The following is a 72,089-nucleotide window of genomic DNA, read 5'->3' as shown; positions in this document are numbered from 1 at the left end:
TTCCGCACGGTGTCAGCGGGTTTAGAGGGTTCCGGGATGGCTAGGGTTGTTGTGGTTGCAAGGGTTTTGACTCCATGGTCAATGAGTCGTTGTGCCAGTCTCTTGGCACTATCGAAGGTAGTGGGGTTTGATGATAGGACATTCCCTTGATACGGAGGCACTAGCCCCCATATGTACCTTTCGATCTTTTTCCCTTCAGTGGGAACCATATTAGGGCAAAGGGCCACCAGTTCGCTGAATCTGGCGGTATAAGCAACAATGTTGGTGCCCTTCATGGTCAGGCTCCAAATCTCCTGCTCTAGTTTCTGGATCTCGCCCCTCAGGCAGTATTCCTCAATCATGAGGTCTTTCATCATTTCCCAGCCTATGTCGTTGGCTACGAGGAGAGTTAGAGATTTAACGTGGCCGTTCCACCACGTCAGTGCTTTTCCTTCAAAGGTGCATGCAACATATTTGACCTTGCTCGCAGCAAGGCATGCACAAATTTCGAAGACTGATTCAGTCTTCTCGAACCATTGCGAGAGGGCAATGACTCCTCCGGTTCCATGAAAGGACTTCGGTTGCAGTTGGTGAAATCCTTGTAAGAGCACTCTTTCGAGCGCACAGGAGTTTCAATCGGAATAGAGTCTACAGGGGTTCCACCTCTACTGGCATCAGTAGAGTGATACTGTGCCATGGCAGTTGCCACTGCTACAGCTACGACAACATTTAGGGCTGCTGTATCGATGACCGTAGGTGGAGGAGGCGGTGTAGGTGTAGGGTTATTCCGGGGAGATTTGCGAGGAGGCATCTTTCAGCTATAAGTTTATAAAGATGAGAAAAGTGGTAAGAATCAATTTGTAAGTAAGGTAAGAGTGACACATGGACTAACTAACCATAGCCCAACAATTGAATGAGTGTTTGAGATCATAACAAGGAAGATTTGTAGGAAAACACAAGTGTAAAGATTTTTCCCATAGAGTAGGTAGTTGTCAATAATACTGGTATTACTGATGTAACGAGTTCAATGAAAATTGACCTAACAGTAGGTCTTACATCATACCATACGGAAAGTTTGACAGTTCTTAGATTCCTAATTAGAGTACTGAAAGTTAGCAATATTTTACAGATAAATGCTACTTAGAGCACAGATGTTAAAGGCTAATCCTTAACCCAAAAGATAATGATGTACTAGACATCATCTAACGGCGATGAGTATTCCTCGGGAGAACCCTGAGGTCTCTCATTTGACGGACCAACTCTTGAAGGTGTCGTTCATGAACCCTTTGGCGAGCTCGGAGTTCCATGACTTCTGCTTGAGAGGCAACCAGATCTTGCTGTATGGTTTCATTGGTTCTCCAGGTCCGTTCCATGTCTTCTTCGAGACGACGAATGCGGACTGTGTTGACACCAGAGTTGGCATCAATCTCCACGACCCGGTCGATGGCTGCTCGACCTTGCTCAACGTTACGAGCTATTCTGCGGATAATTACGGGCAGAGCTCAGTCCGCAGAGCCACCATCGCTAACGTTGTAAAAACATCGGTCCCCAATGTAGGGTAAGGGTTGACCCTGTTCGTCACTCCAGCGATTCAAGTTATCTACCCACAAGGGAGTGGGACCTGGAAAAGCTGGTCGAGGGTTGTTGTTCGGGGCTTGACCTAGTGGAGGTAGGTTGTTGACTTCGGGCTCAGAGTCTGATCCATCCGAGAAGCCTTCAGCTTGATGATCGTCCAACGGAATTTGGTGCTCATCATCAGACTCTGCTTCGAGCCATCCTGCGTTGCCTTAATTTGGAAAGTACGGGTCGCCGTGATGGAATCCAACCATTTAAGTCTACGCGAGAAGAGAGGTATAAGGATATAGTATATATGTAGGTAGTAGTACAAAATACACCTATAGTATTTTAATTTTAGGTTCTACTGATCTTCTTGTGGTATTGTTGGTAAGTTTTTAGACTTGTTAACACATCACAACCATTCTAGGGCATATGCTAATCACTCCTCAGACCAGCATAGTTGATCAGGCTATGCCATTCCCAGGACCGGCCATATATCCCCGAGCTTACCTGTGATATTTAACAATCGTAATACTTTTGTTCTTGTCATTGTGACACTGATTTCAGTATGAATGCAGACTAGTATACTTTATTAAATATCTTAATATTTAAAGTATAGACTCTTGGTCAGAGTGTTTTAATCCCAAATGGGTTTATAGTTTAGTATATCTTTCATGGGGTTATATACTTGATTCACTATAAACAATGCTCTGATACCAATCTCTCACACCCCAAAACCAAGAACGGCGGAAATGTTCTGGGGCGGAGGATGTCATGTAAAGTATCACAACACAGTAAATGTAAATAAGCAAACAACATCATCCATTGCATTAAATATATAATTTTAATACAAACGTGTTCTGTACAGTATAGACACCAAAAATAATGTAAATCAAAATAATAAGATGAGTCTTGAATGCGCTCCATCTTCTCAAAAGTTGGCCTCGGTACCTGTCTAATGAAGACCTGAGAATACAAGTTATTTTGAAAGAGTTTATCAGCATTAAGCTGGTGAGTTCATAAGTATTTTAGTGTCGGTATTTTTCATCCAAAAACGTTTGAACATGTATCAAGTGTAAGTTTGTAAAATGTATGTAAATGTTTGTAAGTGTTTGTAAAAGTTTGAATCTCTCATAAAAACCTCTATTTTCTATTAAAGTAGCCTTCTTCCAAGGCTTAACTATTTTGTATGCTCGTTTGTTGTAAAAGTGTGTAATTTACTTAAGTGTAACTATCATTTTCAAAACATAGTTGGTATATAATTGTTTAAGTGAAAAGATCACTAATGATGTAAAGTGTAAATTAATGTAGTACTGTAGTGTTGTATTATAGGAACTACTGCTGTACTAACTACCTTAAACTGGATTTATATTAAGGTATCTTGTGATAAATTGCACCATACTATCGACTGGTAACAACGACATACGAATGGTTGTAATGACGGAATGACGTTTGGCACCCGCAGACCTGCAAGTCCGGCTGTAGCTAGCAGCAAGGTGTTGGATAGTCAATCCAGTATAGATCTATACGCAAACTCACGCTCTCCCTCCAAGAGAATTCTGGCTACAACTCGGGCCATGACAATTAAGGCATGCTCCGATACAGTGGATCACAATTGTTAACGTATTCTTGTATATGTAATGAAATGAACTGTTCTAGTATAGTTGTATATGTTCTTCCTCTAGTATAGTTGTATATGTTCTTTGTCTAGTATAGTTGTATATGTTCTCTTTCTAGTATAGTTGTATATGTTCTCTTTCTATTATAGTTGTATAAGTACTCGTAGTAATAAGTATTAACTCATGAATGAACTGACTCATTTATCTAGAAATTATAGTAGTATGATCCTATGTTACCCCGATGGTAACTTACTGATGATGTACTGATAAGTATGAATATGGAAGTACTTTTATGTCTATACATGTATATTTGATATATAATTAATATTGAAACGACCTTCGGACGGTTACCCGAAATCCCACCAGACCACATCCAAATCGAGAAAAAGGAAATAGGGCGGATGGCCTTCCTAAGCCCTTTAAACATTTCTTATATATCTATACATATATGGGCATGCAATTTATAAGAATTAAAACAAAGTTTAATAAAAGCATTTGATAAGTAAAAGAGTTTGTAAAACATTTTGAACTAAAACAGTTTGATAACAGTTTGAACAGTGATAAAATCATAGGTTTTCTAGTTATTAATCACATGTGATTAATGTAATCACATGTGATTGATGTAATAACTGTAAGTGTTTAACTCGTATCCCCCCCTCATAAAGTATTTAAAACATTTAAAAGCATTTCAAAGGTTAATTTAAGGGGTATGAACTCACTTGTGGTGAGTGGATTGGATTGAAGTATCGGATACCGTGCTACGTGGCAAACGGAGACTTGTTCACACACATGAGCCTAGTTATCGTATAATGAGCATATATATAACTAATTAGCCAATTAATAACTTAATGAAATAAGTTGGGACACTTAGGAACATGAAAACACTTTGTATAAGTGTTATAGGTCCTAAGGGTTGCTTCTATGTTGCTATGGGACAAGGCTAAATGGGTGTAAAGCTTCCAAGGACCTTGTATAAGTGTTTACTACTTATTAAACTCCACACAAGGAGCTTACGGTCGTAAACCCTTGAGTTTACGGCCGTGAACTCTTGTCTTGGTGGCTTTGGGTGTTTAAGTGTGCTAAATGAATTCTAGAATAAGCCTAGCATTGGTAGATTAATCCTTGAAGTAGTTTAATGCCCTAGAATGCTTCTTTGAGGAGTTTACGGCCTAAAGACCATATCCCCTCGAGTTTACGGCCATAAACTCCTATGGGGTGTTTGTTTTAATTCTTTTAAGCCTCTTGCACACAAAGGATATCTTCTAGGTTTTTGTTTAAGACTAAAGGGGACTTTAGGCACACTTTTGTGCCTTTACTTGGAGTTTATGGCCCAAGAGTATTTCGTGGCCATAAACTCCCTTTTATGGTTGATTTTGATGTGTTTTGGTGTCCAAAGTAGCTTCAAGTATTAGAGGGTAATTGTCTTAAAGCCTTAGGGGTGTTTAGGGCACATTTTGTCCCTTGAAATTGGAGTTTATGGCCTAAGACTTTCTTGGGCCGTGAACTCCTTAAACTATGTGTTCTTGATTGTGTTCTAGCCTCTAATGATCATACATAATATCCTTAACTAGTTACCTAACAAGGAAATGGGACTATATAGCCTTTAGGCTTCGTTTTGGAGTTTACTCCCCAAGAACGTTCTTGGGCGGTAAACTCCCGGATCTTACAAGTTTATCATATAAAAAATGTTATAAAGCTTATAACAAGCATTAAAACACATTTAGGAAAGTAGACTCACGATTTGGGATGAAAACCCGAAGATCCGTGAGAGAGAAAGTGGCTTTTCTCTAGTTGAAAATGTGAATAATGAATGGATTTAGTTCAGAAGTCTATTTATAGTCCTGAAATATTTTGACAGAAAATATTTTTATTCCGGAAATGATTTCTAATATATCCGAGTGTTGGAATAACAGTGTTGCACAAAACCGTAGCGCAACCACTCTCCTGTTGTTTACTGAAGTGTAAACCCTAAATTACTCCAACTTATACGAAAAGTCTGAAAATCGACTATGACTGTTATAACCTCTATTGAAGTGATACTGTTTGTATAGAATGGAAATTTCGGGTTGTCACACATGCCGAGTTAACGGGCTAACTCAGTGAGTCAGGGAGAGTCAGAGAGGGTTGACAGGTGGACTGAGTCAAACTGGAACTCACCTAGTTGTTTTGAGACTCAGCGAGTTGAGTCGCGGTGGCCCCGCGATTCAAGCCAGGTGGAACTCGTCGAGTTAGGGGAGTACTCGACGTGCCAAGAGAGAATCCGAGGGAGTTAGCGAACGCGTGTAGACTCGCCGAGTTGCTCTTATGTACTCGCCAAGTGCGGTCAAAGTTGACCGTTGACCGTTGACCGGTGTTGACCTGTGTTGACTTAGTGGGGTTAGTCAACCTTAGTTGTGAAGATGTTAAAGACGTATTGTATTATAGGAGGATTATAGCTCGGGGGATCGAGTACGAGTGGGTTCAGGGATTTGCGAGCTATCAAGATACACGAGGTGAGTCTCCTCACCATACTTTACCTTAAGTAGTTTACTAGAGTTATGTGATACAGTGCTTGTATGCTATATTGTGTTATGTGTTGCGCTACATTATTCTTTGTGATTTATGCTGTGCATGTTTACAGAGTTAGAACCGGAGGGTTCACAGAGTTTGGGTGCACAGACCCACAGAATTATAGCCTCGAGTGGATAATATGTGTTATATGTGGTATTTTGGGGGAACTCACTAAGCTTTGTGCTTACAGTGTTTGGTGTTATTTGTTTCAGGTACTAGTGACGACCGTGGGAAGGCGCCGACTTGATCACTACACACGCATGGGATTTTATGATTTTGAGATCTTGGGATTTTTGTATTACTTGGATTAAATTTCAAACATGGTTGTTTTATGAATATTAAGTGAATTATGTTTTTATAAAAATTGATTTTTTTTTAAATTAACGGTGTTACAGTAAATGTGGTATATGATTGTGAAAATTTTATATGCTAGTTGATAACTGGACGAAGGCAGTTGAGTATTTCCAAATGGATGAACACAAAATTGCTTCAGAAAAGGAACAAAAAAGTTCGTGAAATGCAAAAAAATGTGAATCGTGGGGGTTCGAGCTCGTATAACAGTACTTCCTATAAGAAGGTAACGTACGATACATGTAATTATTTATTTAAAATATAATCTAATTTTTACAGTTAAACAAAACCTAAAGAGAGTGGAAACGTTTCGCAAAACTCGTACTAATAAGAATGGTGTATTTTTTACTATTGAGGAGGAACAACAATATGTAAGTATTTAATTATAATTTTATCATAAAATTAAATGTCTATTTATACTTAATTGTTACTCACTTTTAGGAGTTATAGAATCGCTTAGTTGAAGAGCTGTTAGAACCAACTCTAGGTGCAAGTGAGTTAACACTCACTCAAGAAAGAGTTGCGTTTGTGAAAGTATTAAGAGAGCGACATGGCCATATTAGAGGCATTAGCCGTAAACCTTCCATTCTCCCGCCGATTCCACAACCTTCGCAACCATCACCACAACCATCACAGGTAAAACAATCTACTTTGGTTTTTTGTGGTGATTATTTGCTAAAGCTTTGGTAATTAGGTTTTTGTCCCAAGTGCAAAAAATAACAATGTACTTTGGTTTTTTTTCTTAGTTTAAAAATAGCAATCTACTTTAGCATCATAAAATGCATGTTGATTTGGTAATTTTAGTTTTGTGGTGATTATTTGCTAAAACAATTGGTAATTGGGTTTTTGTCCCAAGTGCAAGAAATAACAATATGCTTTGGTTTTCTATCTTAGTTTACAAATAGCAATCTACTTTAGCATCATAAAATGCATGTTGATTTGGTAATTTTGGTTTTGTGGTGATTATTTTCTAAAAACTTTGGAAATTAGGTTTTTGTCCCAAGTGCAAAAAATAACAACGTACTTTGGTTATTTGTCTTAGTTTAAAAATAGCAATCTACTTTAGCATCATAAACCGCGTGTTGATTTGGTAATTTTGATTTTGTGGTGATTATTTGCTGAAAACTTCGGTAATTAGGTTTTTGTCCCAAGTGCAAAAAATAACAATGTACTTTGGTTTTTTGTCTTAGTTTTAAAATAGCAATCTACTTTAGCATCATAAAATGCAAGTTGATTCAGTAATTTTGATTTTGTGGTGATTTTTTGCTATAAACTTTGGTAATTAGGTTTTTACTTTCTTTTTTTTTTTTTTTTTTTTTTTTTTTTTTTTTTTTTTGTCTTAGTTTAAAAATAACAATGTATTTTGATAGTTTTTGTTTATGTTTGACAATTTAACTTATAAGTTTATATATTTTGTTATTAATTATGTAGTTGGAAAATCTTCGTGCAATGCTCAGCGACCCGGCATATAGCGATGAACTTTATTCGTTTTTTCAATCCCAAAATAATCGAGGAAACGATGGGAACGAAGATGATGGTATGTAGGGTGCGTTTATATGTATACGTAGTCACGCTTTGCTACTTGGTAGATTGTAAAACTTTGATTGTTTTTGTAATTATCGGGCGATATTATTACTTTTTATATTTAATCGAATATTATGATTTTTGATATTTAATTGTAATCGGATGTTTGTTTTGTAATTAGCGTCAACACTATTATTTTTTATATTTAATCGAATATTGTTATGTAATTACTGACGACATTATTACCGACAACCAAAATCGTTAATTAAAAAAAATTAAAAAAAATGAAAATTGTTGTTACCGACGACTCTGTTACCGGCGACTTAGTTATTAGAGGCGACATGTCTCATTAGCGGCGACATATCTCATTAACAGCGACAAATTGATCAATAGCTACGAAACAGTAGTGACGACTCATTACCGATGACGCGTCACCGCTATTAGTATTACCCGCGACATTTTGAACTTTTACCGGCGACTTTTGTCGCTGCTAATAATTGTTTTCCTCGTATGGTTTGTGGATATCATCACCTAGATTAGCTTTTAAAACTATGTAATTGTCGTTTTTGAGCGCCCCAGTTTCTTGCTGGGGTTTGTTCACGTTTTATTCAAGTTGCCTTTCAAAAAACATGAAAAATGAAAACAATTACCACGTAAGACGCACATACATCATTACATGAATTTCAACAATCCTGTACAAACCTCTTGACCTGATTATTTCCTTATAAATACTTCCACATAATACATACATCAAACTACAAATCCTACGTTAATTTTATTACCCTCTCAAATGTTGAGAAATCCGGCCACAGTTTCCACTGTTGTAAAGGAGTCAGAGCATACAAAAATAGTGCTCTCTGATGTGGTGGTTACAAGGAAAAGAAACCTCTTGTGGGTGCGAAAATGGAGGGCTATCGACATTCAAACGGGGCGGTGTACGGTCCGATTAAGAATCTTCGGAATGCCAAGGATCAAGGAGGGATGAGTTGTCGAGTGTGAGTATGCTCGAATGGATTCTAATTTATCCTATGTTGTATTTCAGAGGTTGATCATGGTGAGGACACGTCATATGTCGGAGGGCGTTGGGGTTAGTGATGAGGACATCCGTCAGATCATCCATGAGGAGGTGGCTGCGGCCATCAGGGCAGAGATACCAGAGATGTTTGGGTCTATTAAGACCATGCTGATTGATACTTTCGACGAGCGTTATGCTGCTCTTTCTGAGGCTGCTGTTGCGGTGGCCACCGCAGCTGTTGCTACTGCGAGGCCGTAGGGTGGTGATGCGTTGCTGTTCCGGGAGTTCAGCAACACGAAACCACGAGAGTTTAATGGGACCCGGTGGCGGCTATGAGATGGATTTATGACATAGAGGGGTGTTTCTTCACTTGCTTATCTCCTGAGCATTTGAGAGTACGATTCGCGCTGAACCAACTTCGCTTGGGAGCGAAGGACTGGTGGAAGTTTGTGACAGCGCACTTTTCGCCTACTGAGCTTGCGGCGGTGACCTGGGAGAGGTTCACTGCCATGGTCCGAGATGAGTACATTCCCCAGGTGGAGAGGGAGCGTTTGCCCCAGGAGTTTCTGACCCTCAAGAAGGGCATTGAGTCTGTTACAGTGATTACCAGGATGTTCCACGAGAGGGCGATGTTCTGCCATGAGCACGTGTCCACTGAGGAGGCATGTATGAGCCGGTATTTGAGTATCTTGAGGCGAGACATTCAGGAGTTTGTGGCGAACTCCTCGTACCGGACATTTGCTGAGCTTCAGGAAAATGCCCGGAAGAGGGAGATCGAGCTGGAGACTCAAGCTAGAGAGGAGGATGAGTCTCAGGGGAGGGATCGACGACCTGCACAATTCCAGCCAGCAGCCAAGCGGGCCAAGCCCGCTGATCCCAAATCAGGGAGCCAGAAGGGCCGAACTTGTGGAAAGTGCGGCAAGGGTCATGATGGGGTATGTAGTGCTGGATCTTGATACAAATGTGGCAAGAAGGGGCATATAGCCAAGGACTACCCCAAGGAGTTTGTAGTATGTTTTCACTGCAACCAGACCGGACACCGAAAGGCGGAATGTCCGCAGTTGTGGGGATCAGATTAGGGAGCACCTCAGGGATCTGCCCCTGCTGCCATCAGAGCTACCGAGAGTCGGCCAGTAAAGGCCGAGGCACCGAGGGAACGATGGAGATCCTTTCAGTTGACCGCGGAGGAGGTCCGTACAGCGCCCGATGTCGTGGCTGGTATGTATTCTTTCATGTATTTATTTTAATGTTGAGATATTATGCTTATATTATGTTATACGTAGGTACTTTTCTTGTGAATTATGTACCTGCCTTGGTATTATTTGACTCGGGTGCGAGTGGGTCTTTTGTATCTTTGGATTTTAGTCAGCACATCAGTGTTAGTCGTGAGGCGCTGAGTCGGCCTCTGAGAGTTTCCATAGCTGACGAGAAGGTGATATATGCCACGGAGGTGATCCGTGGGTGCGTACTCGAGATTTTCGGTGTTGAGTTCCCGATTGATTTGGTTCTTATTGCCATGAGGGATGTATGTGCCATTGTGGGCATGGACTGGTTGAGCAGGTTCGGTGCGGTTATCGACTGCGAGCGACAGCTAGTGACCATACGAGACCCTAATGGGGGATTTGTTACAGTGTACGGCGAGGGTACCCGTTCTGGATCAGGGTTTTGTTTGGCCGCTAGGGTGAGGCAGTGTCTACAGCAGGGCTGTAAGGGTTTTGTGACGTACGTGTCGGATACGCGGGTTGATTCCGAGAGGTCTAGGTCGATGGAGGAGGTTCCTATAGTGCGTGAGTTCCCGGATATCTTTCCCGAGGAGTTGCCGGGTGTGCCTCCCGTGAGGCAAGTGGAGTTCGGTTTCGATTTGGTCCCGGGGGCCGCACCTATCGCCAAGGTGCCTTATCGTCTTGCACCTCCAGAGATGCAAGAGTGATCCTCGCAGCTTCAGGAGCTGCTGGGGAAGGGGTTTATTCGACCGAGCAGCTCGCCATGGGGAGCGCCTATTCTGTTTGTCAAGAAGAAGGATGGTTCTCATCGGATGTGCATTGATTACAGGGAGTTGAACAAGCTGACGGTCAAGAACCGTTACCTGTTGCCAAGGATCAAGATTTTGTTCGATCAGTTGCAGGGAGCATCTTGGTTCTCCAAGATCGATTTGAGGTACGGATATCATCAGGTGAGGGTGCGAGATGAGGACATCCAGAAGACAACATTTAGGATGCGTTATGGGCATTATGAGTTTGTGGTGATGCCTTTCGGACTCACCAATGTCCCGACAGTGTTCATGGTTCTCATGAACCGGGTGTGCAGGCCGATGTTGGATCGGTCGGTGATTGTATTCATTGATGACATTTTGGTATATTCGAGATCTAGAGAGTAGCATGAGGAGAATTTGAATGAGATCCTCGGAGTTCTGAGATCGGAGAGGCTTTATGCCAAATTCTCCAAGTGTGATTTCTGGTTGCGAGTGGTACAGTTCCTAGGACATCTTGTTAACCAGGAAGGGATATTGGTCGACCCGACCAAAGTTGAGGCGGTGATGAGTTGGGAGGTGCCGAGGTCACCCTCCGAGATCAGGAGTTTTCTAGGGTTGGCCGGTTATTATCGGAGATTTATCATGGATTTCTCTAAGATCGCAGTGCCACTCACTAGGCTGACCCGGAACGGTGTTGCTTTTTCATGGGGCCCCGAGAAGCAAACCTCCTTTGAGACACTTCGCCAAAGGTTATGCGAGGCCCCGGTGTTAGCCCTCTCGGAGGGAATGGAGGACTTTGTTGTATACTGTGATGCATCGATCTTGGGGTTGGGAGCGGTGCTGATGCAGAGAGGGCATGTGATAGCATATGCATCAAGGCAGTTGAAGCCTCATGAGATGCGATATCCCACCCATGATCTAGAGTTGGGGGCAGTGGTGTTCGCTCTCAAGATTTGGCGTCACTACCTGTATGGGGTTCGGTGTACGATATACACGGACCATAAGAGTTTGAAGTACTTGATGGATCAGCCCAACCTAAATATGCGGCAGAGAAGGTGGTTGGATATGGTTAAGGATTATGATTGTGAGATCCTGTACCATCCGGGCAAGGCTAATGTGGTAGCCGATACCCTGAGTCGCAGGGCGGAGAGCGCCCCGTTGCGAGATGTATGTTTGCGATTGACCGTGATGGCTCCGGTGTTGGATACCATTCAGGGAGCACAGGCCGAGGTAGTGAGGTCGGAGAACTAGAAGAGAGAGCGAGTTGTTGGGTTGGTATCGGAATTCGTTACGGATGGTCGGGGGCTTATGACTTCTCAGGGGCGTATTTGGGTACCGTTTGTGGGAGGAACGCGTACCATTTTGATGGAAGAGGCTCATCGGTCGAAATTCTCGATCCATCCTAGGGCCACTAAGATGTATTTGGATTTGAGGAAGGAGTATTGGTGGCCCTGTATGAAGAGGGATGTTGCGTGGTTTGTTGAGAGGTGCTTAACCTCCCGTAGGGTTAAGGCCGAACACTAGAGGCCGCATGTTAAATTGCAGTCGTTGGAGGTTCCTGAATGGAAGTGGGAACAGATCACCATGGATTTCATTACCAAATTGCCAAGGACTGCTAGGGGAGTAGGCGCAATTTGGGTGATTGTGGACAGGTTGACGAAGAGCGCTCACTTCCTTGCTATCAGCGAGAGTTCTTCCGCAAAGAAGTTAGTAGAGATGTACGTGAGGGAAGTGGTATCTCGGCATGGGGTGCCGATCTCGATTCTCTCAAACCGGGATGTACATTTCACTTCCATATTCTGGAAGAAGTTTCACAAGGAGCTGGGTACTAGGCTGCATTTTAGTACCGCATATCACCCCCAGACAGACGGACAAAGTGAGCGGACGATTCAGACGCTCGAGGACATGCTCCGGGCATGTGTGATGGATTTCGGGGGGAGTTGGGATACGTACTTTCCCTTGGCAGAGTTTTATTACAACAACAACCATCATTCGAGCATTGGTATGCCACCCTTTGAGCTGTTGTATAGGAGGAGGTATCAGACCCCCATTTGTTGGGGAGAAGTAGGACAGCGTGTGTTATGGGCAACACTGAGATCGTACTTCAGACGACAGAGCAGATCCAACATGTCAGACAGAGGTTATTGACCGCTCAGAGTCGATAGAAGAGTTATGCGTGTTGGGTTATGAGCATTCTAACACTCCTAAGTGTACATGCAACCCTAAATACCTTGGATTTATGTTTTCTCTATTGTATATGCAAATATGAACATCCAAGGTATTATCCTAATCTAGCATACAAAACTATCAATATAACAAGATAGAATACATACCTCTCTGATGTAGAATGTCTTCATGAAGCTTGAGTGCCTAGTGCCCTAAGTGTGACACCTCAAATGGTTCACACAACACCAAATACACTTGGAATAACTTGAGAGAATTCTACACTTCAAGAAAATCGGCTAGCCTTTTCTTTTCTTTCTAGCGATCGATTTTGATCAAGAATAAGATGTTTATATAGTTAAAGAATTAGGGTAAACCCTAATTGTCATGACTTTCCATTTCCTTGGATCCATGGGTTCAAATACACCATGGAGCATCCATGGAGCATCATATGAGTTTTGGCCCAAGTAGATAATCCATGGAGCATTAGCCCACTATATAAGTATGGATGATGTGCACAATCAACCCATATATTTAATTAGTCTTCTTTTGATCACTTAATTAATCCTAGATTAATTCTTGATCAATACTAATTAAATAATCTTATTATTCTTATTATTAATATACTAGAACTTATAATATATTAATAACCATAAGTGTCTTATTTCTCTCATTATAGTCTATCCAAGTGCATGATGCCATGCAACCCAAATGAACCATGCTAGGTCGGGTCAAGTCTTATCAATTATAGTTATGGACTTAGACATGAATAGAACAGTCTCCCACTTGGATAAGTCTAAAACTATTATTGCATATGACTTCAAGAACCGACTAGCAATCGTAGCTCTCAAAAGCTTCCGTCGAACTCTGACCTTGTAGATGAACTCTGACCTTTGTCAATGACTTGTCCATTAGATAAGGGATCATATATTCCTCCATTCTAGATATCATATGGACTGAGACATGGATTATAATCATTCTTTCTGTCCATTTGTTGTTTCCCGATTTCCGATTTATGACGACTGACTAATTGAACAAATCAAATCAGTCCTGGCCCGGCCGAGCACTTCCATTTGTCATCATCAAATCATCGAGGGGCCCACAGATATCGCTTTTATCCCGAAGGTAAAAGGAATGGATAAACTTCAACTCATATGGCTTGTTCTACTACTTGTTGAATCATACACAAAGGCACGTTTTATAGCACCGAGTTACCAAATGCTGTTTCGTGCAATCAATGTACAACCAACTTATAGTAACAACTCATATCTCTAGGTTTGAAGAATATAAGGTATTATCGTCTCATGATCACTCGTGATAAAATCCATGAAGTGATTCCAATGAGCACGGGTTGAATCCAATACTCAGAACTTATGAGCACTCATGAGTGTTGTAGCCCTTTTTCCAATACCTTAGACCTCTACAAGCCAACCCATGACAGTCTTAATTCATATCTACTTCCAACATATGACCGACTGTGGATGGTTTAAATAACTTAGTCATTCCGGAAGAATAACCTAGTTTATTCGGGAAGTCAAAACATGCAAAGTGAAACACAATAATAATTGAATCCAACATGGTATCAAAAGCTATGAACATAAATAAAACACCTTTTATTTATCACCATATGATTACACATTATTCATTGTATACTGTTTCAGCTATCAACTATATTCTTGAATTTAAAACAATAGTTGTCCCATGCTCCAAGCATGTACACTATGTTTTCTAAACACTAGTCATGCCATACACCAAGTATGCATGCTATGTTTGTCTATGATCTTTACTTTGTGAACTAGATCCATTGAACATAACTTCAATGATTCTCTTTTCACACTCCCAAATCCTTACTGCAAGTACAAGAATTCCAAATTCATGTCATTTACTGAAATCTGTTAGATTCTAAACTTATATGCATTGATCCTTTCGTAATGATTATGCACAAAGTCAGACAGACTTGACAACAACCATTATAGAGAATGCCAAAAGAGATCAGCTCCTTAGAAACATCCTTCTTGCATTAAGTTTCCTAATCTTAAACAGATTGAAAATTCTAACTTTGAAACATTTCCAGATTCCATTTTGGCTATCACTTTTGAACAAGAGTTTCCTCCTTACAGATTATGTCAATATAGTCCTTCCAAAATTATCACTATACTTCCAACTGTCCTTGAGCAACCAATCTTTGGTAAACCTTAAATTGTCCTCGACAATTGTTTAATCCTTTTAGTCATATCCAGTTCTAAACCTTTTCCCTTCTTAATGCCCCAGGCATTTGGAAAATTTTAGAAAGGATGAATATACACATGTAATCGATCCTATATCTGAAGCATATGGGACACGATTCATGATGTCTCACATAAAGACTAAACCAGTCTTTTGCTATAATATTTCCATTTCTATTGCCAAGTTCTCATAATTCAGATTATGAAAAGGGATGCCATAATCATAATCGAATTTAAGAACGCAAATAATGGACCCATATACAGAATTTCCTTATGTTGAGCCATTCCAACATGAAATTCATATATATTTCCTTGACTAAATGATTAAAACCTCATGATCTAAGCTTATAGATTTGAGATGAAGTATAATTTCCTCTCCCTTAATTATAGCAAAACAACTCTTTCCCAATTGAAACCTTTTATTTTCTATAATTAACATTGCTAACTTGCAATACTTATCATAATTATCATGCTCCCACTAACATGATGATTATTAGCATAACACTTATGTTCCCACTAGCTTTGACATGTACTCAGAAATCAGCTGACTTTCTTACCAAAGTTCAGATTTCTGATACTAGATTGCTTTGATAAAACTTTATCAAAATCATACACCTTCCCTTAGATAGCACACCTGTGTGTCTAAACAATTATGAAGAGGGATGCCGTAATCATAATGGTTAGACCTTTTTGCCACTTCTCACAAATCCAGGTTAGTGTGCCGGTAAACCACACACGCTCCACTAACGACTTTGAGAATGCAAATATCACAATTTCTATCTATCTAAAATCTACTTAGTGAAAGTGTTTCCCCACCATCATTTTCATGAATCGGAGAGAAACCTTATGACACTTAGATTTAATGGTGTATGTGTTCTTGTCCATGTGAATTTTCAAAACCATAGTCACAAGACAAGGATAATGACAAATCCAAACTCATATGGACTGAACTCAATCTTAACTTCTTGCCACCTGGAAGCTCAAGGCCTTGCCATTGCTTCCAAATTGTTGTGCAACCAATTGAGAACTCTAAGAACTCATATGCAAAGCCAACTTTAACTGGAATGGGCATAGAATATGTCAACACGATAGGTTATAAACCTTAAGTCGTGTGCTAGAGAAGAACTCTAGGTTCTATTCTTGATTAGTTCTTGAGACTTTCAAGACCTTTAAGACTCCCACTGTCCGCTTGACCTATAAGACTCCCTTGTCAAACATCCAAGAGATAGTGTGGATTCTAACCAAGACAAACACTTCACACAATTGGCCTAAGTTGGTCTTTGTTTTATCCAAAACATCACAACTTACCAATTTCAAATGTACACGAGTAGAAAACTTTTACTCTTACATTTGACAGGTGTTTTAAACCTTCTTAAGGACATGTCACTCAAATTACAATCTTGGAGTATGACTCTAAGACTTGTATTGGAACGAAGTATGACTCATCTTCTTGATTTAACCATTTCAACAATTTAAGATCCCTTCTTCTTAGACATAAGAATGCACTAAGACTTCCTTAGAGAACTAATTTTGATATGGTTTCTTAATCATTAAGATGATCATAAAACTGATACTAAAGTACTCTCACATCTTTTCAGATTTGATAAACTTTTATCCTTCTGCCTAATTTGATTCTTCTTATCCTCTCTGCCATGCATTGGAACCTTTTCCAATGTCTCAGAGTTACACTTAAGCTTGTAAGTATAATTATATTTACTGAGCTTTAGTAAACTATGACGAATAGCCTTATATCTTTTGTGGTGGACTTAATCAGTGCACATGACTATGTACTCGATCCCTTAGTCCATTACTTGACTCACACATTCATGTGAATAAGTAATTAGTCTTAATTTTCCAATACTTGAAAGTTCTCATTCATCATGCTATACAACTTGCATGATCCCAAGTTCCGGTCCAATTAAGACTTGGGTGATGAGAATCTTTCCTTATTTGGTAAATTTAGTCATTACCACAAATGAAGGAATCAATTTCATATTTCCACTCTTGTTATTAATGGAATCATATAAGCAACAATTTTTCCTCAAATTCCATTGTAAGGATATTTTAAAATAAATAAAATCATCATTTTTCCTTTTATTTTAAAAAACTTAGCGGAAAAACTTATCCTTACAATCCATATGAAAAACTTGTTGTTATCTATTCCTAAGCAAGAACTCATAACTCCTAAGAAGTAGCTCAAGAATCCGATTTTCAAACTACGCGATAGAAATCCATCTATAAGATCAGATTCAGCATATTCTTTCTTTAAGTTCCTTTACTTTTCTTTGATTCTTTAAACATTACCATGTGACCCAGTCACATCATGTATCAGGAATCTCAGAATAGAAACTTAACTGAGTTAGATTAGTGGACTTTACCTGAAGTAGAGTCAACCTTATGGACTTTAACATCCTTAGGTAAATTTGGCAGCTTCGCAACCAATGCCCCTTTCTTTGGCAATATAAACATATGGACCCTTTGATAATGGTACACGAGACTATCACAGACTTAGCGTTTCTCTTTACCATTTGGTCAACCGAGTTGACTATGGCCGATCCCTTTCCATTGGGAAGAGAATGCTTTTCTGGATTTCCTGTGTCACTATTGTCAATGTCCATCAAGTTTTGAGGAAGTTGATCTTAACAAATAGATAAGATCGTTAAGGGTCTTGTCATAGTCTGTTTCATAGGTTTTCCAAAAGAACTCACTATGTGACTTAGAAAGTAGTTGAACCACCAACTTTCTCAAGACTTTGACACCCTTCTCTCTCGGCTTGTCAATATGTGACTACATCTCCAAGATGTGATCACACCTAGACCTTGCCTTGCCAATAGGGTTTGAGTGACTTTGAACTTGTGGGTTGCGAGAATAATTTGAGGAGGTGAAAGAAGTATGATTTCCATGGGACATCATCTTCATTTAGGAAAGCTTGTTTCAAGAGATTTGGGAAGATCATAAATGTCTATACCAGACATGTTTTGGGAGATATTCAAGATAGTTGATTTAAAGTCCTTAATATGACACCCAATATGAAATATTAAGGCTAGGACCCAACAAACTATTTTTATAACTTAGAAGAGGTATGCCGTAATCCAAGCTATAAAATATTTGAAGGTAGGTGAATGATGATTCACCAATTTCCACCAAGATAAACGAAACGTATTATTAGGTTTTAATTGGATTTGAAACTCCTAGATTTTTGAGATTCATTGAACTGTTCAATGGCATGTTTCAATCTCGAGTGTGCCCTTCAGGTTTTGTGACTGGGATGCCGAGGATCACAAAACAGGGTGTGAAGTAACCATGCAAATTACTTGGTACCCTTAAGTGTTTACCCCTCAATCGATGTGCTGGTTAACCACACACGCTCCATCGATACTATGATAAACATTAAGTTACCCTTTGCCTACCTTGTTAAATACGAGTTAGTGTGCCGGTTAACCACACACGCTCCACTAACCGACTTAAACAAAGTGCAAAGTGTAATTTCATGGATTAGCACCTTATTCACATTTTCCTAAGTAACTAAGATTGGGTATTTATTAAGAGTTTAGTTACTTAGTATTTATCATTAATACTTTTAATGAAGGGAGAATTATAGTCCTGTCAAACCCGTTCGGCTAACGACCCTCCACCAGTCAAGCAAGCGGTGGGTGAGAGTGGACACCCATTAAGTTTCCATTTTATAGGCAACAACCTTATACCCACCTTATAGACCGACTTCGTGAATGAGGCGTACTAGCGGTAAGACCGACTTTACTCTTATACATGTATATATTATTAACTTATAATATTATAAAGTATAAGGGTTGAATTTTAACTTTTAAAATTCTAAGGGCTAACTTGGAATTAAAGTATTCATAAGAGAAAACTTTACAAATTCCAAAACTTGAGGGCAAGTTTTGAAACTATTCAAAACTAATTAATTCCATAACTTATGTGTTTAAAGTAGTTTTAATCCAAAAAATCTTCAGGTTCCATAACTTGAGGACAAGTTATGGAAGACTTTAAACTAATAAAAGAATTAAATTTTCTTTATTTTATAACTTATGTAATTAATTAAGGTTACACTTTTACTCCTAAATGAAGTGACTCTTGAACTTCCATAACTTGAGGACAAGTTATGGAGTCATAAAACAAATATTCAATGACACAAGACTCTTCATTTTGTAACCATTACCAACTTTTATGAGTTTTATGAGTCTTTAATGTGACTCTTCATGTAACTTGAGGACAAGTTACACAAACACATTTTATACTCAACTCTTAGATTAAAAAGGATTGAAAGCAACTATTTCAATTAACTTTTCTATTAATCTAAGCAACTCATAAGAACAAGATAATTCAAATCAAACCTTTTCATGTAATTAGTCTAAACCTTAAACTAATACAAAACATGAATCTATTGACAATTATCTTTGAAAATGGATTAGCATGAACATTACCACATCAAAAACAAGTTTATAAGTTCAAAAACAACTTAGGGTAATGTTCCTAGTCCATTTCTAGCCAAAAACCTCGAAAATATGCTGTCTGGGGGTCCAACTCGTCGAGTGTAGGAACCAACTCGGCGAGTTGGATCGAATTGATCACATTTTAGGCATAGACTCGCCGAGTCTCCTGATGCACTCGCCGAGTCTGATGATCAGACAACAACAAATTCTTTTTTTCAGCTTATATTGCAGGTTTAAGAAGAAAACAAGCCTAGGCTCTGATACCACTGTTGGGTTATGAGCATTCTAACACTCCTAAGTGTACATGCAACCCTAAATACCTTGGATCTATGTTTTCTCAATTGTACATGCAAATATGAACATCCAAGGTATTATCCTAATCTAGCATACAAAACTATCAATATAACAAGATAGAATACATACCTCTCTGATGTAGAATGTCTTCATGAAGCTTGAGTGCCTAGTGCCCCAAGTGTGACACCTCAAATGGTTCACACAACAACAAATACACTTGGAATAACTTGAGAGAATTCTACACTTCAAGAAAATCGGCTAGCCCTTTCTTTTCTTTCTAGCAACCGATTTTGATCAAGAATAAGATGTTTATATAGTTATACAATTAGGGTAAACCCTAATTGTCATGACTTTCCATTTCCTTGGATCCATGGGTTGAAATACACCATGGAGCATCCATGGAGCATCATATGGGTTTTGGCCCAAGTAGATAATCCATGGAGCATTAGCCCACTATATAAGTATGGATGATTTGCACAATCAACCCATATATTTAATTAGTCTTCTTTTTATCACTTAATTAATCCTAGATTAATTCTTGATCAATACTAATTAAATAATCTTATTATTCTTATTATTAATATACTAGAACTTATAATATATTAATAACCATAAGTGTCTTATTTCTCTCATTATAGTCTATCCAAGTGCATGATGCCATGCAACCCAAATGGACCATGCTAGGTCGGGTCAAGTCTTATCAATTATAGTTATGGACTTAGACATTAATCCAACAATGCGGACAGACACCGGTCCGAACTTGAGTTTTAGGTCGGCAACTTTGTGCTCCTGAAGGTCTCTCCTTGGAAAGGAGTGATTCGATTCAGGAAGAGGGGAAAGTTGGGGCCCCGATATATTGGTCCATTTCGGGTGGTCGCGAGGGTAGGCATGGTAGCCTATTGTTTGGATTTGCCAGCAGAGTTGGGGCAGATTCACGACACTTTCCATGGGTCACAGTTGCGGAAGTGTATAGCCAATGAGTCGGCAGTGGTTCCATTAGAGGATATTCAGGTGGATGCGAGCCTGAATTATGCTGAGAGACCAGTGGCAATCAGAGATCGGAAAATCAAAGTTCTGAGGAACAAGGAGGTACCTTTGGTTTTGGTTCAGTGGCAGCATTGGAAGGGGTCCGAAATGACTTGGGAACCGGAGCGTGAGATGCGTGAGCAGCATCCGGAGTTATTTGGAGAGCGAGACTTCGAAGGAGAAGTCTAGTTCTAGTGGGGGAGAATTGTAGCAGCCCGGATTTCCAGGTATTTATTATTATTTGTATTTTTGGAGAATCGTAAATGGACTCGACGAGTTGGAGCTCAAACTTGCCGAGTAGGATCGCGATTTTGGACGCGGGTTCGCGTCCGGACTCGGTGAGTCCACGATGTTTAATGAAAACCTAATTTCCGGGGTATGAGACCTATTTAAGGGGGTTTATGGCCGTCGTTTGCAGCCACCAACCCCAGAGAGAACCCTAAAGAGCTTGTGAGCACTTTGTGAGAGAGAAGAGGAAGATCCTTGACTATTTGTGGGTATTTTGGCATATAGAAGAAGATCAAGGCAAGAGGAGACCAAAGAAGGTGCTAATCCAGTGATTTCTGAGCTCACGGACTTCATTTCATGTATCCATTTGTTCCTTTATCAGTCCTTGTTGTGAATCTTAGAGTTAGGGTTTCTTTGTGGAAGAGATCCATGGAGTAATTGGCTCCTTCTTGTGTTAGTACTTTAGATCTGGACCCAAAGAGGTCCAGAGACCCTTTTCCCTCAAGCTTTATGAGTGTTAATGGAGCCCATAAGCTTAGAATAGCATTCTAGAGATCATATCATCAAATAAAGCCTTTGGATCTTTGCATGAGCACCAAGATTGTGACTTTACGTGATGAATGTGCTTGGAAGGACTGGATCTAGGAGTTATTAGAACGGATCTGACCTCAGGAGTGAGTTTGAGTTCATGCATGGCATAGACTCGCCGAGTCCGAAGAACAGACTCGGCGAGTAGCATGAAGATTGTCCATAACCACTCAGCGAGTAGTCTTGCCGAGTTAACGGGCTAACTCAGTGAGTCAGGGAGAGTCAGAGAAGGTTGACAGGTGGACTGAGTTAAACTGGAACTCGCCGAGTTGTTTTGAGACTCGGCGAGTTGAGTCGCGGTGGCCCCGCGATTCATGCCAAGTGGAACTCGTCGAGTTAGGGGAGTACTCGACGTGCCAAGAGAGAATCCGAGGGAGTTAGCGAACTCGTGTAGACTCGCCGAGTCGCTCTTATGTACTCGCCGAGTGCGGTCAAAGTTGATCGTTGACCGTTGACCAGAGTTGACCTGTGTTGACTTAGTGGGGTTAGTCAACCTTAGTTGTGAAAATGTTAAAGATGTATTGTATTATAGGAGGATTACAGCTCGGGGGATCGAGTACGAGTAGGTTCAGGGATTTGCGAGCTATCGAGATACACGAGGTGAGTCTCCTCACTATACTTTACCTTGAGTAGGTAACTAGAGTTATGTGATACAGTGCTTGTATGCTATATTGTGTTATGTGTTGCGCTGCATTATTCTTTGTGATTTATGCTGTGCATGTTTACAGAGTTAGAACCTGAGGGTTCACAGAGTTTGGGTGCACAGACCCATAGAGTTATAGCCTCGAGTGGATAATATGTGTTATATGTGGTATTTTGGGGGAACTCACTAAGCTTTGTGCTTACAGTGTTTGGTGTTATTTGTTTCAGGTACTAGTGACGACCGTGGGAAGGCGCCGGCTTGATCACTACACACGCATGGGATTTTATGATTTTGAGATCTTGGGATTTTTGTATTACTTGGATTAAATTTCAAACATGGTTGTTTTATGAATATTAAGTGAATTATGTTTTTATAAAAATTGATTTTTTTTTTTAAATTAACGGTGTTACAGTAAATGTGGTATATGATTGTGAAAATTTTATATGCTAGTTGATAACTGGACGAAGGCAGTTGAGTATTTCCAAACGGATGAACACAAAATTGCTTCAGAAAAGGAACAAAAAAGTTCGTGAAATGCAAACAAATGTGAATCGTGGGGGTTCGAGCTCGTATAACAGTACTTCCTATAAGAAGGTAACGTACGATACATGTAATTATTTATTTAAAATATAATTTAATTTTTAAAGTTAAACAAAACCTAAAGAGAGTGGAAACGTTTCGCAAAACTCGTACTGATAAGAATGGTGTATTTTTTACTATTGAGGAGGAACAACAATATGTAAGTATTTAATTATAATTTTATCATATAATTAAATGTCTATTTATACTTAATTGTTACTCACTTTTAGGAGTTACAGAATCGCTTAGTTGAAGAGCTGTTAGAACAAACTCTAGGTGCAAGTGAGTTAACACTCACTCAAGAAAGAGTTGCGTTTGTGAAAGTATTAAGAGAGCGACATGGCCATATTAAAGGCATTAGCCGTAAACCTTCCATTCTGCCGCCGATTCCACAACCTTCGCAACCATCACCACAACCATCACAGGTAAAACAATCTACTTTGGTTTTTTGTGGTGATTATTTGCTAAAGCTTTAGTAATTAGGTTTTTGTCCCAAGTGCAAAAAATAACAATGTACTTTGGTTTTTTGTCTTAGTTTAAAAATAGCAATCTACTTTAGCATCATAAAATGCATGTTGATTTGGTAACTTTGGTTTTGTGGTGATTATTTGCTAAAACCATTGGTAATTGGGTTTTTGTCCCAAGTGCAAGAAATAACAATATACTTTGGTTTTCTATCTTAGTTTAAAAATAGCAATCTACTTTAGCATCATAAAATGCATGTTGATTTGGTAATTTTGGTTTTGTGGTGATTATTTTCTAAAAACTTTGGTAATTAGGTTTTTGTCCCAAGTGCAAAATATAACAACGTACTTTGGTTATTTGTCTTAGTTTAAAAATAGCAATCTACTTTAGCATCATAAAACGCGTGTTGATTTGGTAATTTTGATTTTGTGGTGATTATTTGCTGAAAACTTCGGTAATTAGGTTTTTGTCCCAAGTACAAAAAATAACAATGTACTTTGCTTTTTTGTCTTAGTTTAAAAATAGCTTTGGTAATTAGGTTTTTGTCCCAAGTGCAAAAAATAACAACGTACTTTATTTTTTTTGTCTTAGTTTAAAAATAACAATGTATTCTGATAGTTTTTGTTTATGTTTGACAATTTAACTTATAAGTTTATATATTTTGTTATTAATTATGTAGTTGGAAAATCTTCGTGCAATGCTCAGCGACCCGGCATGTAGCGATGAACTTTATTCGTTTTTTCAATCCCAAAATAAACGAGGAAACGATGAGAACGAAGATGATGGTATGTAGGGTGCGTTTTATATGTATACGTAGTTACGCTTTGCTATTTGGTAGATTGTGAAACTTTGATTGTTTTTTGTAATTACCGGGCGACATTATTACTTTTTATATTTAATCGGATTTTATGATTTTTGATATTTAATTGTAATCGGATGTTTGTTTTCTAATTAGCATCAACACTATTATTTTTGATATTTAATCAAATATTGTTATGTAATTACTGACGATATTATTACCGACAACCAAAATCGTTAATTAAAAAAAATTAAAAAAATGAAAATTGTTGTTACCGACGACTCTGTTACCGGCAACTTAGTTATTAGAGGCGACATGTCTCATTAGCGGCGACATATCTCATTAACAGCAACAAATTGATCAATAGCTACGAAATAGTAGTGATGACTCATTACCGACGATGCATCACTGCTATTAGTATTACCCGCGACATTTTGAACTTTTACCGGCGACTTTTGTCGCTGCTAATAATTGTTTTCCTCGTATGCTTTGTGGATATCATCACCTAGATTAGCTTTTAAAACTATGTAATTGTCGTTTTTGAGCGCCCCAGTTTCTTGCTGGGGTTTGTTCCCGTTTTATTCAAGTTGCCTTTCAAAAAAAAAATGAAAAATGAAAACAATTACCACGTAAGACGCGACATACATCATTACATGCATTTCAACAATCCTGTACAAACCTCTTGACCTGATTGTTTCCTTATAAATACTTGCACATAATACGTACATCAAACTACAAATCCTACGTTAATTTTATTACCCTCTCAAATGTTGAGAAATCCGGCCACAGTTTCCACTGTTGTAAAGGAGTCAGAGCATACAAAAATAGTGCTCTCTGATGTGGTGGTTACAAGGAAAAGAAACCTCTTGTGGGCGCGAAAATGGAGGGCTATCGACATTCAAACGGGTGTTCTGATTTTAGCTATTCATTTACTTTCACTTTTCGCACCATTTAGGTTCGATTGGGATGCTTTTTTATTTGCATTTTTTCGATGGGTGTTTTGTGGGATTTTTGGAATAACTCTCTCATATCATCGGAATCTAGCACACCGCAGTCTAAAGCTGCCTAAGTGTCTTGAGTACATGTTTGCTTATCTTGGGGTCCTCTCTTTCCAGGTTCGTACTTGTTTTCTTTCCTGTATGTTTTATTTAGAAAAAATTTCATGAAGGTCCTTTTAGTTTATAGAAGATCCCTTTAACGGTTCTTATGAAACTTTTTTTTTGGCACAAATGGTAACTTTAGACAAAAGTTGTCGTCGTTAAGTCTACGTAATGATCATTTGTTATCATTTGTAATTTTATGAAACTTTGTATAAAGGCCATTTATGAAATTTTAATAGAATCTTTTTAATGTTGTATTAATTATCATAGATTCAATAAAAATATAGAAAAACTAAAATATAGACAACTTAATATTTTTATCAAAAAATAGAAATTATTAATTTGAAAAGTTTATGTATTTATAAAAAGATATATTCAAAATTTAATAAACCTAAACAACTTTATCGAATAAAATATTAATTTTTTTATGTAAAGTAAAAAATCTATCAAATGTTAGTAAGATTTAACGGTTAACCAAACCAATTAAATTGATTAAATTGCATTTTATATTCTTCTATTCTAGTAAATAATTTTAGCGTCAATACAAATCATTGATTGTCCAATTTTTTTTTTTAATTGCACACAACATTCTTTTATTATGAAATAAAAACGAAAACATATGTTTACTTTACCTATAACTCGGAACTACATATTTATATTTTTATAACAAAAGATGAAATACTATTATTTTTATAATAACATTTTTTTTATAATAATGTATTATGTTTTTTTTATAAAAATAAATATATTTGCATGTTGATTAAAAATAATAAGTTATATTTTTTATTTATGTAAATATTAAACTATTATTATTATTATTATTATTATTATTATTATTATTATTATTATTATTACCTTTTTATTTGATTTATGTGAAGTAATAAAAAAATTTGCAAGTGATGTCTAGCCTAGCTAGATTGATACATCCGGTTTGATACCCATGTATGTTTGAGGTTATGAGTTCAAATCTTTGAACCTCTTAAATCTGTCTCTTACGATTATGCCCAATGTACGAGAAGTTTTCCTTGGAAATCCCCTTGGGAGCTGAGTTAGCCGTTTCAAAAAAAAAAAAGTAATAAAAAATTAAATAGACTTTTTAACACTTCACAAATGGTCCTTATGCAAAGTTTGAGAAAATTCAACAAATGATCCTTATCCGAAATTTTAGAAACCTACACAAATCGTCCTTATGGGAATTTAACATCTTTCTCTAATGGAACATATACATAAGGACTATTGGCTTGCAAATTTTTCTCGATAGCGACCATTGATGCAACAAAAGTTTCACGTCTGAGGAAAGTTTTTAAAACCAAAAGGATCATTATTGAATTTTTTTCTTTTATTTATTTAAACAGCCAAATGTAGATAACTGTTATTTGTATACAGGGGGATCCTATATTTTGGGTGAGCATTCATAGATTTCATCATCAATATGTCGATTCCGAGAAAGATTCACACTCTCCTATTTTTGGGTTTTGGTTTAGTCACATGGGTTGGCTTTTTGATAGTGGCTACTTAATTGAAAAGGTAAGTTGTGTGATATATTAAGACAAAACAAGTTTATGTTAGTTAATTATGTCGTTAAGTTGATCATGTGTTTGCAGTATCAAAAAAGTAATAATGTGGAGGATTTAAAGAATCAAGTATTCTATAGGTTCATTAAAAGAACTTATATATTGCATATATCCGCATATGCTGCCCTCGTTTACGCTTATGGTGGATTTACCTATCTTGTTTGGGCTGTGGTAAGACTTTGCATGATGAATAATATAAGTTATTACGTTTGGTGCCACTGCTATAAACTTTTTTCCTTTTTCCAATTGACTGTTAAAAATGTCATATTTTATGATGAATTTATAAGATCAAGAGCATATATGTAGGGCGTTGCAACGACTTGGGGTTACCATACGACATTTCTAGTGAATTCCGCATGCCATATTTGGGGCACTCAAAGTTGGGACACTGGTGATCTCTCCAAGAATAACTGGTACACAATTAATGTTCAAAGTTTTAATTTATATGGAGATCAATTCATTAAAAGTACAAAATATTTTGTTTGCACACAGGTGGGTGGCATTGGTTACTTTTGGAGAAGGATGGCATAACAATCATCATGCATTTGAATATTCAGCTCGTCATGGGTTAAAATGGTGGCAAATTGACTTTTGTTGGTATATGATAAGGTTTCTTGAAGCAGTAGGATTAGCTACCAATGTTAAGTTACCAAATGAAGCTCACAAACTAAAGAAATCATCCACTTCTCATAACAAGTTCAAGTGACCAACACATAAATACTTCAACAATAAGGATTGGATTGTATTCCATTTACGTGTCAATGTGTATGTTTGTTTGCAGACTCTCACTAAATAATTGTTACACCATGTAACATGCATGAATAATGACATATTATAGTCGTGTGTAATTTTAATTTGCTTATTGTTAAAAATTTCGAACCTTAAAGCTAAATATAAGCGGGAGACATTTAGGAATGTTTCTATTTATTGTGCATTAATTTATAAGGCGGTACTTTTTTGTGCCTTCTGTTTGAATAAATTTCGATTTCCAATGTGTAGATTAGTTTTATTCTCCATCTTAGCTGAAATTCACAAATATAACTCATATTGTTAGTTTGTTTTCGAATTCCTTTTCAATGATCCAATATCAGATATGTAACCAATCCATTTTTCTCTTTTTCCCCTGAATGGCTAACTTGTATTAGTGCTTGCAATGTACAAGAAAAAAGCCAGGGGATAAAAAAGAGACTAATTACATCAAAGCAGGTGCATTAAATTTTGAGTCCTCTCATTTGTTGTTAATCAATAAAAATAATGGAATAGCATCATCGCATTCCTACATGTCATAAAGCACCAAATAGAAAAAGTAATTACCACAAGCCTATTGTTGCTAAGCGTGACACCTGATTATTTTTATAACAAAAATAAAACGTCTCTTTGGTCCCAATTAAAAACCGATAATAAAACACTACTAGAAACATGGGTTTTAGCGACGGAAAAATCCATCGCTATTCTGTCGCTAAATGTTGTTTCCGATGGATCGGCGACGGATTCACTTCATAGGTAATAAAAAGGTAGCTAATTTCTCAGCGAGGGTTTTAGCGACGGATCGGTTTTTCCTTGCGATAAAGGTAGTGACAGAGTATCCGTCGCTAAATGTCACTCAATGCATTCCGTCGCAAATTTCCATGAACAGTTTTTTTTTTTTTCGTAGCTAATCTCTTGCAAAATTCATATACTATTTTTTTTCCGTCGCTGATCTATCGCAAACTTTAGACATGATTTTTTTCCATCACTAACCCCTTGCAAAATTTATACATTAAATTTTTTTCCTTTCCGTCGCTGATCCGTCGCACACTTTAGATATATATATTTTTTTCGTAGCTAATCCCTCGCAAAATTCATGCATTAAAATACTTTTTATTTTCTCACCACGAACTTGTAATATCATTTTTTATTATGATTCTAAAAGAAAAAAAAAATACTACAATCATCAAATTATTATACTAAAGAACATCAAATAATGATACAACCAAGCATTACAATACCAAAACTATCAAAGTTTACCAAAGTGTCATTCAAAACACATCCAAAAACGAAACTATCCATATAACATTAAACTCCCAATGGTTTAACTTCAAAATAACATTTTAGCACCAAGAAATCCAAAGTATGCAAAAGAGGTACAAATAGAAAAAAGTTTAACTTTCAAAATAACATTTTAGCTGCTCTCTTCATTTCATGTCCATCAATCATCTTCGGTTCTCATTCCTATAAAACATTATTCAAAACAATCAAAAACATCAAATACAAAAGGTTAACAAGTCATTCAAAAACATCAAATACTAATGGTCAACATCATATTACCTCTAATTTTCAATTTCCCATCATATTTTGCAAGACTGCATACATCTTCTCCATTGCTTCATATTTTGCATCAATTTGTTGTTGTTTGGCATCTATTGCTGCAGCTTTGGCATCCATTTTCTCACGCATTTGTTGATGTTTAGCTCCATTTCTGCAACTTTAGCATCCATTTCACCATGCATCTCGTTTCGTACACGTTCATAGACAACCTAAAGTACAATACCATGATAGGAAAGTTTGTAAGTACAATGCCATGATAGGAAAATTTGTAAGTACAATGCCATGATAGGAAACTTTGTAAGTACAATCCCATGATAGGAAACTTTGTAAGTATAATACCATGATAGAAAACTTTGTATGTACAACGCCATGATAGGAAACTTTGTAAGTACAATGCCATGATAGGAAACTTTGTAAGTATAATGCCATGATAGGAAACTTTGTAAGTGCAATGCTATGATAGGAAATTTTTATAAAGTACAAAATCAAATGAACCTCTTGGGATGTTATTGTACTAGATGTTACTTCCAAAAAGCTCGCTGGATCAGACGCGGATCCGAATCCATATATTCTTCCTTTCTTGACTCCTTCGGAAACATCACACCATGTTTCATTATCCAAGAGGGGGTGGAAACTCGTATCATCACCAAACTTAGCCACCATAGCACTTTCATAAGCCTCCTATTATAGAAAAAAATATGAAAAAATAGAAACATGAAATAAGGAATGGAATGGTTCATTCCATCCCATTAAATTCATAATCAAGGAATGGAATGAACCACTTCATAAGCCTCCTATTAATTAATACTCAGGCCTTGCATAAAGTTGATTACTACTTACAAAACACTTAATTACAACTAGGTAGAGGATCAAACATTTAGAGATAATAATTTGTTTCTTTTCTTTTGTAAGTTGATTACTACTTACGAAAGATTTGTTTTCTGTCAATTAGTTGCTTTAACAAAGTCATTAACCCGAGTAGTAGGAAGTTTTATTTCCTACAAAAGAATTGAAAATACCTTAACTTTAGCTGCCTTTGCTGTAATGTACTCTTGAGTAGACTGTTTAATGTGCAACCTTGCATAAAGTTCAACTCCTGTAGGAGGGCGTTTAAGCATTGCTTGCTACAAAATCCATTAGTAATACATTAAAAAACAAAACAAAAACTCAATAGTTTAAGTAGAAACTAACGTGAGATGGAAACATCTTACCATTCTTTTCTTATGTTGACGAATAGATATAGAACCCCTGATATGTTTGGAAACAGATCCATCTTCTATTTTATTCTGTTATTTTTCCCTGATTGTGATAAACGTTTCCATTTGGATGTGGTCCACACTTCATTGATCATTTTTTCCTAATACTCCTTTTTTATCCAATTTGGGCGATAGTCCTTCAGCAAATTTAAATCACCTTCTACTGAGGCATTCACATTTGCAGCTTTGGCAAGTTCTAAAGATGCTTCACGTGCTCTTCGCATTATGTCAGGAAATCGGTTCTTCATACAGTCTTCCCATACCTTGCGAGCAAGAACATCAGTCTCTTCGGGCCAAACATACAAACCCTACATGTAGATCACGCATACAATTATCTTTTTCATTTTATACCAATTTTTACTTTGATAAATAATAAAAATAATAAGTACAAACCTTGAAGTGTTCCCACATTGCATCACGATGTTCTTTGTTAACCTTCTTCCAATGAGGTCCATGGGCCGTCAAACATCATCTTCAGTATACATGTGATGGCTCTGATCACTGAAATCTGATCCGTTAATCTTGCAAAAAATAAAAAATAAAAAAATTAGCATTAGTATTAGAATTAACAAGTAAATTCATTTTTATAAACAATTGTAAAATTAACATTAGTACTGCTTTTCAGAATCGACTTCAATGAACTTCCTTTTTGATGGGTTACTTGGAACTTGTTCCAAGATGTTTGATCCTCTAACTGAAGAAGAAGAAGGTTGACTTTCTACATCATTGTGTGATTGAGATGCATTTCTATCTCCAACATCACAACCACCAATGTGACTACCACTGCGACCACTACCACGGGCTCCTTGTTGCGCCATTAGTAAAAAAATAACCCTTAAAATCAAGAATTAATAAACTATTGGTTAGAACAAGTATGTATTATAATAGAAAATTATAGAAGTAAGAGAAGGTAACATCCTATAATACACAAATAAATGAAAGTGCAACGTATATAGAAAAAGAAAATGATCATTTTAGCTAAAAAGTTATTTATAAGGTCCACTAGGCAAAATATATAGTTCCAAATACATTGTTTCATTCTACATTTTTAGTACTTACTCATCATCAGAATTATCATCACATATGTGTGACATCCCCAAAATCATGGCCAGAAAAGACCGGTTTTGTTTATACTTTATTTCAAAATCAGAGTTATCTTTTAATAAAAGGGTTGTGGAATTTGTCCCAAAACAATAATATGATAAAGATTTATCAAAAGCATTTCCATAGAAATGTATTTCATTAAAAGACTCGGGATGTCATGTTCATACAGATCAAAAAGTATAAACAGTACAATATAAGCCTTACTATATTATTTCATATCTACAGACCTATATCCGTAATCCCTCGTCCAAAACATCACACCTATGCTCATGCGCCACTACCTGTAATAGATAAAATTGAGTGGGTCAGGCTTAGGAGCCTGGTGAGCACATAGGGTTTTCAACCCACAATAAATAAGTTTATTAATTTCATCAATCAACAATAACCCGATTACCCGTTCCCATTATCCTCACTTTACGTCCCTAAACATCTATCATAAGGGACCTAGCCTAAGGATCATCATCGGGACGGACACTACTGCTAAGGGGATTCCTCAGCAATAAATGTCCTAATAGGCAACCATGTGGGGGATGGAGTACACCGGTGAACACATCGTTCACAACACCTACAGGTTGCGAGCCTGCTAGTGTTCCACTGGACTGTCTAGAAGAGTCCGTGGTCGTCATCTATACTCCGCTAGATGATTGGATCAACAACAACAACATTGAGGCCTCTCATCATTTTATCACACATCGTCTTATTACATCTACCCATGTTTTACCCCAACATTTTTGTAGATATAAAATACATATACAGTTTAAATCATTTAAAACTTGTATAAAAACATTCATCGAGCATAGATAACAAGTATACAGATAATATGCACACATAGCACGTAATATATAAAATACTTCATATCTATGTGTAAGATGAAAGTAACTATGTACTCACCTGATTAGGTGGTGACTCAGCACTCGGACAGCGCTTCGATACTCTCAAAATGATATTCCTTCGATAAAACCTAGTATCGATACCACTAGGGTTTAGTCTAATGATAACCGCGGCAAATTAATTATCTGACTATTATTATTATTATATAAGCGTTAATAACACTTAATATAACTCATAATAATAGCCCAAATAATTATTTTAAGGACCTAATAACATTCCTATATTATAGGAGGTACAACTCACTTACAGCGGGTTTTTCTCGAAAACTGGGCTTCGCTGGAGCAGCGTTCCCGAGCCGAAAGGCTCTTTTCTCAGGGCTTCCTTTGGGTGCTAGGGGGTTTACCTAGGCTTTTAGGGGGGTTAGGGGGCTTAAAGAGAGAGAGTTTAGAGAGAGAAAGAAGAGGGTTGAGGTGTGAAGAGAAGTGAATGCCCGACACCTCTATTTATAGGAGGCCTGACTGGTGGACTCGCCGAGTTGGTCCATGTGGTGGCCTTCTGGTGGTGCCACGTGTCCAATTCTGGTGGTGCCACATCACCCCCTATCGCGTATCAGTCTTCAAACTTAGAAAAATCATAACTTTCGCATAAGAGCTCCGTTTTCGACGTTCTTTATATCCACGCGTAGGTAAAATCAAGATCTACAACTTTCGTTTAGACTCCGTCAGCTAACTCTCGACCGATCTCAAATTTAACAGTAGGAGGCGTTTAGACTGTTAAATGACCGCGAAGAATTCATAACTCCTTAATACGGACTCCGTTTTCGTCTGTCTTTTTACCGTTGAGTTCCTATTAATGAGATCTTTAACTCTCATTTAGGTCGCGTAAGCCAAAAACCGCTCGGACTAAAATTCGAGTTTCGGGCCGTGCACTGCTAAGCCGAATCTTAGAAAAATCATAACTTCTTCATACGAAGTCAGATATGGGCGTTCTTTTTATCGATGTTCTTAGTTTAACATGTTCTATGACTTTTGTTTAGATTGCTAAGGCTAAAAAGTATTCTATCGTAAATTCACTATTTACGTCTCCCGGTGCCGTGTCGGTTTTGCCATAAAACTTCGGCGGACCATAACTTCTTCGTTATAGCTCAGATTTCGGCATTCTTTATATGTACATAAACCTTGAGACATATTCTACAACTTTATTTAGAGATATCTGGATTATCTCACACTTTAATTTTGACGCTCATTTTTATTCTTTGTTAATTATACATTTATACTTAAATAATAAACACATAATCACACATAAATCACATAACACTCAACTATTTCATCTTTATTACTTCAAAAAGAGTTACAAGAGTTGACCTAGACTATTACATTGACAAAAATGATTAGCCCTGAAACCTGAGCGTTACAATTCTCTCCCCCTTAGGATGATTCTGTCCCGGAATCATGCATCAGCAAACAGATGTGGATAGCGACTCATCATGTCATCCTCTGTTTCCCAAGTGAGATTCGGCCCATTCGAATGTTTCCATCGGACTAGCACTAAGTCGACCATCTTGCGTCGTAACTTCTTAGTCTTACGGTCAACAATTACCTCGGGCTCTTCGATCAGCCTTTTATTCTCATCCATCCTTAACTCTGAAATTGGAATTATGTCGGGAACATCTCCCATGAATTTCCTCAAATAACACACATGGAAGGTGTTATGAATACCATTGAGTTCTTCGGGCAATTCCAGCTTGTAAGCTTGGTTCCCAATCTTCTGAAGAACTTTGAACGGTCCAATAAACCTTGGACTTAACTTTCCTCGTTTCCCAAATTGTATAAGTCCCTTCCACGGTGAGACTTTAAGCAAAACGGAATCCCCAACTTGGAAGGTTATCGGTCGTCTTTTCTTGTCAGCATAGCTCTTCTGACGATCCTGAGCTGCTAACATTCTTTCCCTAATCACCTTCAATTTCTCAGCAGTCTCATGGACTATCTCGGGGCCCATAAACTGCTTCTCTCCGGCTTCAAGCCAACAAGACGGCGTACGACACTTCTATCCATACAAGGCTTGATAAGGTGCCATCTTGATGCTCGACTGAAAACTATTGTTGTAGGAAAATTCTACTAGAGGTAAGTGCTCGTCCCAATTCCCTTGGAATTCGAGGGTACATGCTCTCAGCATATCTTCCAACGTCTGAATCATTCTTTCGCTCTGACCATCAGTTTACAGATGGTAAGTAGTACTCAAACACAACTTTGTACCCAACTCCTCTTGTAGACTCCTCCAAAACCTTGACGTGAAACGACTATCACGACCCGATACAATCGTAAGAGGGACACCGTGAAGTCTTACAATTTCCTTCACGTAAGCATTTGCGAGCTTATCCATAGACCACTTCTCGTTGGCGGCTATGAAGTGTGCACTCTTGGTGAAACGATCCACGACTAGCCAAATCATGTCATGTCCGTTCTTCGTTCTGGGCAGTTTAGTCACAAAATCCATAGTGATGTCTTCCTATTTACCCATGGGTATAGGTAAGGGTTCTAAACTCCCATACGGTTTCTGATGTTGTGCCTTAACCCTCGCATATGTTACACACTCGGCCACATACTTTGCAACATCGAGCTTCATTGTCGGCCACCAGTAGTAGGGTTTTAGGTTCGTATACATTTTAGTGCTACCGGGATGAATCGAGTACATGGTTTTGTGTGCTTCTTCCATTAGAATATCTCTTATTCCTCCCATCTTAGGTACCCAGATTCGATCTTGGAATACCTTCAGTCCTCGACTGTTTGTTCCGAATACTAACGTTTTTCCCAAACATTCTTCCTTTCGGTCATTCTTCCCTAAAGCTTCTTCTTGAGCTTTCCTGATACTTTCCACAATCGTCGAGACGACTTCAATTCTAAACGCTCTTGGCCTTTTCCTTTCAAGATTGACTTTCCGACTGAGAGCATCAGCAACAATATTTGCTTTTCCCCGGTGGTAAAGTATCTCACACTCGTAGTCCTTGAGAAGTTCTAGCCAGCGTTGTTGCCTCATGTTCAACTCCTTCTGATTAAAGAGATACTGGAGACTCTTATGATCAGTGAAGAGCTTGCACTTCGTGCCGTAGAGGTAATGCCTCCATATCTTTAAGGCAAATACTACCGCTGCCAACTCCAGATCATGAGTGGGGTAGTTCTTTTCATGCTCTTTCAATTGTCGAGATGCGTATGCTATCACCTTTTCTCTTTGGGTCAGAACACAACCCAACCCGACTCCAGATGCATCACCATAAACCGCGAAATCTTCGACTCCATCGGGTAAAGAAAGTATTGGTGCTTCACATAACTTCTTCTTTAGCTTCTCGAATGCCTCATCGTGTTTCTCACTCCATGTATACGTAGCTCCTTTATGGGTCAAAGCTGTTAATGGAGAAGCTATCGAAGGAAAGCCTTGGATAAATCGTCGGTAATATCCGGCTAATCCTAGAAAGCTTCGAATCTCCGTGGGACTCTTCGAACGTTCCCACTTCATTACAGCCTCCATCTTGGTGTGGTCAACCATTATTCCCTCTTAGTTAACAACATGGCCCAAGAATTGGACTTCTCGTATCCAAAATTCGCATTTGGAGAACTTTGCAAAAAGCTTCTCCTTCTTTAACACCTCCAACACTTCTCGTAGATGCTTGCCATGCTCCTCCTGGCTTTTCGAGTATATGAGAATGTCGTCGATGAACACTATCACAGATTTATCGAGGAATGGTTTACAAACCCTATTTATCAAATCCATGAATGCTGCGGGAGCATTGGTTAATCCGAATGACATAACCAAGAACTCGTAGTGTCCATATCTTGTTCTGAATGCAGTCTTCTCAATATCCTGCTTTCTCACCTTCAGCTGATGATATCCTGACCTAAGATCGATCTTTGAGAAGTAGCTCGAACCTTGCAGCTGATCGAATAGGTCATCAATCCTCGGTAATGGATACTTGTTCTTCATCGTTGCCTTATTCAGCTCTCGGTAGTCTATGCACATCCTCATGCTTCCGTCCTTCTTCTTCACGAATAACACCGGAGCTCCCCAGGGTGATGAACTAGGTCGAATGAAACCGTTGTCCAACAGCTCCTGAAGTTGCGTCATGAGCTCCTTCATCTCCGTTGGTGCTAATCGGTAAGGTGCCTTTGCTATCGGTGTTATTCCTGGTAATAAGTCTATACGAAACTCCACTTGCCTATCAGGTGGTAATCCGGGAAGATCTTCGGGAAAGACTTCCGGATAATCGCACACAACCGGTATATTCTGCACCTCTTTCTTTTCTTTCTTAGCATCGATTACGAATGCCAAGTACGATGCACATCCCTTGGACAAACATTTCCTGGCTTTCATCAGGGAGTTGATTCCAGAATTCACTCTGCGTTTGTCCCCGTACACCATAAATGATTCCTTTCCGGGTGGGTTTATCCTAACTATCTTCTTTCGGCATAGTATCTCAGCATCGTTGGCGCTAAGCCAATCCATACCCAAAACGATGTTGAAACCGTTTAACTCTATGGGTAATAGTTCCTCATGGAATTCGTTTCCGTTTAGGTCAATGATGATGTTCCTAATACGATTACTAACAGGTACGAATTTGCCACTGGCAACTTCTACAATCAGGGTATTATCAAGTTTTTCTACAGGTAATGCTAATTTCGCACTAAATTTATGCGACACAAAGGAGTATTTGGCTCCGGAATCAAACAATATATTTGCAGGAAAACCATTTACAAGAAAGGTACCCGAAGCGACGTCTGCTGCCTCCTTTGCAGCCTCGAGCGTCATCTGGAAGGCTCTCGCCTTCGGCTTTGGTAGTATGTTGGGTCTTCCTGCCTCCTTCTTCTTCGGGCAGTCCTTCAAAATGTGCCCTTCTTCATTACACCCATAACAGGCCTTCTGGTTGAGGGTGCATTCATTAGCATAGTGCCCAGGCTTTCCGCATTTGTAACATGTGACCCCTCCATCACACTTCCCAAAGTGCTTCTTCTTGCACTTGTCACACCACTTTGCTTCTGATCCTCCTCTTCTCGAACCAGACTTCGAGAATTTACCTTTCTTACCGGACCTCGAGGATCCGTCAAATTTCCTTTTCTCTCCCACTTCCGCTCTCTCCGGACCCTTTTCTCGTATCTGGGTCTCCACATTCTTAGCAGCCTAGATGGCGGCTTTCAGAGTGGTAGTTTGCTTGACCATTGGACCGAAGTCCGCTGGTAATCCGAGGGCAAATTTGTTAACCTTGGAGAGTTCAATTGGGACGAGATGAGGAACAAGCTTCATTTTCTCAGTAAGGCTTGCAGCGTATTTAGTAACGCTCATTCTTCCCTTCTTCAGATTCTGGAATTCGTTGTTGATCTCCAGAAGATCCTGCTCAGAGTAGTATTGCATCTTCAAATGTACCAGAAAATCCTCCCACGACATTTTGCTTGCTTCACCTTTGGGCATCGAATCAGCTAATAGCTTCCACCAACTTAGTACTCCAGATTTCAATAGAGGAACTGCGAGAGCGGTCTTCTGCCTATTGCTACACTCGCAACTCTCAAACATTGTCTCCATCTCAGAGATCCAGTTCATGACTTCCACCGGTGTCGGGCTTCCAGATAGACTCGGTGGCTTGGATGCCATGAAATCCATGTATTTGCATCCACGTCCATCATTTCCTCCATCCTGGTGGTTTTGTCTAACTATCGGTGGGTTGGCTTGACCAATAGTCCCACTGTAGTTTCCTTCTTTAGTCTGCCCTTCGTTCAACTCGGGCTATTCGATCTAAATAGTTGCTTCCTCTCGATTCTGCTGGAGCAAATGCCTGGTTTCCTCCATTTGACGATCCAACATTTCCTGGATCATCGCTTGCACTCCGGCCATTGTTATTGGTCCGACAGCGGCTTCCACAACTGGTATTTGCTCGATCACTGGGGGTTGGTTCCTACCTCCATTTGCATTCACATTTCCGCTACGGGTCCTTGCCATCTTGATCTATACACCGAATAAGGTGAATTTAGATCTTTATTTAGGAGAGACGTTTTAAATCATCCTTATGACTCTGAGATGTTTACATTCTAGTTCTAATATCGTAGTCGTACGTTTAGAATCCTAAACACATAAGGTTTCCAGATCCGGTCGGCAACATAACATAGATCCGAACAATTAACAACATATCAGGCATAAAGCATTTAGCACATAAAAGCATTTTAGGCATAATTCCTAAAATAAGCTAGTGCTCACGCCTCACAATCATCGCTTAGCATTCTAAGTTTAAGTCTAGAAATCCTACAAATTCCTAGTTCGCTTAAACTAATGCTCTGATACCAACTGTGACATCCCCAAAATCACGGCCAAAAAAGACCGGTTTTGTTTATACTTTATTTCAAAATCAGAGTTATCTTTTAATAAAAGGGTTGCGGAATTTGTCCCAAAACAATAATATGATAAAGATTTATCAAAAGCATTTCCACAGAAATGTATTTCATTAAAAGACTTGGGATGTCATGTTCGTACAGATCAAAAGTATAAACAGTACAATATAAGCCTTACTACATTATTTCATATCTACAGGCCTATATCCGTAATCCCTCGTCCAAAACATCACACCTATGCTCATTCGCCAGTACCTGTAATACATAAAACTGAGTGGGTCAGGCTTGGGAGCCTGGTGAGTACATAGGGTTTTCAACCCACAATAAATAAGTTTATTAATTTCATCAATCAACAATAACCCGATTACCCGTTCCCGTTATCCTTACTTTATGTCCCTAAACACCTATCATAAGGGACCTAGCCTAAGGATCATCATCGGGACGGACACTACTGCTAAGGGCATTCCTCAGCAATAAATGTCCTAATAGGCAACCATGTGGGGGATGGAGTACACCGGTGAACACATCGTTCACAACACCTACAGGTTGCGAGCCTGCTAGTGTTCCACTGGACTGTCTAGAAGAGTCCGTGGTCGTCATCTATACTCCGCTAGATGACTGGATCAACAACAACAACATTGAGGCCTCTCATCATTTTATCACACATCGTCTTATTACATCTACCCATGTTTTACCCCAACATTTTTGTAGATATAAAATACATATACAGTTTAAATCATTTAAAACTTGTATAAAAACATTCATCCAGCATAGATAGCAAGTATACAGATAATATGCACACATAGCATGTAATATATAAAATTCTTCATATCTATGTGTAAGATGAAAGTAATTATACACTCACCTGATTAGGTGGTGACTCAGCACTCAGACAGCGCTTCGATACTCTCAAAATGATATTCCTTCGATAAAACCTAGTATTGATACCACTAGGGTTTAGTCTAATGATAACCGCGAAAAATTAATTATCTGACTATTATTATTATTATATAAGCGTTAATAACACTCAATATAACTCATAATAATAGCCCAAATAATTATTTTAACGACCAAATAACATTCCTATATTAAAACATAAGCTAAACTAAAGATAGGATAGGTACAGCTCACTTACAGCGGGTTTTTCTCGAAAACTGGGCTTCGCTGGAGCAGCGTTCTTGAGCCAAAAGGCTCTTTTCTCGGGACTCTGGGAGCCTCGGGGCTTCCTTCGGGTGCTAGGGGGTTTACCTAGGCTTTTAGGGGGGTTAAGGGGCTTAGAGAGAGAGTTTAGAGAGAGAAAGAAGAGGGTTGAGGTGTGAAGAGAAGTGAATGCCAACCTCTATTTATAGGAGGCCTAACTGGTGGACTCGCCGAGTTGGTCCATGTGGTGGCCTTCTGGTGGTGCCACGTGTCCAATTCTGGTGGTGCCACGTCACCCCCTATCGCGTATCAGCCTTCAAACTTAGAAAAATCATAACTTTCGCATACGAGCTCCATTTTCGATGGTCTTTATATGCACGCGTAGGTAAAATCAAGATCTACAACTTTCGTTTAGACTCCGTCAGCTAATTCTCGATCGATCTCAAATTTAACAGTAGGAGGCGTTTAGATTGTTAAATGACCGCGAAGAATTCATAACTCCTTCATACGGACTCCATTTTTGCCTGTCTTTTTACCGTTGAGTTCCTATTAATGAGATCTTCAACTCTTATTTAGGTTGCGTAAGCCAAAAACCGCTCGAACTAAAATTCGAGTTTCGGGTCGTGCAATACTAAGCCGAATTTTAGAAATATCATAACTTCTTCATACGAAGTCAGATTTGGGCGTTCTTTTTATCGATGTTATTAGTTTAACATATTCTATGACTTTTGTTTAGATTTCTAAGGCTAAAAAGTCTTCTATCGTAAATTCACTATTTACGTCTCCCGGTGTCGTGTCGGTTTTGCCGTAAAAGTTCGGCGGACCACAACTTCTTCGTTATAGCTCGGATTTCGGCATTCTTTATATGTACGCAAAACTTGGGACATATTCTACAACTTTATGCAGAGATATCGGGATTATCTCACACTTTAATTTTGACGCGCATTTTTATTCTTTATTAATTATACATTTATACTTAAATAATAAACACATAATCACACATAAATCACATAATACTCAACTATTTCATCTTTATTACTTCAAAAAGAGTTACAAGAGTTGACCTAGACTATTACATTGACAAAAATGCTTAGCCCTGAAACCCGGGCGTTATAATATGTTTTCATCTTCAGTAACATCTTCGGATTAATCATCCAAGTTATCATCAACTTCTTCATCCTCTTCTCTCTCAATGTCGTTGTCATTAACTTCTTCTATTTATCCTTCAATTACATGAGAAAAGGGTCCTGCCACCTCATTTGCAATGCTGCTTGTAGAAGGTAAAGTCGCTTTACTTTCTTGAAAGAATTGGTCCTCTTCATCCTCATCATCATCTTCTTCAGTAACACATTGTCGTAGATCATATACATCCCTTGGTTTCGTCTTGACGACAACCCACCAACCTTTCAAATCCTTCATTGCAGGATATGGTGCATAATACACTTGTTTTGCTTGTGACGCTAGGATAAATGGATCTTCATTTCTTAGCCTTGATTTGTATTTAATATCAACCAAATTATGCTTTCGATCCTCACGTACCCCTTCAGTAGGTTAAGCCATATACACTTGAATAATACTATGATGCAATGCCCTATGCCTTGATATTCTACTTCCAAAACCTCATCTAACAACCCATAATAGTCACACTCAGACTCATTGTAACAAGTCCCTCTTACACATACACCACTATTGTGTGTGACCCGTCCATCACCATATTTTTCAGTATGAAACTTGTAACCATTGACAAAGTATCCTTTATATAACCAAACATGTCATAATTGTCCTCGTGCAATGCATTTCAGATGTTGACTGATATCATTTGATTGTTGAAAAACCTACATTGATAAATCATTTGTTAACTAATTCGCGGGGGAAGACACTTTGGTAATACAAAATTTTCTCGTATCATACTCACGTGATCTTTAAACCACTTAGCAAAATGTTGATCCCTAAACCTTTCAAATGCTCCATCATCCATATATTGTTGGCTTTGGATCACATAATTTTCAAACAACCTTAAAAAATAACAAACACTGTAGAGATTCACGACATCAAGGAAAATGAGATAACTTGACATACCTTAAAAAAGGTAGAGCCCCAACACAATTGATCAAGATGTAATTATGAGCAATACGCATCTCATCATCTGTCAAAGGCCTCTGTTGACCACTTTTTTTGAATAATCTTCGAGATGGAACTTTGAAAATGCTTAATCGAGAGTCGACCATGATATAACAAGGAATGTCTGGAGCAAAATTAAGCAACTCATGATTCAACCGTGTTTCAATTGTAGGAAGAAAGTATTGTGAGCAAAAAGTCGATATCTCTCCAATCATGTAAGCCTCAACAATGGACCCCTCAACCTTTGCATGGTTTTTTATCTTTCTTTTCATTGATCCCAACTTCCTAAAAAGATGTTGGAAAAGGCTTATTATAAATTCCATAGGTTTTATGGTAGAATCTTTTGTATGGTAAAAAATATACCGTTCATAAAGATACATCCACCTATATTGAACCGGACCACCAAGCATAGCTTCTCGAGCCAAGTGAATAACAAGATGCTCCATTGAGTCAAAGAATCCAGGTGGAAATATTTTTCCAACTTGCAAATGGTTTCAACAATAGTAGTTTGCAAGCGTTGTAAGTCATTTACACGTAACACCCTTGAACATATTCCAAGAAAGAATGTACACAACTATGTAATTGCATCCCATGTTGAATTTGGCACCATACCTCTTAGAGAAATAGGAAAAAATCTTTGAAGAAATACATGGCACTCATGACTCTTGAATTTGCAAAAGCTATTATCATCTACATTAACGCACCCCCCAAGTTTGAGGCGTATCTGTCCGGGAATTTAAGTTTAATCATCCATTGGCATATTTTAGCTACTTGTTCTTTGCTCAAAGAAAACGATGCTCTCTTTTTCATATCCTTATTTACCTTCTTCCATGTATGCCATTGCACTTGATTGCAATACATTTCTATATCTTTTCTTGCATTCATGTTGTCTTTGCTTTTTGGAGTGTCCATCACGGTGTTGAAAATATTTTCTATCACATTTGTATCGATGTGCATGGGATCAAGGTTGTGTCGTATTAACAACTTCTGCCAATATGGTAGCTCCCAAAAGATGCTCCTCTTAACCCAATTATGAGTAATCCCGAAACCAGGCCATTTTGCATTCTTCGCCCTAAAAGGTTTGCCTTCATAAAGAGTTGGAAAGTGTCGTACTTGCTCCCGAATCTGATCACCGGTTAATATTTGTAGGGGGCTAGATCGCTCAACCTTATTAGCCAGAAATCCTTTTGTGTCACCCCTATATGTGTGTTGTTCTGGTAAAAAATATTGATGACAGTCAAATCAACATGGTTTACTACCATGGTGTAACCGAAATGACCCCAACTCACCCATACAATACGGACATGCTAACTTGCCATGTGTGCTCCATCCCGATAACATTGCATAAGCAGGAAAGTCACTAACTGTCCAAAGAAGTATAACTTTCATTGTGAAATTGCATTTAGTCGAAGCATCATAAGTCACAACACCATCTGTATATAGCATCTTTAACTCGTCAATTAGCGGCCTGAGAAACACATCTATATTTTGACCTGGGATCTTTTTTCCAGGAATAACTATGCTTAATTGAACATATGGTTCTTTTAAGCACATCCAAGGAGGCAAGTTATAAATTGAAAGGAAAACAGGCCAACATGAATACGGGGTTGTATTTGAGTTATTTGGACTAAACCCATCGGTGCATAGCCCAAGGCGAACATTCCGTGGTTCACTTGAAGATTCTGGATGCATTAAGTCGAAATGCTTCCAAGCCTCACCATCACTTGGATGGACCAACAAACCCGGTTCCGTCTCATGTTCATAGTGCCATGTCATTTGCTTTGCCGTCTTTTTTGTTAAATACAACCTTTGGAGTCTAGGAGCAATCGACAAGTACCTCATAACCAGATAAGGCAGTCTGCCACTCTTGTACCGATCATGATCACACACTCGACACTTAGTCAAATTAGAATCTGCCCCATAGAATATCATGCAATGCTTTTTTGCAAGCATGAATCTTTTTTTAGGGAGTCGAATTATTTTCAAAAGCTTCTTCGTCTCATAGATGTTCTCAACTAGTTTCTCGCCTTTGGGTAGCATCCACTTAATTATAGGAAGTATGTGATCATAGGCAGCCTAAGATATATTGTATTCTGACTTCCAATGCAACAACTCTGTTGCAGCTTGTAATTTTGAATAATTTTCACATCCATCCTACAAAGGTTCATCAACATCTTCTAACATATCATAGAACCCCTTGGCAGTTGGATTCGGGAGTTCCTCCATTACATCCATTAACATCTGTGTACACCAATTAACATCATCATCATCATCATCATCATCTTCCATCGGATCCTGCATCGGATTAGAAGATTCTTCCTCATGCTGAGATATCATATTTCTTTCACCATGTGCCCACCAAGTTGTGTAATTAGGAGTGAAACCGTTTTGTAACAAGTGAAGCTCTATATCACCTCTTGTTTTAGAATACATGTTCTTGCATTTAAAACAAGGACATCTAATATAATCCCCATCAACAGTTGCTTCATTAGAAAAAGCAACATCCAGAAATCCTTTGACGGATGCATGATATGCTGTGCTACGATACCCATGATCTAACCTTTTGTACATCCAATCTCTATCACTACGTGTTGACATAATGACTAGCTACAACAAAATATATAACTACTATTCAGAACTTAGATAGAGATTAGATAAAAACTAGCTACAACCAAGTAAGAAGAAGTGGATGACAATAAATCCTTTGGAATAAACAAGAACTCGAAGGATGAGAAAGTAATAAAATAAATTCTAAGTGATAGACATATAGCAAAGAATAAGATAGAGCTTCAATATGTTTACACAAGTGACTATGTTATATAATCTATTAATAAAAAATGAAGTCATTAACATTTCAAAGTATATTCATTGTGCTTATTGTATTGTGGAGGTACATGTTCAAGATGGATAATATTTATTCTTGTAATTTTCGTTATTTGCCATATGACTATCTTAATCATGCATATAGATTGGGTATAGATACTAAATGTTGTAATCAATCTTCATAATTACAACCAATCCATGTGTAATTTGACTTAATTTGATTTAATGAGGGAATGTCATGGATGTTTCTATCCAGTCACACTACGCAAGGTAACTAAGCATCTCTGTTTTGTCTAATTTGACTTAATGAGGAAAAGGGTAAAATGGTCATTTACTCACGTTCAGACAGTTCATCCAGTCCATATGATATACACATAGACAAAAGAGTAAAATGGTAATCTACTCGCATTCAGACAGTTGGTTCAGTTGATAAGTAAATACACAAAACAAAAAGGGTAAAATGGTGATTTACTTACATTAAGTCCATATGAATTAGACAAACATAAGGGTATAGTGGTCATTTAGCACAAATGTTCTAAAAAACATTATTAAGTTAAGCTGATGTTTGTAATGGTGTACCTGTCTCAGGGGAGTGACATTGATATCAGCTGCAAAAATAGATGTGGAAGAGGAAGTTGAAGTTGAAGCTGCTATGGCATAAAAATTTTAACCATGAGTCCATGATTCATGGTTAGATCACGAGTGAAGTGATATCAGTTAACCATGTTTATATTTTATTAGTGATGTCATATCCATGCATGAAGGAGACATGGGGAAAAGCTACTTCACTTAATTGGAAACTTGAAGCTCCTGTAATTTCATGCAAAGGAAACACAAAAGTATATTGGTTGATTGTATTTTGTAGATTTTAAATTTTTTAAAATGCTGGCTTTTGGTGTAGAGTGATGTGTACATTGGATTATTTTGGGAAGCAACAAAAGTATTAGTAAGTGAAATAAAGAATCACAAACTAGAAGAAACTGGATGCATTGATAACTTTGCAAATGTTGGACTGATATGCCCGTACTGCACTCACCTGCATCCAGCCCAAATGGCTCATTTGACCTCTTTCAGGGGTTTACTTATGTCAAGCCTACAATCTCTTTTCTTCATAGATAAAGCCCAGCATGCTAATGGTACTCTACTTATTTGTTCTAAAAACTTGTATTTCTGATTTCATGTTTTCTTCTAAAACCACTCTTTGGTCAAAATATCAATGGAATTTGAAATAATGTGTAAGAGTAGAAAATTTATAATAAAATCAGAATTCAAGAGATGTGTCTTTTATTACATATTTTATTAAAATCAGAATTCAAGAGATGTGTCTTATTTGTTCTAAAAACTTGTATTTCTGAAGTGTAAAGTCCTAAACAAACAATCAACAATGCATTTATTACATATTTTTCGTACAGGGCATGAAAAACTTGTGGACAATATTATTAGTTTATGACACCCCAATATTTAAGGACTTGTAAAAGCTACCCAATATTATTAGTAATAGTAATGTTAAAACTTAAAAGAATCGACAAGATGTAATTCAAAATGGACCAAAGAGTGGTTAGCATGATCATTAATTCAACTATTTTGATGTTTGGAAATTTCTACAAAATGGTCCCCTGCTTTCTGATTTTTTACCATATTTAGTTCAAAATCAAAAAAAAAAAATCAATTTTCGTCCTTCATTCAAAGCTTCACACCAGTTTTGGTCCAAAGAACCTGAAAATCGATATGAAACCTTGAAATCAGAACAAAATTTAAAAAAAAAATTTCATAGTAAATCTTAGAAAGCTGTGACAACCCGGAATATTCATTCGGTAAAACCCTAAAAGTCAATCACTCCATATTATAAGTCAAGTTCGCTTTTAATTGTTTTTAGGAAATTAAAGTTTGTTTGATTATTTTAATAATTAATCTTTAAACGAATGGGTGAACGGATGGGTCGTCTCGATTCTTGAAATTTCTAAACCGCGAATACCACGTAGCTTAGAAGTTCAAGGCCAAACTTTTATGTTTGGGCCGTAAACACCCTCAAAAACCGTAAACTCATGGCTTAAGCATGAGTTTACTCCCCAAAGTAGATCACTTTTCACTTTCACCGAAAAGAGTAAACTCCAAACTCTCTCAAGTATCATCCCGGTTTTCGCCCGATTTCCCGAAAACTTAAATGTTTCTCGACTTGATTAGTTGATATAACATAACATCTAGTGATTATACATCCTTTAATCCATCCATTTATGTGTTTTGACTAGTTTTCCAAAACACCAATAACACACACTAGTGTTCTTGGACTTTAAGTTCATTTCAAGCTTCCACAATGTAAGTACTTCGATCCTAGAGTCATTTAAAGCTTGCTATAGATGCTTATACCAAGGAAAAGTCCCAAGAACACCAAGAACAAGGTGTTCACGGTTTTGGGAGGCTCCCAAAACCGTAAACACCAAATTTAGTGCGTTAGGGTGCTTTAGGGTGTCTAGATGCTTCACAATGCCTTAGGGACTTGTCTAGATCCATCGTTGATGTGTACCACATATAAGAACAAGAAAATAACCATTTATATGTGTTTACGATTTGGGGATCTCCCAAAACCGTAAACACCCCAAAAGGTATTTAAATGTCCCATATTTACTCATAATGCCTAGAATCTAACCTAGGCTTTTACCATGAAGTGTCTAGAACTTGAAAACACCAAAATACCTTAGTCCATGAGAGTTTACGGTAGTAACCTCATGGAGAAATGGTCCTTAGACCGTAAACTCCATTTAGGAGTATTTTGATGTTACAAAACACATCCTAAAGCTAAATCATGAAGTAGGAATGCTTGGAATAGCTTAGAAGACTTCAAAACAACAAATGGTCAAAAGGTTAGGAGTTTACGACCGTAAACTCAAGAGTTTACGACCGTAAACTAAAGAGTTTACAACCGTAAACGCAAATGGTGTTGGTCTTTAGGAAGTAAACTCATTTTAGAAGTGTTCGTTGAACCCCAAACACACTAGCCTTTCCCTACAACACTTAGATACACTCACTAACACTTATAACACTTATACAAAGTGTTTGTCATGCCCTAGAGTGTCTTGACTTGTTTATTAGTTTTTTAAAGACTATTTTTTTATATACATATGTCTTTATATGTTATTAGGATCTTTGTGCGTGTCTAAGTCTTCACATGACACCAAGCACTTATCCGACACTTCCTTCCGATCCACTCGCAACAGGTGAGTTCATACCTCTAAATAAATGTTTAAATGTTTTTAAATACTTTGTGGGGGGGGGGGGGATACAAGTAGAATCATGCTACTTATTATATTAATCACATGTGATTAATAAGCAACATTCAAATGATTTACTACTCATTAACCGTTTTACCAAACAGGTTCCTTCAAATGATTTTCATAAACACTTTACATGTTTAAAACTCCTTATTAAACTGTACATTTTTACACTATATGTTTCATTTCAAACTCAATTACAATTGTGTTTCCACCAAATGTTTCTTTATACTTAAACTGATTTTATCAAACCCATGCTTTCAACCCGTTTTATAGATTGGCATCAAGTCGATCTTTTCTTAGATAATAATTATGTTCAAAGGTTTTACAAAAATTATTTTATGATTTTATATTATCAATTGCATGGCTATATATGTATAGTTATATAATAAATGTTTAAAAGACTTAGGAAGGCTATCCACCCTATTGCCTTTTCGCTCTTGAGATATGGTCTGGTGGGATATCGGGTACCCGTCTGAAGGTTGTTTAAATATTAGTTATATATCATGTGTACCTATATAGTCATAAAGGTTCTTCCAGTTCATTCAATACCCTTGGGTAGCAAGGGTATACATCCATGTTCATATGTACCAGTTACATTGCTAGTAAGCTACCATATGGGTGGTTTAGGAAGATATTAGAACCATTACTAGAACGCGATATCATAAAATGAGTCAGTTCAGTCATGAGTCAATACTTGCTAGATAGAGAGAGAAGACACGTGACAGTTAGTACACATAGTACATTACTATACTATTACATAGATATGTTTACATGATTACATTTACATGAGTACATTTACATGATTACAATTACATGATTACGTTTACATGATTACATCTACATGAGTACATTTACATAGATACGTCTACATGGGTGCGCTTACATATACGATAATAGGACAAACATCACTAGGTGCTATAGCATGGAACGAGTTCAAGATCTAACTATACCAGTGAATCGCAACGCATTGTGATAGTTATATTGGCTATACATGATCATAGCAATGTGGATGTTCACGGCGTGCAAATATGCAGGGGTCGTGTAAAGGTCCCAAAATCCCTTTGACAGGGAAGCGTCTAGCATGGGATCTAGCCATCACATTATGCCTTATCCCTCAAATAAGGCAATAGGAGGATAGAAGTAGTCATTTATTACAAGTACTACAGTACTTATAAGAATTACCCTAGACTTAAGGTAATTAGTACGGTTGTAGTTCGACACTACACCATAGTACTATTTCATTTTCCTATTACATTCACTTCGTGAACATTCACACGATGCACGGTAATGTGGAAACTATATTTTTGGTTAAGGATAGTAAGATTTGGGAAAATACACACTCTTACAAGAGCCACACACGCAGAAACTAGATGCCTTGGTAGAAGGATACGATTGGTAGGAAACATAGGGCTTGCTAGGATCATAGAAAACATTTTCATACTTATAGTTCATAGACATTTTCAATACATACAGTTCATATACATACAAATTAAGACACTAAAATACTTATGATCTCACCAGCTTTAAAGCTGATACTTTTTTTCAAAATAACTTGTATCCTCAGGTCTACAGTAGACAGGTACAGATGCAAGGTTTAGAGAAGATGGAGCTCGTTCAAGACTCATCTTTCATTTTGGTTTATACTTTAGTGTCTATTATAATTTGACAGAACACACTTGTATTAAAATTATTTTATTAATTCAATGGATGATGTTGTTGCTTGTTTACTACTTTTCATTGTTGTGATACTGTACATGACGTCCTCCGCCACAGAACGTTTCTACCGTTCATGGTTTTGGGGTGTGACAGATTGGTATCAGAGCATTGTTTATAGTGAATTAGGTATATCAACCCATAAAAGATATACTAACTATAAATACATAGGGATTAAAAATACTCTGAACAAGAGTTTATACTTTAAATAATAAAATATTTAATTAAGTATACGTGCCTGCATTCATACTAAAATCAGTGTCACTAGGATAGCACAAAAGAATTACGATTGTTGGGCAACATAGGTGGACTTAGAGACATATAGTCAAATCTGGGAAGATATAGCTTGAGTAACTATATTATCCGAGGGTTGACTAGCATGTGCCTAAATGTAGTTGTGTGGTTGCAACAAGTCTAAAATCTTACCAACAATACCACAATGAGAACAGTAGAACATAACATTAAACTTAAAATACTATAGGGGTATTTGGTGTTACTATAAGTACTTTATACTTGAGAACTAAAACGGGATCTTCATTACGAAGTTGATAGTTGCTAAGTGGATACCCTAAGGCTATATGTAACTAGGATATTATAGACTTAGAATCTGTGAACTAATGACAATTTTCGAAGGCCTATCCTGTTTCGATTACATATAACTGGTATGCACTTCACAAATAGTGATGTAACTAATGACAATTTTCTAAATAGTTATCTGGATAGTTCATCTAATAATAATTTTTTTACCCGAATTCTCGCGTAGATAACATAGCTGGACTCCATCCCCACGGCAACCAGTATCTTCTGAACAAAGTCATTGCTGGTTGGTTTGAAGAAGAACCAAAGAATAATCATCGTATCCCTTTGAATGATCACCATGATGAAGACCTTTCAAACGGTGCTAAATCCGAACCCGAGGTTGAGAACCTACCCCAGGCAGCTCCCGTTCCATTTCCAAACCCTCGTCCGGCTTTTCATGGCTCGTCGCCTGAGTGGGTGGAATGCTTGGAAACATGGAGCCAAGCACAAGATCAGCCCATGCCATTTAATGGTGACCGAAGCTTTTATGACCTGAGCAATGGGGGCACAGCAGACAGAATCTTGCCAATCTTGGTCCGCAGAGTGGCCCAAAATGAGATTCAAGGCAGGACAGCCCTACATCAGATCACTAAAGTTATCGCCGATGCGAGAATGCATACCCTCCGCACCATTCATGTAGAAGATGCTCGTGAGAGATCTGAGAGAAACCATGAAACCCTACTACAAGCACTGGTTGAATCACGAGCTGAAGTCTTACAACTCCGAGTACGACAGAGGGTGTACGAAAGACACCTACTTGATGTGGAACGTCAATTGGCTGAACTCAGAGTTCACCAGAGGGATGACCGTCACCATTAGTGGATGATCTACTTTATTTTCCGTGTTAAAAGGGAATCATTTTTCTATCTATGCCCGATGTGGCATTTTCGTTGAAATTATCTTGTACTGTAAGTACTTTTGGTTAGGTCTTTATGCTGTCAAGGACTATCTTCTCTTGATATGATGTAAGATCTTTTTACAAGGTCATTTCCCGAACTTTTACGTCATGAATATCAAAGATTTTGACAGTCGGCTAACTTCTGTGTCATTCTTTATTGAAGTACTCTTAGCATACTTTCATTGGAGTCTATCTAAAACATGCTTTAGTCAAGTCGTTGGACTATAGTAATTTAACTCCGGAGACATTTCCAAGTCTCTTTTAGTGGTTGGATCTTGTTATTCACCAACCATCGATACCTCGGCTTGAACGACAAACATCTTGAGACCATTCTACGAACTTACTTCTACCCATTACTAGGACTGCATCATAGGGATGTAGGTCAAACCTTCGCGAACATACCTCCAATCCGTACTAGGACTGCATTATAGGGATGTAGGTCAAGCTGTCGAAAACATACTCTTACTCTTTACTTGAACAATCGAAGTACATCTAGGGTCAACCAGAATCGCTCACAAAATCCTTATCTTTCATGTTAACAGAATCATGTCGTCATCCAGAAACAACAAGCCGAGCAATGAAACCCCTATCCTCCATATCGAAACTGCTACATTACAAGCTGCAGTAGCAGCTGTTGTGACAACTTTCCTTACCCACGTCAACTCGAGCAACACAAGCAAGACTGACAAAGGAGTCAAGAGTTCCGATGGTAGTACCAAACCAGGAAAAAAACAAATGGCAACAGTCACGGACTTGCAAAGCCTTAAGATTGAAAATAAGAGACGATATCGTCAAGCCCAAAAGGAGCACAAGAGAGCCCAAAGACTTGCCATGCCCCAGCCACAAGTGGCAACTCCTGCAGAACGCTTTACGAAGAAATTTACAAGGTGGAGTAATGAGGAAGGCACTCGTGTCCACATAACACTGGCTAAACACCGCACTCCCGCCACCAAAGCTAGTACTAGCCAGTCATGCCACCAATGCGGTGAGATAGGGAACTGCAAGAAGGATTGCCCTATAGCAAAGAACTCTGGTTGCAGATGGGAAGATTCTCAGGATCAAAGCTGTAGGAGAACCTGCTTTGTAACCACATTAATATAATTTAGGAGTTTTGTTGTAACAGACTTATAAACTATCCAAAACTAGTGCAACTAGAGTCTTATCTTTTGCGGGATCCTGTCAGTATAGGGATGCTCATGCTGCGTATACTTGCCTTTCGTAGTATACCTTATGTTGAAAAATGTTCTTATGTAACCTTGTATGTGACCATAACTGAAATAAGATGAACTGTTTTTTTACAATCTAACAAATATTATCAGTTATTTCAGGTTGCATGAATGCGTGATAAAACGGAAAATACGAAAACACGCGAATGACGAAAACACATATGTGTGACTAAACATTTTCAACAATATATATATATATATATATATATATATATATATATGTATTATATACATATGTATGTATTATATATGTATATATGTATTATATATATATGTTGTATATGGAAAAGTCAAACAATTGGAAAACTCAACAAAGAAGAGTCAATAAGTCAAGGAAATGAAGTTGCAAATGAATACCCCCCCCCCCCCCCCCCCCCCCACGTTTTTGCCTCCTACTCTACATCAACTTGCAGCTAACTCTCCATATACTCAAGTGCACTAGAAGATATTTGTTTCATGCATATATGTATACATGAGTTTGTGTGTGTAAGGGTGTGTGTTCATTTTTGTAATCTTGTAACACTTCCTACAAACTACAAACACTCCCAAGAACATCACAAATCATCATCTTCTTCAAGAACAAAGACAAATCCCTGGAGAAAATGAAGAACATCAAGATCAAACAACAATGAAGTGAAGAACACCAAGATCATCAACAAGCTAAATGAAGAACACCATCAACCATCTTCATCTTCTTCATTGAAACTCAAGGTTCTTCATCTTCACTATCCTTGTTCATCACACCATTTACCACCAAACACCTCCCTTATATTAACCTCCTTCCAATCTCAAAATAATCTCCAAACACCCTCCAAATACCCTCCTTAAACCTCCTCCAAAAACCCTTTCAAATCACCACAACCATCACCACCTTGCTGTTTTTCGACATCAGAATCTTCAAGTCAAAAACGAAGAAAACTGGGCTCGTTACAAGCATAAAAAGACTAGGGAGATTTTCACCATCAATTCTTCAGGACCTTACCTACATCTAGAAATTTTCGTGGACGATTTTGACCACGGGAAACCCCAAAGAGACGCGAGAGAGAATTGGCTATCCAGAGAGATTTCTGTTTTCAAGTTCAGAATTTGCATGTTAGAAAACAGAAAGCCGAGCACAACACAGCCAAAATAAGACTAGGGAGATTTTCAACACAAATTCTTTAGAACCTTACCTTCATCTAGGAATTTTCGTGGACGATTTTGACCACAGGAAACCTCAGAGAGACGCGAGAGAGAAATGGCTATCCAGAGAGATTTTCTGAAAATTGAAGGTTTTTAATCTGTGTATGCAAGGATCTGCGCGAACACGACCCGTGTTGTTTTTGCCTAAATCAACACGACCCGTGTTCAGGATTTTGACCTTTAAAACCTTCTAAAAACCTCCTACACGACCCGTGTCACTTGTGCCTTATTCTACACGACCCGTGTTCAGAAGCTTCATCAAGAAAACCCTCCAAAACCCTCCTACACGACCCGTGTCACTTGTGCCTTATCTTACACGACCCGTGTGCATGTTTTTACCCAAAAATACCTCAAATACAAATACATAAACCCATGTATTTTGTACCTTTTTGTAAACACTTGTTTTACATAAAAATCGAGCTTTAAATGAACTTTTTGTTACTTATCCAATGCCGGATTGATCTTTGAACAAATATCGACCAGTCGCTCCAAGAGTCCCAATATCGACCAGTCCATTCAAAGAACAAATATCGACCAGTCGCTCCATGAGTCCAGTTCAGTCAATTTATTGACGAACCTACTTGATATATATTTATATATTTATATACTTTATTATAGCTTTATGTCATTTAAATATAGTCATTTATATTATTTACAGCTTTATGTCATTTAAATACAGTCATTTATATTATTTATAGCTTTACGTCATTTAAATACAGTCATTTATATTATTACAGCTTTCAGTCATTTACAGCTTTCATATTTATACTTATTCCGCAATTATTATTCTTTATATATATATATATATATATATATATATATATATATATATATATATATATATATATATATCTATCTTATATCTTAAACTGATATATCTGTCACACAGTAACTGGTAACCGAGCCTTTTGTTGTGGTGATCAGATTGTTATATTTTCAACAAATCGGTATCTGAGTTGATATATAAAAGGAATAATATCCAACAATTGGTATCAGAGCTTGTGTGATTTACCTTGAAATTTTTGTCGAAAAACTTTTGGTTATAGCGTTTATAAACCTTCCATAAGCTTTTCTTTAAAAATTTCATTTTAATATCACTTGTTCAAAATCCTTTCAAAAAAAAATGTCTTTGGCAAATTACTCCAACATGAACTCTGTCTCCATTGCAAATAGCTTAGGATCTGGTTCACGGGCACCCATACTTATTCCTGAAGAGTATAATTCGTGGGTTGGCCGTATGAATCTTCATCTTAATGCTATAAATGAAGATGTCTGGAAGTGTGTAGAAGGAACATATGTTACTCCAAAAAATATGGCTACTCTTGCTACAAATCAAGCCACTCAAGTTGAAATTACAAAAAAGTTGGAACTCCAAGCCAAAAAGGAACTTGTTTCTAGAATACCTCACAGTATTCTAAGTCAAATGGATGACATTATACTGTTAACCGCAAATCAAATTTGGGAGAATTTGAAAAATCGTTTTTGTGGAAATAAAAGAATCATCGGAAACAAAAGAACATCTGTTTTGAATGAATTTGATAATTTCAAAATGCTTTCATCAGAAACCATCCATGATGCTCATGATAGGTTCAATTTGATTATGGTTAAAATGAACAATTTGGGTATCAAAAAGACACAACACGAGATAAATCTCAAGTTTTTAAACAATCTTTTCGAAAGCTGGAAAATGGTTAAACTCATTATTCAGGGAAATCCAGCTATTCATACTGAAACTTTGTACAACTTGTATGGAGAACTTCAATCGTATGAATCCTCGATTGACCCACCAACCACTGCAGCTTTTGGAGGACCACTTGCACTTGTGTCCACAACTTCTCAAAACCAAACACCTTTCAATGATCAAAACTTTAATCATTTTAATCAGACTACATCTTTTCAAAACCAAGCCTTCCAGTCTGATTCAAATGATGAAGCAGATTATCAATAACTGTGTGCGTTGGTTGCAAACACAAATCTCCAGATATTTATCCCAAATCATGGTCAATCAAATTTTAGACCAAATTTTCAACCAAGACCATCTTTTGGACAAAATAACTCAAGTTTTCAACCAAGACCATCTTTTGGTCAAAACAACTCAGGTTTTCAACCTAGACCTTACTTTGGACAAAATTCTCAAAGACCTTCTTTCCAAAATAACTCAAACCAAGGTTTTCAAAACCAGGGATTTCAAAACGATCCCAACTCAGGTCATAATCACAATCCAAACAATAGTTTTCAAAATCAAAACAGAGGTTTCCAAAATCAAGGTTACAACAATCAAAACAATGGTTTTCAAAACAACCAAAATTTTGGATTCCAACAAAACCATTCTCAACCTTCCCAACAAACCCAAAGTCAAACACCTGAAAGACTTCCGATTAAAAGTCAAAAGGATGATAGTGATGAAGAAGTGATCATTTGTCACAACTGCAAAGGAACAAATCACTATGCTAGAGAATGTCGAGCCAAAAACAAAACCAAAATCAAAGACTCAGCATACTATGCTCAAAGAGCCGATGAATTGAAGAAACTGGAAAACCAAGAAAAGCAAAGAGCATTGATGGCAATCCATGAACCAAGTGTGGAATACTGGCCAACTTCTGATGATGAAGTTGAACACGAACCAACACAATCAAACTTCTGCTTCGTAGCTGGTGTTGAAATACCTTCAAGAGCTCCAAACGTCATAGAACAGGTATGGTCTATGATCTCTGAACTTGGTTTTTCCAAAACGATTTTTGAGTCCCACATAACCAAAATTGAGACTAGTCTGGAAGTTGATCTCAAAACATATCATGACACAATGGTCAATTATGATATTTGCAAATCTGAGTTACAAACCTTGCAACTCAAATTTGGAGAATCAACAAGAACGAAAAGCAAATTAGAAAGAGACGTTGAAAGAAAATCAGAAGATTATAATCACGTCTTGGAACAATTAAATCATACCCTAATTCAAAAAAGGGATTTGGAACTAAAAAATCAGTCAGTCATTTCTTCTGAAATAAAAGATGTTTTAGAAATGGAAATCCTTCAGTTGAAACAAGACTTTCAAGAATCAACTGACAAATACAATGTTTTAAATGAAAAATTGACTGATTCTTTAAAACAAATCAATTCTCTTGAAACCGAGAATAAAAGACTGATATGGAATATGGATTCAATCAAAGTTGCCAGAAAACTAAGTGATGATATTTTCACCAAGGCAAACTCCTTAAGAACTGGCAAAATTGATACGAATTATAGACCAGGAATTGGAAGAGAATCCTTTGAAATTGAACAAGCAAAACAGGAAAACATGACGAATTGTGAAAACTCTGAATCTACTCTACCTAATCTTTTCACATCTGTTAATGAGGAAGATTCAGATGAAGAAACAGTTATCAACTGTAGTCCAGATGATACTGCTTTCAGTGTTTCCAAAAAGTCTTTCAAAAGAGTTGTAAATTCTGAAACAGACTCTGCAAGTTCTTTAACTCACCAAATCAAACATACCGATGGAACCACTAAACTCAAAAACTTTTTGAATCGAGAAAATTCCTCTTATGAGGATGGTAGTACTTCTATACCAACTGCTTTTCCTACAATGACTTCATCAATTGTTGGAAAAACTAGTCTGGGACAAAAATACTCCAAGAAACAACAAACAAGCAAAAAATCCATTGAAGTCACCAAAACCCCACTAATCAAGCCAAACATTTTTGAAAAACAACCAAAGAAACCAGTTAAACCATACGTCATACCTCATAAACAGGTTTCCAAACAAAAACCAAAATCTTTTCAAAAACCTTTTGAAAACCGCTTTCAAGATATTACTTTTAATCATTCAAGGAACTTTCAAAAACCATCACATCAGAAAGTTTCAAACCATCATCATCAAAAAGCCTTTCAAAATCGCCCATCACATCCCAGATATGAAGAAAACTTTTCAAACAAACCTTCACATCTAGGATATCTTTCACCAAATCACAGATCTTATCAACCCACAGGTTTTCAAAAACAAATCGCATTTTGGGTAAAATTGATAGATCAAATCAAACCTCAACCATTCCATCGTTATAAACCAAACCATTACAATAATGTGAAGTCAAATGATAAAATAAATTCATTAAGAAAAGCACCCAAAATAACAACTGACAAACCAGGACCCATTCAGATTTGGGTACCTAAACTTTTTGTCTGATTGCAGGTACTTAATGCTGGAGAACCCAATGATGATTCATGGTATATTGATAGTGGCTGCTCCAAGCATATGACAGGAAACCGGAACTACTTACGTGACTTCAAACCTATACAAACCAATCAAGATGTTACCTTCGACAACAACATGAAAGCAAAAATCAAAGGTTATGGAAACATAACAAATGGTAATTTTACCATAAAGAAAGTTGCCTTCGTCGATGACCTGAAACACAACCTCATCAGTGTTTCTCAACTGTGTGATAACAATCTTGAAGTTCTTTTCACCAAACAACGAAGCTTGATCATGGACGCCAAAACCAAAGATGTTATAGTTGATTCTGACCGTGTTGGAAATATGTATCCACTTGACATGGATCTTATCTATGGTAAACCCGATATTTGTTTGTTATCTAAAGCCCCAGCAGATATTAGTTGGTTATGGCACCACCGCCTTTCCCATCTAAACTTTGGGTACATCAACAAATTAATCGGCGATGATCTTGTTCGAGGGCTACCACTTCTGAAGCTTGATAACGAAACTCTTTGTGCTGCATGTGAAAAAGGAAAACTTTCCAAATCCACTCACAAAAGCATCTCAGAATCTAGTGTGTCCGAACCACTAGAGTTGTTGCACATAGACCTTTGTGGCCCTGCCAAAACCCAAACCATACAAGGGAAGAAGTACATTCTTGTTGTCGTTGATGGTTTCTCGCGCTTTACTTGGGTCTTTTTCTTAAGACTAAAATCAGAAGCACCTGAAGAGATGATCAACTTCATCAAACAAATCGAGCTGAAGCTGAAACGACCTGTTCGAAGAATCCGAAGTGATAATGGTTTAGAGTTCAAAAACAATACTCTAGATTCATTTCTCAAAGACAAAGGAATTGAACATAACTTCTCAGCCCCATACACTCCACAACAGAACGGTGTTGTCGAAAGAAGGAACTGAACTCTATGTGAAGCTGCAAGATCAATGCTTATCTTCGCTGATCTGCCACAATACTTCTGGGCAGAAGCAATAGCCACAGCTTGCTATACTCAAAATCGTTCCTTAATCCATAAACATCTTCATAAAACACCATATGAAGTCATTAACAACCGAAAACCAAACATCAAATTTTTCCATATTTTCGGTTGTCGATGCTTCGTAAAGAATAATAAAGATCACCTTTCAAAATTTGAATCAAGGTCGGACGAAGGAATTTTCCTTGGTTACTCTTTTTCTTCAGCTGCTTATCGAGTACTGAATAAACGTACTAGAGTAATTGAAGAAAGTACCGATGTTCATTTCGATGAATTTTATGTTAGGAAATTGGATCGTGAACACTTTGGTTCAAAAATGATTGAAAATATTTTTCAAAATCCAATTCAACAAACACCTTCTCCTGACATAGACATTGAAATCGATCTTGATTTGCTTTTTGAACAACCAAAAACTGCTTACAATTCTGAACTTCTAACTACTTTAATTGACCCTACAGGAACACGCAGTGAAGTAATTCCACAAACAAACCAAAATGATGCAAATCAATTCGAGGGGGAACCACCAACACATACTTCCTCTTTGGAACAAACACCAAATCCTCCTTTAAACACCCCATCCCTAAATAGCCAAAACAATCCCGATGCATCATTTATGGGGGAACCTTCAAACCTATTCCAAGATGAAACGCCCGGAGAAGAACAATGGGATACTGAAACTCCAATTATTATAGCGGAAGAGAATCGCTTAATAAAGTGGACCAGAAATCATCCAACACACCAAATCATCGGAGATCCCAACATAGGCATTTAGACTAGAGGCGCATCCACAAATGAATGTTTATTTGGAGCCTTCTTATCCACGACTGAACCCAAAACCATACATTCTGCTATAAAAGATCCAGATTGGGTAAAAGCTATGCAAGAAGAGCTAGCAGAATTTGAAAGAAACGACGTATGGAATCTTGTTCCTACTCCACCCGATGTTACTGTTATAGGTTCAAGATGGGTATACAGAAACAAGACTGACGATCAAGGAGTCATTTGTCGAAACAAGGCACGTCTTGTAGTCAAAGGATATTCACAACAAGAGGGAATCGACTACGATGAAACATATGCTCCAGTTGCCCGAATTGAAGCAATTCGCATCTTTCTTGCATATGCTGCACATAAGAATTTCAAAGTATTCCAAATGGATGTTAAATGTGCATTCCTACATGGAGAGATAGATCGCGAAGTATACATCCAACAACCACCAGGTTTCGAAGATCCCAAATTTCCAGATCACAGCTTTAAATTGCAGAAAGCTATCTACGGCTTGAAACAAGCACCTCGAGCTTGGTATGCCACGTTGTCAACCTTTCTCGAAGAATCAGGTTTTAAAAGAGGTTTAATTGATCAAACCCTCTTTCGTAAAATCTTTAATAAACATTTGTTAATCGTACAAATATATGTTGATGACATTATTTTCGGTTCTACTGATGAATCTTTAAGTGTTAAGTTTGCAGATCTAATGAAGAGCAAATTTGAAATGAGCATGATTGGGGAGATGACTACTTTTCTCGGACTTCAAATCAAACAGTCAACTGATGGCATTTTCATCAACCAAGAGAATTATGTCAAAAACCTACTCACTCGTTTTTCAATGGAAAAATCCAATACCGCAAAAACCCCAATGGCTTTTGGATACAAAATTGATGCAGACTTAAATGGCAAACCCGTTGACCAGAAAAGATATCGTGGAATGATCGGATCACTCTTATACCTCATTGCCAGCAGACCTGACATCATGTTTTCTACATGTGTTTGTGCTAGATACCAAGCAAATCCTATGGAATCCCATGTAGTTGCTGTGAAACGCATCTTCAAATACCTTAAAGGCACTCCCAAACTTGGCCTTTGGTATCCAGCTAAATCCGATTTTCAGTTGAACGCTTTCACCGACTCAGACTACGGAGGATGCAAGCTAGATAAGAAGAGTACATCTGGTAGCTGTCAATTCCTAGGAGGTAGACTAGTGAGTTGGACTTCAAAGAAACAGACTTGTGTATCCACATCAACAGCAGAAGCTGAATATGTCGCTGCCGCCAGCTGTTGTTCACAAGTCATATGGATGCAAACTCAACTGCGTGACTATGGCTTCAAAATCTCACAAATTCCCATATTTTGTGACTCAACCAGTGCAATTGCCATTTCTCACAATCCCGTTCACCATTCCATGACAAAGCACATCGACATTCGATATCACTTTATCAAAGACAACATTCAAAAGGGTCATATAGAACTACACTTCATCAACTCCGAAGATCAAATTGCCGATGTCTTCACTAAGGCTCTCGATGAAACAAAGTTTCAATACTTCCTAGGCCGTCTAGGAATGTTAAATCCAGATAACATCCATCCTTAAACTTTTACTTTTTGTTTGTACAAAAGTGTGTTTACTTTCACTCAAAAAGAAAATTCAAAAACATTTGAAAACTGCTTTCTTTTCAAAAAAACCAAAAACATTGAAATAACCAATATTTCCAAAAAACATTCAGAAAAACAAATCTTCAAAAATATAATAAAAGACTTGCTGTAATAAGCTTTTATAGAACCTTGTGATTAATCGTCTTTTGACTTAATTTTCAGATGCTTATGCTCGATGAAGATTTTAAGTCATATTGATTCTCAATTGGAGTGAAGGTTCAAATCTCCTACTTTTCATAATGTACATAACTTTATTTCCTTCAATTTTATTTCATTATTGATGATTTTAAAAAGGGACATAAGGTTAGGAGGTTTAGATGAAAACAAAAACCCATGTGAGAATTTGTGCCTCATCAATCTGAATCATTGTGGAATTCATTTCTTGTGAGCTTAGGTGTGTCACTATTGCTTATAAGGTATATCCGATTATACCTTGTCACGGTCTCATTTTTGCTTAGATATCAAAATGACCAGGGACAATACATTCATTTCTTACATACTAGACAAACTGTCTTTTATGCCACTAATCCCTACCTAGATATAAGCCAACCAAAAATGATGTCTTGAGATCCCGTGATCCATCAACAAGAAAAGACGAAACAAGATAAAGAAGAATCAAAAGAAAAAAGCCAAATCATTCACCGAAGAAATACCAAACAAAAAAAAAAAAAAAAACTCTACATTTGGTATTTTCAAACAAAGTTCAACCAAATGGTTATTTCAAAGCAAACATCAAAAGATCTCGTGATCTGTTTTTAACCATTTTTCACAAAAAGGGAAATCTTAATCCCGCAAGATAGATACTCTCAAAAATCCCAATTTTCTCAAATGTAGCAAATTCTCGATGCTAAAACAAAATATCCTTTTACAACAAAAAGATATTGATCAACAAAAAGGATACCATCAAAGAAAAAGCTGCAACAACAATGGATTTCCCGGGATACTGTAGCCTTCATCAATGAAGATTCTTAGTTGCAAACTGCACTATGAAAATTGCTAAACCCCTCTACATGTATTTCCCGACGGAAAGAGAGTGAACTTAAATGGCATGAATGAAGAAACCCGCTGAGTAATGCCGAAACCAGTCTTATGTGATTGATTATCTAATAATAAGACTAAGTGACCTTTCGGGAAAAGCATAGTTGAACACCTCCAATATGAGTGTGAGTCGTCAGAGAGAGATATCACTCGTTTTTAGTGATCATTAACTTGTTCTGCTGCCAGAACAACCAAACACCCAAGTGAAGTGTGAGCTATACCTATGAGCGTTCATCTGAATCGACCTGTTAAACCACTTGTCGTCATTTATAATGCTATAAAATCTTAAGAAATTTCTTTAGATACATATATGGCTACCCTTTGATAACCGAACCTGAGACTTTGATTCGGAAACAAATTTCTGAAAATCTTTTACATAAGATATGTTAAACCAAGTCACAAACTTTCAAATCAATTGCTATGGTTTTATATATATCTTATCTATTGACAAATCTTTTATCTCGAATCTTCAAAAGTTAAACTGTCAATATGATTATATCATACCTGTCCTTATTTCAGCAATGATCACATAGGGGGAAATTGTTGAAAAATGTTCTTATGTAACCTTGTATGTGACCATAACTGAAATAAGATGAACTGTTTTTTTACAATCTAACAAATATTATCAGTTATTTCAGGTTGCATGAATGCGTGATAAAACGGAAAATACGAAAACACGCGAATGACGAAAACACATATGTGTGACTAAACATTTTCAACAATATATATATATATATATATATATATATATATATATATATATATGTATTATATACATATGTATGTATTATATATGTATATATGTATTATATATATATGTTGTATATGGAAAAGTCAAACAATTGGAAAAGTCAACAAAGAAGAGTCAATAAGTCAAGGAAATGAAGTTGCAAATGAATACCCCCCCCCCCCACGTTTTTGCCTCCTACTCTACATCAACTTGCAGCCAACTCTCCATATACTCAAGTGCACTAGAAGATATTTGTTTCATGCATATATGTATACATGAGTTTGTGTGTGTAAGGGTGTGTGCTCATTTTTGTAATCTTGTAACACTTCCTACAAACTACAAACACTCCCAAGAACATCACAAATCATCATCTTCTTCAAGAACAAAGACAAATCCCTGGAGAAAATGAAGAACACCAAGATCAAACAACAATGAAGTTTAGAACACCAAGATCATCAACAAGCTAAATGAAGAACACCATCAACCATCTTCATCTTCTTCATTGAAACTCAAGGTTCTTCATCTTCACTATCCTTGTTCATCACACCATTTACCACCAAACACCTCCCTTATATTAACCTCCTTCCAATCTCAAAATAATCTCCAAACACCCTCCAAATACCCTCCTTAAACCTCCTCCAAAAACCCTTTCAAATCACCACAACCATCACCACCTTGCTGTTTTTCGACATCAGAATCTTCAAGTCAAAAACGAAGAAAACTGGGCTCGTTACAAGCACAAAAAGACTAGGGAGATTTTCACCATCAATGCTTCAGGACCTTACCTACCTCTAGAAATTTTCGTGGACGATTTTGACCACGGGAAACCCCAAAGAGACGCGAGAGAGAATTGGCTATCCAGAGAGATTTCTGTTTTCAAGTTCAGAATCTGCATGTTAGAAAACAGAAAGCCGAGCACAACACAGCCAAAATAAGACTAGGGAGATTTTCACCACAAATTCTTTAGAACCTTAACTTCATCTAGGAATTTTCGTGGACGATTTTGACCACAGGAAACCTCAGAGAGACGCGAGAGAGAAATGGCTATCCAGAGAGATTTTCTGAAAATTAAAGGTTTTTAATCTGTGTATGCAAGGATCTGCGCGAACACGACCCGTGTTGTTTTTGCCTAAATCAACACGACCCGTGTTCAGGATTTTGACCTTTAAAACCTTCTAAAAACCTCCTACACGACCCGTGTCACTTGTGCCTTATTCTACACGACCCGTGTTCAGAAGCTTCATCAAGAAAACCCTCCAAAACCCTCCTACACGACCCGTGTCACTTGTGCCTTATCTTACACGACCCGTGTGCATGTTTTTACCCAAAAATACCTCAAATACAAATACATAAACCCATGTATTTTGTACCTTTTTGTAAACACTTGTTTTACATAAAAATCGAGCTTTAAATGAACTTTTTGTTACTTATCCAATGCCGGATTGATCTTTGAACAAATATCGACCAGTCGCTCCAAGAGTCCCAATATCGACCAGTCCATTCAAAGAACAAATATCGACCAGTCGCTCCATGAGTCCAGTTCAGTCAATTTATTGACGAACCTACTTGATATATATTTATATATTTATATACTTTATTATAGCTTTATGTCATTTAAATATAGTCATTTATATTATTTACAGCTTTATGTCATTTAAATACAGTCATTTATATTATTTATAGCTTTACGTCATTTAAATACAGTCATTTATATTATTACAGCTTTCAGTCATTTACAGCTTTCATATTTATACTTATTCCGCAATTATTATTCTTTATATATATATATATATATATATATCTATCTTATATCTTAAACTGATATATCTGTCACACAGTAACTGGTAACCGAGCCTTTTGTTGTGGTGATCAGATTGTTATATTTTCAACAAATCGGTATCTGAGCTGATATATAAAAGGAATAATATCCAACACCTTATTTCGCAGCCATAGTCGTGTAGTTGTCTAAAGTACTGTAACTCTGTTGATGGTTGCACGGTTATGTTTGTCCGTAACGCCTTGTGTTCAAATCTAATGTCTTTTAGTTTCCTTATGATTCTGACATTATCATACGACTCGATTCAAATTGGTCCTCACAAAAACAACTTCATACGTACATCTCTTTCTTCGAAATCGCCTTTCCAGCGAAGCCGTCATATTAGAACACCGAAGTACTCATGCGTGGAGTACCTCATAGTTCTTTTCTTTTCCAAAGAAATCCCCAAAGTACCACTTGTACAGTACGTCAAGTTCAATCCAAAGATCCATACGATTGATTAGTCGTTGGAGAATGTATACATAAGAGTGATATATAATCAAGGCTCTACAGGTTTAGAATTGATGATTCCACTTTAACTTATTTTTCCTCGATGGGATGTGAGCTTAAAGATGAATCAGTTATTCGATTACTTTTTCAATATTAATTATATATGACTCATATACATGATATTGTGATTGTGAAACCATGTATGAATTCTAAATGTGAACTTCAGGATGGAGAACTGCCCATGACTACGAGTAATCGCATCGTCATGTGAACAAACTTAGAACCCAGTACGACTTCTGTAAACGGATCTCCCTACAGTCTAAACACCTACGAAGATACAAGAACAGTCTGGACAACTTAGCAAACTACACATAAATAGAATTGGAAGACTAGGCTTCTCACCCTGGAGAGCCCCGGTCTTATTCTTCTAGAGGTCGATGGATTGCATCGTATGTACCATATATATCGAGGACTCCGTCAATATTTTCCATTAGAAATCATTGTCTCTGCCTCGCATAGATGAAGCGGTTGAGCAAACGCAAGGAAAGAATTACTTTCAGAAATGGACCTGAGATCCGAATATCACCAGTTTGAGTGTGAAGGAAGGATGTCCGGAAGACTACCTTCCGAACTCGATGCGGACATTTCGAGTCTGTAGTGATACCCCTTGGATAGGACCAATACGCCCGAAGCATTTATGAGTTTAATGAATAGATTCTGTCCTTCTTACTTGGATTAGTTCGTCATTCTCCATGTAACGACTTACTTATCTACCCTCGTTGTAAGAAGGAACCCGCGAAAGCATTTCCCTTGGAGATACTTTTCACAAAGTTCTCTAAACACGAGTTTTGGAATTGAAGAGTCAAAATTTCCTAAGACACACTATTACTGATGTGGAAATTCTTGAGTACTCTATCAATTTATCAAAACCGTTGAGAATTTGTCGACACCAGAGACGCCTACAGGAATTCGCCAAGTTCTAGGTCTTGCAGACCTACTGTCATAGTTCATCTAGAACTCCTCGCAAATCACAGAAATCTTTACAACTTTGACCCAGCAGGGAGTGGCCCTTGACTGGGGAGTTAAACAAGACAAAGAAACCTTAGAGATTCCAAGTGAGAAACCAAGTCCTTTAGAAAAACTAACTCTGGGAATGGCTTAATGCGCTTCGTAAAGCGTGGGAAGCTAAATCCAAGATAATCAGGACCTCCGAGATTCTTACCAGAATCGGTCCTGTATCTCACAGACTAAACCTACTCCACGAACTCAGTAACGTACATTTTACCCTTCGCATCTTAATCTTGAAACCATACCTTTCCGTTAGGACTCTCGTAATTCCACCCGACGAGATCGAGATTAACGAGATCCTCGCCTTCGTATTTAGAACCGTAGTGACCCTCGACCGGGAGGTCAAGCGGTCGGAGCAACATCCTCGCCAGTTAGTGAAGGTTCGTTGGGATACCAACCGAGGACCCGAATTCACTTATGAGCGTGAGAACCAATCGATTAGGAAGTTTCCACCTCATGACTCGATCATTCATACCTACTTCCATACCTAAATTCTAATTTCGGGACGAAATTCCCTCTAACAGGGGGATGATGTGACAACCCGGAATTTTCATTCGATCAAACCCTAAAAGTCAATCACTCCATATTATAAGTCAAGTTCGCTTTTAATTGTTTTTAGGAAATTAAAGTTTGTTTGATTATTTTAATAATTAATCTTTAAACGAACGGGTGAACGGATGGGCCGTCTCGAGTCTTGAAATTTCTCAACCGCGAATACCACATAGCATAGAAGTTCACGGCCAAACTTTTATGTTTGGGCCGTAAACACCATCAAAAACCGTAAACTCATGCCTTAAGCATGAGTTTACTCCCCAAAGTAGATCACTTTTCACTTTCACCCAATAGAGTAAACTCCAAACTCTCTCAAGTATCATCCCGGTTTTCGCCCGATTTCCCGAAAACGTAAGTGTTTCTCGACTTGATTAGTTGATATAATATAACATCTAGTGATTATACATCCTTTAATCCATCCATTTATGTGTTTTGACTAGTTTTCCAAAACACCAAGAACACACACTAGTGTTCTTGGACTTTAATTTTATTTCAAGCTTCCACAATGTAAGTACTTCGATCCTAGAGTCATTTAAAGCTTGCTATAGATGTTTATACCATGGAAAAGTCCCAAGAACACCAAGAACAAGGTGTTCACAGTTTTCGAAGGCTCCTAAAACCGTAAACACAAAATTTAGTGCCTTAGGGTGCTTTAAGGTGTCTAGATGCTTCACAATGGCTTAAGGATTTGTCTAGATGCATCCTTGATGTGTATACCAAATAATAGAACCAGAAAATAACCATTTATATGTTTTTACGGTTTGGGGATCTCTCAAAATCGTAAACACCCCAAAAGGTGTTTAAATGTCCCATATTTACTCCTAATGCCTAGAATCTAACCTAGGCTTTTACCATGAAGTGTTTAGAACTCAAAACACACCAAAATACCTTAGTCGATGAGAGTTTACAGTAGTAAACTCATGGAGAAATGTTCCTTAGACGGTAAACTCCATTTAGGAGTGTTTTGATGCCACACAACACTTCCTAAGGCTAAATCGTGAAGTAGGAATGCTTGGAATAGCTTAGAAGATTTCAAAACAACAAATGGTCAAAAGGTTAGGAGTTTACGACCGTAAACTCAAGAGTTTATGACCATAAACTCAAGGGGTGTTGGTCTTTAGGTAGTAAACTCATTTTAGAAGTGTGAACCCCAAACACACTAGCCTTTCCCTACAACACTTAGATGCACTCCTTAACACTTATAACACTTATACAAAGTGTTTGTCATGCCCTAGAGTGTCTTGACTTGCTTATTAATTGTTGAAAGACTATTTGTTTATATACATATGTCTTTATATGTTATTAGGATCTTTGTGCATGTCTAAGTCTTCACTTGACACCAAGCACTTATCCGACACTTCCTTCCGATCCACTCGCAATAGGTGACTTCATACCCCCAAATAAATGTTTAAATGTTTTTAAATACTTTATGGGGGGGAGGGATACAAGTAGAATCATGCTACATATTATATCAATCACATGTGATTAACAAGCAACATTCAAATGATTTACTACTCATTAACGGTTTTACCAAACAGGTTCCTTCGAATGATTTTCATAAACACTTTATATGTTTAAAACTTCTTATTAAACTGTACATTTTTACACTGTATGTTTCATTTCAAACTCAATTACAATTGTGTTTCCACCAAATGTTTCTTTATACTTAAACTGATTTTATCAAACCCATGCTTTCAACCCGTTTTATAGATTGACATCAAGTCGATCTTTTCTTAGATAATAATTATGTTCAAAGGTTTTACAAAAATTATTTTATGCTTTTATATTATCAATTGCATGGCTATATATGTATAGTTATATAAGAAATGTTTAAAAGACTTAGGAAGGCTATCCACCCTATTTCCTTTTCGCGCTTGAGATATGGTCTGGTGGGATATCGGGTACCCGTCCGAAGGTCGTTTAAATATTAGTTATATATCTTGTGTACCTATATAGTCATAAAGGTTCTTCCAGTTCATTCAATACCCTTATGTAGCAAGGGTATACATCGATGTTCATACGTACCAGTTACATTGCTAGTAAGCTACCATATGGGTAGTTTAGGAAGATATTAGAACCATTACAAGAACATGATATCATACAATGACTCAGTTCATTCATGAGTCAATACTTGCTAGATAGAGAGGGAACACACGTCACAGTTAGTACACACAGTACATTACCATAGTATTACATAGATATGTTTACATGATTACATTTACATGAGTACATTTACATGATTATGGTTACATGAGTATGTTTACGTGATTACGTTTACATGATTACATCTACATGAGTACATTTACATAGATACATTTACATGAGTGCGCTTACATATACGATAATAGGACAGACATCACTAGGTACTATAGCATGGAACGAGTTCAGGATCTAACTATAATAATGAATCGCAACGAATTGTGATAGTTATATTGGGTATACATGATCAGAGTAATGTGGATGTTCACGGCATGCAAACATGCAGGGGTCGTGTAAAGGTCCCAAAATCCCTTTGACAGGGAAGCATCTTGCCTAGGATCTAGCCATCACATTATCCCTTATCCCTCAAATAAGGCAATAGGAGTACCGAAGTAGTCATTTATTACAAGTACTACAGTACTTATAAGAATCACCCTAGACTTAAGGTAATTAGTACGGTTGTAGTTCGACACCACACCATAGTACTATTTCATTTTCCCATTACATTCACTTCGTGAACATTCACACGACGTACAGTAATGTAGAAACTATATTTTTGGTTAATGATAGTAAGATTTGGGAAAATACACACTCTTACAAGAGCCATACACGCAGACACTAGATGCCTTGGTAGAAGGATACGATTAGTAGGAAACATAGGGCTTCCTAGGTTCATACAAAACATTTTCATACTTATAGTTCATATACATTTTCAATACTTACAGTTCATATACATACAAATTGAGACACTAAAATACTTATGATCTCACTAGCTTTAAAGCTGATACTTTCTTTCAAAATAACTTGTATCCTCTGGTCAACATTAGACAGGTACAGATGCAAGGTTTAGAGAAGATGGAGCTTGTTCATGACTCATCTTTCATTTTGGTTTATACTTTAGTGTCTATTATAATTTGACAGAACACACTTGTATTAAAATTATTTTATTAATTCAATGGATGATGTTGTTGCTTGTTTACTAGTTTTCATTGTTGTGATACTGTACATGACGTCTTCCGCCCCAGAACGTTTCCTCCGTTCGTGGTTTTGGGGTGTGACAAAAGCGCATGTATGACTCTTACAGACGTCTCAACTTAGTGAGATTCCCTAACTAAGGTGTGAGTATTCCTTCCAAAGATAGCCTTTTGAGATCACTTCACGAAAAGAACCGATAATTAGTATTGTCTAGAGAAACCCATAAAGAAAATTATAATAAGTTACAAGTAATTAATACTTTGGTGAATATCATAAATCAACTAAACATGAAGAAGGATATAAAAACAAAAATCATATATAAAGAACTCTTTATGTGTGATGGTTGAAAAATAAGTAATTAGGTATAGCTTTTTTTGCTTCACCAAAAAATTAAACGGAAAATCAAAAGAAAGTCACTAAAAGAGGTTTTGTGCTGCTTTTTGCATCATTCTCATGAATTATTGCAGGTATCCAGTTCCACCATTTGATTTTTCTTTCCAAGGAGTAACGTCTATATCAACATATGTGCATAAATATGGGTTGGCACCCAAAGGAACAAGTATAGCTTTATACAGAAGCAAAGTCGATTGCCCAGAGCCAGAGATTCTTTATATATTTTCTTTTAATTTATATTCCATGTTAAAATAATCAATTTTTTTCTCAAAATGATTATATTTTATCTGCAGGAAATGGTTACTGTTAGTGTTGATGGCTCTGTTCTTGATCGAATTGGTAACATCATGTCTTAACTTCGTCTTGGATCATCAGGAAAAATTCTTAAAAAGAAGAAGAAAGACAAGGATGTCAAAGGTATAAATTAACATTTCAACCTAAATTATAAATTAGTCACATCCATATATATTAAATTTAATCTTGATATCACAGGAAAGTTCTCAACTTTTTCTGGTAATTATGATACTGAGAAATTTTTAAAACCTGAAAGAGAATTTTTGCCACCACCACCACCACCACCACCTCCCAGAAGTAATCATTCCGATGAAATAGAGAAAGTATAGGTGGAGCCCACTGTTGCTCGTGTTGAGGAGGATGATATCTTTGTATGAGAAGGAATTGACTATTATGTCCCTAGTAAAGATATGAGCTAAATCCCATTGTGAGAAGACATGGAAGAATCTCCTAAAAGGAAAAAGAGAGACCTTCCTATTTCAATGAGGCAGCTTATGGCCCTGTTCGACCCTCGGGCCCATCTCAAGACTAGCAACAAACAGTGAGAAAAATAGCAACTTACTTTTATTTACTATTTGACACTCACCTTGCTTAACAATTTACCAAATTTTCAGAATGGGTATGATGCTATGCAAGTGCAAGGAAGGAAGGAAGCCATGCGAAGAGTTGTGTTTCAGTTTGGTGTGAAGATGCAAGATGGACAAAAGACAAGAAAGCAGAACAAATACCAAAAGATTACTAATGAGATTCATAAGATTAATAAGATACTTGCTAAAAAGAAAATGAACAAAGGAGGAGATGCAAATGATGATGACAGTGGTGGTGATGAATCTCCTCATCCTGGAAAGAAGCTTAGGGTGTAATTGATTTGGTAGAGGTAGTTATAATGAAGGATAAGTCACCTGTTTCTTCTAAAATTCACGTTGTCACCTCCTAAATATGAAAGAGAATTGCAGAAAACCTAAAAATGTAAGGGTTCATGAATCCTTAAATTCTCATGAACTGGAAGACAATCTATGATGAATCAAGCCCTAACTCAAGTTCTAATTCTAAGTGTCTATTCTTATGTCGATGCAATTGATGATAAACCTGAAACTAACTTGTAAATAATGAAGAAGGCATTTCATATGGCTACGAAACACAGTAACCATAAAGTTTCAAGGTAAATTAAACCCTAACAAAGTATATTGTGAAATTGAATTAAAACAAACCTAAGAGGGATGAGATTTACCTGAATCGGAGGTTAACGAAGAATACTTTCAAATTTAAAGATATGGAGGTTGCCGAAATCGGGTGAGTATTGTCATCATCTGTTCGAACAGAGATGGTGAGATAAAGCAGAAGCTAATTTCACTTAGTCAAGAGTGATAGAGCTGGAGGGAAGTAAAATTACATTGCCTACGTGAAGATGGAACCG

General features: G+C 37.4%; 2 protein-coding genes and 1 long non-coding RNA gene across 3 annotated transcripts; 2 read left to right on the top strand and 1 right to left on the bottom strand.

Moving 5' to 3' along the window:
- The first annotated feature begins 24,786 nt into the window (after nucleotides 1-24,786).
- Nucleotides 24,787-27,628, top strand: LOC145028866 (palmitoyl-monogalactosyldiacylglycerol delta-7 desaturase, chloroplastic-like). The gene is made up of 5 exons (XM_078977577.1): nucleotides 24,787-25,146; nucleotides 26,518-26,658; nucleotides 26,736-26,876; nucleotides 27,012-27,118; nucleotides 27,198-27,628. Exons 1-5 carry the CDS (start codon nucleotides 24,799-24,801, stop codon nucleotides 27,409-27,411), a joined length of 951 nt encoding a protein of 316 aa, XP_078833703.1. The 5' UTR covers nucleotides 24,787-24,798; the 3' UTR covers nucleotides 27,412-27,628.
- Nucleotides 27,629-42,406: 14,778 nt separating this feature from the next.
- LOC145029682 (uncharacterized) lies at nucleotides 42,407-43,872 on the bottom strand. The gene is made up of 3 exons (XM_078978174.1): nucleotides 43,122-43,872; nucleotides 42,655-43,046; nucleotides 42,407-42,556 (listed from the first exon to the last, which is right to left on the bottom strand). The coding sequence occupies exons 1-3, from the start codon at nucleotides 43,870-43,872 to the stop codon at nucleotides 42,407-42,409; spliced, it is 1,293 nt and encodes a 430-aa protein (XP_078834300.1).
- Nucleotides 43,873-70,563: 26,691 nt separating this feature from the next.
- On the top strand, nucleotides 70,564-71,695 carry LOC145028865 (uncharacterized). The gene is made up of 3 exons (XR_013676223.1): nucleotides 70,564-70,795; nucleotides 70,871-71,213; nucleotides 71,287-71,695. It is a non-coding gene; the product is annotated as an uncharacterized LOC145028865 (long non-coding RNA).
- Nucleotides 71,696-72,089: the final 394 nt, after the last annotated feature.

This window comes from Lactuca saligna, chromosome 2 (assembly GCF_052625555.1).
Source record: "Lactuca saligna cultivar CGN05327 chromosome 2, ASM5262555v1, whole genome shotgun sequence".
Classification (NCBI taxonomy): domain Eukaryota; kingdom Viridiplantae; phylum Streptophyta; class Magnoliopsida; order Asterales; family Asteraceae; genus Lactuca; species Lactuca saligna.
The sequence above is the reverse complement of the archived record's forward strand: the minus strand, read 5'-3'. Positions and strand labels throughout refer to the sequence as shown.

Excerpts from the sequence above, each read along its gene's own strand:
- LOC145028866 (XM_078977577.1), top strand. The coding sequence starts at position 24,799 with ATGTTGAGAAATCCGGCCACAGTTTCCACTGTTGTAAAGGAGTCAGAG. Across the intron at positions 25,147-26,517 it reads TTGGGGTCCTCTCTTTCCAG|GGGGATCCTATATTTTGGGT; the intron begins GTTCGTACTTGT and ends ATTTGTATACAG. Across the intron at positions 26,659-26,735 it reads GTGGCTACTTAATTGAAAAG|TATCAAAAAAGTAATAATGT; the intron begins GTAAGTTGTGTG and ends ATGTGTTTGCAG.
- LOC145029682 (XM_078978174.1), bottom strand. The coding sequence starts at position 43,872 with ATGCTACCCAAAGGCGAGAAACTAGTTGAGAACATCTATGAGACGAAG. Across the intron at positions 43,047-43,121 it reads AGCATGTCCGTATTGTATGG|AACAACACACATATAGGGGT; the intron begins GTGAGTTGGGGT and ends ATTTTTTACCAG. Across the intron at positions 42,557-42,654 it reads AATGGCATACATGGAAGAAG|ATACGCCTCAAACTTGGGGG; the intron begins GTAAATAAGGAT and ends ATTCCCGGACAG.